This window comes from Cupressus sempervirens, chromosome 11, assembly GCF_028749045.1.
Source record: "Cupressus sempervirens isolate cs-2001-9-10 chromosome 11, ASM2874904v1, whole genome shotgun sequence".
In the NCBI taxonomy this organism is placed as follows: Eukaryota; Viridiplantae; Streptophyta; class Pinopsida; order Cupressales; family Cupressaceae; genus Cupressus; species Cupressus sempervirens.
The window spans coordinates 577,588,821-577,660,499 of record NC_143128.1 but is presented as its reverse complement, the minus strand read 5'-3'; the positions used below and the strand labels follow the sequence as shown (position 1 = coordinate 577,660,499).

At 34.3% G+C, this 71,679-nt stretch overlaps 1 protein-coding gene and 1 pseudogene across 2 annotated transcripts; both read left to right on the top strand.

The window, feature by feature from the left end:
* Nucleotides 1–3,204: 3,204 nt before the first annotated feature.
* Nucleotides 3,205–5,545, top strand: LOC149530965 (fe(II)/2-oxoglutarate-dependent dioxygenase 4-like). The gene is made up of 3 exons (XM_089808701.1): nucleotides 3,205–3,708; nucleotides 4,292–4,619; nucleotides 5,155–5,545. The coding sequence occupies exons 1-3, from the start codon at nucleotides 3,233–3,235 to the stop codon at nucleotides 5,407–5,409; spliced, it is 1,059 nt and encodes a 352-aa protein (XP_089664827.1). The 5' UTR covers nucleotides 3,205–3,232; the 3' UTR covers nucleotides 5,410–5,545.
* Nucleotides 5,546–12,847: 7,302 nt separating this feature from the next.
* LOC149530964 (fe(II)/2-oxoglutarate-dependent dioxygenase 4-like) lies at nucleotides 12,848–52,333 on the top strand (annotated as a pseudogene). The gene is made up of 5 exons (XR_016358371.1): nucleotides 12,848–13,201; nucleotides 13,357–13,485; nucleotides 49,859–50,313; nucleotides 51,431–51,759; nucleotides 51,860–52,333. The product of XR_016358371.1 is annotated as a fe(II)/2-oxoglutarate-dependent dioxygenase 4-like (transcript).
* The last annotated feature ends 19,346 nt before the right edge of the window (nucleotides 52,334–71,679 follow it).

The window sequence follows — 71,679 nt, the reverse complement described above, 5'->3', positions numbered from 1 at the left end:
TTAACAACTTAATGTGTGTTTAGGGTGACCCCACAATAGTGTATTATAATTTTTTCAAACATTGTAATATTTGCTAAAATTACATATTTTAGGGAAATATGATGATTTAACCCTTGAGAGGTCCCATTTTAGGGAATTAATAAAAGATAGTCGAATAAAATCCTCTCAGATCAAACACTCTCTTCATTATTACATCTCTACTCCTTATTCATACTTTCAATTTAGCCTCCTTTGCACCCACTAAAATTTTGAAAAAAAATCACCTTGACTCTAGATTTTGGGGGGATTGAAAATGAATTCATTTGATAACCTTATATGAAATAATGTACTTCTAAAAGAAAGCTTCCAATGATCATGTGAATTTAATATATTTTGAGTTTGTTATGACTTTCTATTTTTATGTTTTATGAAACATAAGTTTTTCACCATGAATTAATCTTTATGTTCATTCCTTCCAAAGAATTAGTAGAATAAGTTTAAAATTTGCGAAAAATATCTAGACATTTGGTATTTATGTTCTCTTTCTAATTTTTTTTTAAAATGACTTTATGTATACACACACATAGATCTCTCTCTCTCTCTCTCTCTCTGTGTGTGTGTGTGTGTGTGTGTCTGTGTGTGTGTGTGTGTGTGTGTGTGTGTGTAGGAGCAAGCAAATGAGAGCATGTCTAAATTATAGTTAATGTCACTTCAAAGTTCAATCAACTATAAAAAAAAATCCAAATTGAATGAAACCAATTTGGCACACTACATATCAAAGTTAAAGACCTAAATTAAGTAGAATTTCATTTTAATCATTTTTAAAAATAATTTATGTACTCAAGAAAATGAATGCCACTCTTTAAAAAAGTTTTTGATTAAGGAAATAGGTTTTGAGGGGACATTGAAACCCTGTACAAACAAATTTTGACAGAATATGAAACCCAAAGATGAAATGTTACCAAAGAAAAGGGTCATTGACCCAAAGCCAATAGAAACAAATAGCAGCTAAAGATTAGATCATACAAAGGAGTATTTGAAACCCTAACCCCACAAAGAGAGGTTAACACATTGATATAATAAGAGCTTCTTAAACTTGAAACTCAAAGGGAATTTGATGGGTCCCCAAACCACACTTTCTGGTCATTCTTATGGGAAACTTAATTGTTAAGCTCCACTAAAATTCAAGTTCTTCCCAAGACTTAATTGTTAGGCCCCACTAAAATTCAAGTTCCTCCCATCGATGAAAACTAATGCATAAAATAAAAACCAATAACTAGGAAATAGTATAAAGCTATGTTGAAGAAAAGTTAACTCCAAAAGAGAAAGAAAGAGATAAATAGAAGAAAACCTTACAATCAAATCTAGAGAGGGTGAGCTCACATCCATCCCTAAGAAGTTATGAATTCAAAAGTTATTAAATTTATGATAGATAATTGTATGGGGGTGTCAAATCTTCCTATAACATCAAAGGTAGTAAAAAATACTATTGTTTAAAATAATAGATCACATATATTTAAGGAGATCATATACATTGGTCCATATCATATTGCAAATGAATATAAGATTCTAAATTTTGCAACATATTTGTTTGCATATATCCTTATCTAAAGGTATGTGTAAGTTAGAACTACTCTAGACTCATCATATTTATGCGATACTCGACATTGAGGTCATATGGGGTTCATCCAAGGGTAGCTTGACCATTCAATATCATGGTTGTGTTTGTAGAATAGTCTTCTATAATCATCTTAGTATAACCTTTATTTTTAAAAAATAAAACAACATGTAAGAAATTTCTACCTCAACATGTGATTAGAAGAACAAACCCTTAAATAAAAAACATAGGCTAATATAGTCTTACATTTCTCATCCCTTAAGATGGCCCAATTTAGTTTCCATTTAACTAAGGCATCAAAAATAAATTTGACCTAATTAAAGTTACAAGTCTCAAAGAATTATTTTTCTGTAAGTGGGAATTTTAAACTACAAACTAGATGGGATCTAGAAGATATCCCAAAATTTAGAAACATTAATAGAAGAGAACCCTTAGACTTATGAGAGGAAAATGCTTTGATGCTATTTTGATCTTTTGAATATGCAATCAACCAAAGCCTCCTACAACTTCTTATCTTTGAAAACCTTGTTACATTCTTCCAAGATTCTCCATCAATATGAATGAAAGGCATCCACCAAAGCTCAACAAAGAGAAGATGGTAAAACAAGGGCATCCAATAGTTAGTAGCCTATTTTGAATCATTATCCCAAACAAGTCTTGAATTTGATGCTCACCCTTACCTATCATATGATTTTTTTGTGACGATTTGATCCTTTTATTATCTTTCATTATATGTTTTGCGAAAAAGATTGATTGTCAATTTTTATTTTTTTTCATTTACAAATAAATTAAATACATTTAAAAGTAATCTAAATATTTATCAATATATAATAAATATTTGAAGACATTATAAATTTAAAATAATAGAGTTTTTTTTGTAATATTTGTAAGAGTCACAAATTTAGAGAGAAATTCTAAATTATTATAAATAACATTAAAATCATTTATATTATACATATATGTATGTATATTTTGATTATTAAATAATATACTATATTGCTTATAATAAAATTTGACAGTATATTAGTAAATTTGAGTGTCATATTTACGATTTTTCAAGAATGCAAACAAATATGGCCATCAAATTCCAGGCCTCATCCCAAACCCAAGATAGATGAAAGAAAAGATTGACTTTTTTGTTTGATATTCCAGGAATAAGCAGAGTGAAAAAGAAGGCGACTAATGCTTTCTCCATCTTCCCCGCACAAAAAGCATTTGTTCACAAGCTGCATACCTCTTCTCTAGTGGAGACTAAATCTTCAGCAACTCCTCGTGACAAAACGTCCACTAGAAAGACAAGATTTACAAGAAATTTTGGACTTCCTGATGGTCCATCAATTGAATTGAACTTATTTTATTATTAAAATGTAAAAATTAAAAACATTCAAAAGATCACAGTTATGAAACTTTCATAAGTTTGAGGTGACCGTTAAATGCTAGGCTTAGAAACTACTAGAAGGAATCCTTTATATCACTCTAAACAAATGACTCGATGTCACCTCTTACGTCATAACCCACGATGATATCACAAACCCTTTCTTGTCCAGATACAATGTATCTAAAACCTGCTGAACTCCTTATAATCCTTTAATCCTCCTGCGAGAGACACACAAAACTTAGCAACGAACAACAACAATGGGAGTATCAGTGGGTGCGGCGCAAACCAGCGAAGCTCTCAAGTTTGAGGAAAGTTTTATCCAGAGCGAAGAGCATCGCCCCAAGCATTTCTCTGCTCCTCCTCCAGATAATGTCAAACTCCCCGTGATAGATTTGGAAAATAGCTCTTCTGAGGATGTGGAGAAGGCGTGTAGAGAGTGGGGTTTCTTTCACCTCATCAACCATGGCTTTCCTGATCATCTTCGCCGCCGCATAGAATCTGCTTCAGCAAATTTCTTCTCGTTGCCACTGGAAGAAAAGAAAAAAGTATCTAGGGATGCTGAAAACCCCTTGGGCTACTTTAATACGGAGCTTACAAAAAATGTGAGGGATTGGAAAGAAGTTTTCGATTATGTTCCCCGGGAGGAAATCCAACTTCCTACATCTGATGATCCGCATGACCATGCTGCGTATACAATAAAAAACCAGTGGCCCAACAGCCATCCGGAATTCAGGTAGCCCTTTATGCCTTCTAACTTTTTCAATCAATACATCTGATTAGTTTCAAGTTTTACTGTGCTTAATTTAATTTTTATGTAAATTGATAGCTTGATTTCCATGGATAGACAATTACTTGAACACAATCCAATCACATCATTTTACTTTGTTGTCATCAAAGAGAAATTGCAGGCCATAATGGAGAAATGGGTATCAGAGATCATGTTTATCTTCTAGAGCCAATCTTTTCTCAGGGTCATCAAGCGATTTTTATTTGTTGTACAGGGCCAGGCTTAACCAACACACTCGAACCATTGATTAATAATAGTTAGGAGTGGGCCCAGCCACTTTTAGTCAATAGCTTGGGGCCACTGTTATGCATTGGTCTCATGGTATTGGTTAAAAGTGGTTGGACGCACTCCTAACCACTATTAGTCAATAGTTTGAATGTGTCGTTAAGCCACTCGGTTCTACACCACTATAATTGTTGTTTTCGGTATCAAAGATCATGTCTATCTTCTATAGAATGATCCATGTTTTCATGGAGATTATTACTATGGCCTTATACAATGATTTCTGTTTTATTGGAAATTGTTGCAGAGAAGCTTGTCTTGCCTTCGCAGAGGCTGCGAGGGAGGTCTCATTCAGGGTGCTTGAACTAATAGCACGGAGCCTTGGTTTACCTGACAAACACCTGAACGAGTATTTCAAAGATGATATAAGCTTCATTAGGTTGAATTGTTACCCGCCCTGCCCGGCCCCAAAGCTTGCACTGGGTGTGGGCAGGCACAAAGATGCTGGTGCCATCACCCTTCTTCACCAAGATGAGGTGGGTGGACTACAGGTCAAGCGCAAGGACAACGGTCAGTGGCTGCCCGCTCAACCCCTACCCAACTCTTTTGTTGTCAATGTTGGAGATTGCATTCAGGTAGTTTCTCTTATGTTCCCTTATTTGGTTGGGGAGTTCAACTAACTAAGCTTAATTTGAGAAAATATATTGAGTTGTTTGAGTTGGGATATTTAAATTCAAATTGGGAGTCTTATAATTGGTTTCTAATATGGAGATGGTCTAATACATGGATCTTGAAGATGTTACTTTAGAATTTTTTATAGATAATTTCTAATATCTTATTTGAAAGAAGTTTGAATCATTTATGAGTGTGATTAAAATAATAATTCTATTGATACAGTGATTGATCCTATGTTCTTATGAACAAAATATAAACTTATATTAATTTCATATTGATATAAACAAGATATTTGTAAACTACTAACAAAGTAGCATTTTTATGAATAATAGAGTTATAAACTATTAGCATTTGTATGAATAATATATTTATAAATTATTAGCATTTGTATGATGACTATGTGTAAATCAATAACACTTTAATCTTATAGTTTTGTGTCATAACTATTATCTGTAATATTGAGTGCTAAAGTTATTTATTGGATGTTAATGACAGGTCTGGAGCAATGACAAATATGAAAGTGTAGAGCATAGAGTGGTGACAAATGATAGCCGAAGACGCCTCTCCATTCCATTTTTCTTTAATCCTTCCCACTATGTGAACATAAAACCTTTGGAGGAGTTAGTGAGTGAAGAGAATCCTCCAAAGTACAAGGAATACAATTGGGGAAAGTTTTACAAGCGTAGGAAAGATGGTAATTTTAAAAATTTGGGGGTTGAGAATCTGCAAATCTACCACTTTAGAATTTAACTTGTTGAGAATCTACAAATCTACCACTTTAGAATTTAACTTTTATTTTCTTAGTGATGTGGGATTGTGTGTCATCAAGAACAAAAATATCTTCAACATAAATGTTTTTAATGAATAAAGTCTCTTTGATGCATAATTTGTAAATATGGTAAGATAAAAAGTTTACATGTACCAGTCAAGTCATGGTCTATAGGAAGATTGTCATTGCATCTTCACATTGTCTTGTATGGAATTCTATTATATTTTCTCCTACAAGATTATTATTGCATCTTCACATTATCTTTTATGGGATTCTACTATATTTGCTCCTACTAGGTGATTATTTGTTGTGTTGATAATTTAAATATGCTCATAAAGGTTGAAATGCTAAAATGGATTTTATAGTCATGTGAATGCCTTGTAAAATGTCTTGAGCACTTAGTTCTTAGTTCTTATGTCCAATCAATCATTTGCACACAATGTAGGATGTGATTTTCTAAATTAACATAGGACACAAATTATCACCATCTAGGGCCTTGACCCCTCCTTTGCATGAGATCTTAATTATTTTTAGCACATTACATTAGTTTTTTATTGTGTATAGGTACACTTTCTAAGAGAAAATTAATTTGTGTGACCTATTTGTACATGTTTCTCAATAATCATATTATTTTTAAAGAATATATATATATATATATATATATATGATTAAAAATAGTAATATCATATCTTGATAAATTTAATCTTGTTTACATGGCTATAAAGGTAGCATAAACTAGGTATACATTTCAAAAAGGAAACTAATGTTTCATTCATCATTCTAAAAGATAGTTATTGTCTCATTGATGAAGAGGTCGCATCCTTGTCATAAAAATCAGAGATCATTTGCAATTTAAACATATTTAGGTATAAATTACACTTCACTTTTTATTTTAGAAGGTATCCAAATTAGATTCAATGTTGTTCTTAATGAATCTCAAGCAAAGGATAACAACAAACTAAGGGTCAAAGATTTTAAATCATCAAAGATCTCAAATTGAAAGAAAAATAATTTTCTCCAATACTTGGTGTTCTTCTCAAAAAATTTATTAGATAAAGAGTTCATGCATATCAATTTACATGACATCATAAATAAAGATTGAAATGTAGAATGGTATTAGTTATTTTATAATTTTTTCTACTTTTACAATTTATTATTATTTTTACATTATTGTTATGAACCCTTATAATAATAGCTTAGTAAATAAGAGAGAGGAATAAAAAAATGATAAGAAAGAGAAGGAACATATCATGAGGTTGAAAAAATAAAAACTAGATAGAAAAATATTTTGATCAAAGCTAAGAATTGATGAGAAACAAGGGTCCCAATTTAAAAATAAGACCCAGCCTTTCATAAACTAAGAAAGAGGAAAAGAAGAGTATGATCAACTACAAAAGGGGAACAATAGTTTAGTGAGGTGAGATCATGGGCAACTTGCATCCACCATAGAATAACATATTGGGGAAAGTGAAAAATAAATAGGAAGAGAACACCTAAAAGGAGGAACAACTAAAATGTCCATGGGTAATTTAAAAACCACTCCATAAGCAATCCCATCAAAGATTTAAGAAGAGTTCTCATCTAGTGAGATTGAATCTTGAAGAATTGAATGATTCAATGACATATTTCCACCAAGAAGTAGGCTTGATTCCACACCCTTTAGATATATTTGAGGCCAAATACGTAATGAAAAAATAATTATAGCAAAAAAAAAGGGATGCCCTTGTAATCCACTGTAGGAGTCCAAATCCTATCCATAACCATCAAAAGTATATCTCCAAGTAGAGGTAAGGAGAGATCAATGTCCATCAACAAATGATAAAAAGTAAAATGCCCCATGAAGGAAAAACATAAACAAACTTTCAAGAATAACTAATAGAGCTTTCAATAGCTTCATAGCAAGTACTATTCTCCCAAAATAGGAGGGGGGATTCAAAATAATCACCCATAATAGGGGTGGTCAAACAATAGTGGGTTATACATTTTTTTCCCAATTCTAACACTAAGTGAACATTTTGAAAAGATTTTCTTTGGAACACCTATTACAACAAAACCATTAAAATTTTGAAGATTGGTGATATTTATTGTTTTGTGTTAGATGCTAAATGCATATATTTTATAAATTCTTGAATCTATTTGTATCAAAGTTTCTATATCCTTTAAAAAATAGTTTCTATATAAAAATTGTCAAAATGTCAAATTATAGAAAATGCTAAGCTCTTTTAAAGACTTAATTACTTAATGGAGTTTCTCCCCTTTTAATCATTTTGTTTCTAAGCGCCTCTTGCATTTGATCTTGCCTACAGTGGCTTGGAGAATCTAGAAAGAGAGAAAAAAATAGAACCTTTAGATAAGAAGGAAAAGAGGTCTTCTCCTTGTTCTATGTTATTAAAAGAATTATTCGAGAAATCTTGAACATGGCGACTTTTTCCAAGGGTAACTCATTCGCAAGATTGATTAACTTATGGGTAAAACATAACTAGAATATAGACTAGAGCCTAATTAATATACACTAAAAGAGCATATGGAATAGGAAAAATTATTGATAGATACCCCCAAAAGAGAATTGGTTTAAGTGCAATATGAATGGATACTCAAAGGGAAATCTAGGTATTGCATGTGTAGGGGGTTTGATCAAAGATAGAAAATGAATTCTTATTTTAGGATTGCCAACAAATAACTTGGAGCCTAGATGACTGTGTTATGGCATTAAATTTTTGCAAGATTATGGGGTACACAATATAGTTGTGGAAGGAGATGCCAAGATCATTATTGATATTCTACAAAAATAAACTAAATGCCAGTGGAAATTAGTTCACCTAATGGTATATTGTGGCAGATCTCTCCCTCCCAATAAATTCAAAATTCAACACTCTGTGTGAAGGGAGTTCTATGCTGCTAACTATCTAGCTTACTAGGGTTGGGATTTTGAGGATTGGAAACACATTACAACTATTGAGTGTACTCAGGACCTAAAGGAAATAATTACTAATTAAAGGAAAATATGCCAAGGGTTATGGTAATAGAAGATCGTTGTGATCTTCTAAAGTTCACAAATGTAGTTTTGAAGCCTATAATGTTATTTCCAAAGGGATTTTTTTAATAATGCTTCAAATTTTAACTCTACCACTAATATAGGGCTTGATTTGAGTAGGAATCTCCTAGATTTCAAAGATTATCCCTCCTCATTTTTGGATAGTAGAAAGGTTTCTAAATTTGGTAAGGGAACCTCTTTTTTTCCATCTTATTATTTTTAGTGGTTCAGACTATGATACCCAACTTTATGACATTTAATTAGGTAATTATGAAAAAGACATGGAAAATTTGAGGAAAAGGTGGAAGTATTGGTTAATTGTTTTGAAGTTCGAGGAAACATTATTTTTTATTTATTACAAAAGTTCCATCAAAGGTTGGAAAGTTTCCATTAACAATGCAAAGTATGCCTTGAGAATTGAAGATGTTTGCTTAAGTGGGGTTGTCATTCTAATGAATGTTTCCATAATTTTTTCTCATCACTTCAAATCTATTAAAGTTGATACTTGGATCTCTCATAACTTTCAAATTAATTATAGAGTTTCTATTGGTGATAGAGTTGGGATTCTATCATGTAAAATATGGTTGAAGAGAGAAGTAGTGTGAGGATTAATATGAAATTGAGGAGAAAAAATAGATCTTTGACAAGGCTTACATAATGGGTGGCCCTTTGAAGTGTGTTGAGCCACAAGACTATAGGAAACTACTCTAGAATAAGGAATTTTGGTATTATTTCAAAAGAGTGGGGATGGATAACTAATCTGAGGTTATAACTGTTTACTTTCTTCAAAATTTGCCAATTCTTGGCACAAACACCAAGAGGCTATTGGAAATGTCAAATTTGTGGTGAAACCAGAGTTCATAAGGGAATCTACTAGTGTATTTTGTGAACATTTTGAGGTGCAAAAGAAGGGTTCTAGTGACTACAACCAATTCAAACACATAGTTTTTGAAGATGCAAAAGAACTAGCATAAGTTGAGTCTAATATCGAGTATGAGCACCTCTCTCTCCCTCGTCCCTTTGTTGTTGTATGCATGTAGGTGATGAAGTACTTTACACTGGAAGGGAGATATACTAAGTATCATGTTTATCACTTTCCTCTATTAAATATGTTGAGACAAAGTGAAAAAAATAATGTTACTTTCTTTCTTTACTCCTCCCTCGTCAATAAGCTAATGGGGAAAACTCATCACTCCACAATGGTCTTATATTTTTTTATGTACCACCACATTTATTCCTAAGACCTTACTTTAGGTCAATATCTTATTGGTAATGATAACCCCTTACCTAATCCAAGGTCCTTTTCTCAAATTGAAGAAATTGGATTAGGGCCTTTAGCTAAAAATACCCCTTCCTCCTCTAGAGGAAAAAGGAAAAACTAGAAAAAACTTGCAAATATTCACTTCAAAACCTAACCCCTTGAAGAATCAATGATAAATGAAACCCCTACTAAATTTTAAAATGTCTTTGTTGAGACTAGTCTTAAAGATACCCAAAGAAAAGTAGGGTTATTAGGGAGATAATTGAAGTTGACAAGTAGGATTTGAAGGGTAATTCTAAGGGTGAAGAGGGTAAAGCCAAAACTACATATTCGTACTACAAAATCATTTCTACATTCGGGAAGAGAAGGTCTTCTAGACTAAGGAACAAAAAGGGAAAGAATAACAAATAAGAGAGTAAGGATGATACCCAAGAAACTCATTATGAGGAAATGACCTGTAAAATTGAAGTTGATAAAACCCCTGAGAAGGTCCAAAGGAAATTGCTATTGAGGATGAATACTATGAAGCTGAATGAGTGGAGGAATCTGAAGAAGAGGAACAAGACACTCAGGAAGCTCAAATTGAGGTTGACTTGGGGTTGAATGATGATATCTTGGGAACTGAACAATATGCCAAACAATAGGTTGGGGAAGAAAATAAAACCTTAGAGGGTCCTTTGATCAAAGTGAAAAGCAGTCCATGAATTGAATGGAGAGGAATTCTCTAACCAAATTGAGGACCTCAATGATAAAGTTGATATCCTCAACAAAAATATTTGTGGAGGCCATTACGGTTATTGAGCTCGGGGTTTCAGTTTCCACTATCTACAAGGTTTAAAAGGAGATAATGAAAAGGGTTGTCTTTGGTAATATCATAAGAAGGAGAAAATTGAAGAAGGTTGGTCAGATTGTGGAAGGAAAGCATGATGAATATAAGAGCCTTGAGGATGTCATAAATTGGCTGGAGGACCTTAGAATCCTAGTTAAGGATTAGTAAAACATCAAAAAAGCCTAATGGTGGTGGCTATAGATTTATTTTGTTTATGTGTTAGTTTTAGATATTGTGCTTATTATAATAAGTTTTTTTTTTCAATTTTCTTTGATGGTGTTTTCTCCCATGTACTTATTTAGAGAAACAACTTTGGTATCTTTTACCTAAACTTGGGGCCCCAACACTAGTTGGGTTGGAACACTTTTATATACTTTAGCAGTCTTAGTTTTCTGATCTATGACATGAATTACTTCAGCTTGGTTGTAATGGCCCAAACAATGAAGACTGATGTTACTTTGTTGTTACTTAGGTTTAGGACCCCTTTCCTACCTCTTATAATGCAAAGCTATAAAATAAATTATTTAATGGAAAAAAAAAAAAAAAAACTACCTCAAATTTATTTATTTTTCATTATTTTGTTATATCTATAATAGATCTATCTTTTCACTTCCAAGTGCATTACATAAAAATGTATTATTTTACAACTTTTCTCCTATGATTAGAATTTTTTAAAAATTAGCAAAAGGCATAGAGCCTATTTATTAGATATAAAATATGGAGTCAAATACAATAATCAAAAGTGGTAAAGTCAGAAAATAACTGCATCAATGGGAAAAAGATCCTAAACCAATGGCTTAGACTTGAAAATACATCATTAATCTGAATAAAGCCTTACGAAGGTAGACCATGATCAAACATACAAAGGTGAAAATGAAGGTGAAAGCCACCACCATGCTAGCAAGCTTTACACACTATTGAACAAATCCTTGTAGTTGTGACAAAAACAATGGAAAAAGGCAAGTATGATATACTAACAGCAACATCAGCAAACAACACCCAATCAACATTTAAATGCATTAAATTTATCTTGCCCAAGCGTGTTTGGAATAACCTGAAACTCCACTAAATTTGGTGAGCTCTCGAAAATCCAAAGATCACATGCCAAGCTGGCGAACATGTCAGCCCAGGCATTGCCCTCACGATACTTGGGACAGATGATTAGATCTTCAAGTCTAGGTAACATGGACCACACTTGTTGAAGAATTTGCCGCATCTTCCCATTTGAAAAGACTATCTAATAGTACCATATAGATAATAATCAAAGAGTCACCTTCAATAATCAAATGAGAAAAACCTTGTTGAATGGAAACTCTAAGACCCAAGAGCAGTGAGATGTAGACATTTTAGTTTACTGTTTAGAGGTTGTCATTTTGACTACATGGGTGGGCCATGAAATAAAAGACCCACTATTAGTGTTACCACTTATCCCACGGCCAGGAATTTTCCAGCGCAAATGCCAAACAATCAGATGCCAGCTATTACATCATAACCCGAGATATCGTCTATGTTCAATGCATGTGCAGATCTCGTCCATGTTCAATGCATATGCAGACCTTGTCTACTTTCAATGTATGCAAAACCATTCGCCCACTTTGCAGTAGCTTTGATCAAGAGGGAATGAGATATCTCAAAGTTCGTAGCGAGTTTTCTTCAGTGCACTGGACTGGACTGGAGTTTTAGATTCTTCTTTTAAGAAATTGAAAGCTCGGTAGAAATCTTTATTGATTTTAACCTTCTGATTGTGATATGTATTTATCATCACAAACTAGTCCTAGTCTTCAGAGAGAGATTATGCTATTCAGAAGATGTGAAGATTTATACATTTGTTCGAGAAGCATGTAGAAGCTGTGAAAAGTTATTTGCGGTTGAAAAGGAGAAGCATATAATTCTTCACGGCTTCCACATGCGTTTCGAACATGTTCATTGCGTAATCTCCCACCTTCAAAATAGGGATACTAGGTATGATAAATGGATATTTACCTGATGCATTACCTCTCTTTTTTTTTGGGTGTATTTTTCCTCTTCCATTTCAATTCTGGAAGCACAGTGGGTATTTAGTTGGGAAGGTATTAATATGTTTTTGGAGACTCATATGCAGATAATGTAAATCGCCATCCACCTATGAAGTATTAATATTGAGAATTGGAGCGAAAGCAGAATTGATGCAAACGCAGATTGTGATATGAATATCAGGATTTAACCTGATGCAAACGCAGATGTTTTTGTGGTCACGTGGAGGAGATTTTTCACCTCCACGCGGTTTGTTTCTCTCTCCTCTGTTTTTATCGTATTATGTGCTTTATTTATTTTTCCTTGGCTGTTGTTTGTTCTGTTCATCTTCAGCCTTCCGCTTGCATTTTTTTCTGTCCGGCTGTTTGTGTGGTCTGCCCTCGGCTCCCAATAGAGCCTGATTCGGTCGCCATGCCTTTAAATAACCCTGGCCCTGATAGTGTTGTCCATTCTCTGACAAAAAAGACCTTTGCCGAGATGGTTGCCCCTGTAATGGCGTCTCCCCTGCTGCAAGATTTGTTCCGAATGCTGGAGGCGTGCGACCACTTTGAGAAGGTTAAGAGCCCTATCACTGCCTCGGGTGACTCTTTTATTTCCCCAAATGATGAAATGATAAAGGAAATTGCTGTGGGAAAAGTTAGGTTAAGCAACACAGCCATTTTCTTTGCTTGTGTTGATGTGGAGAAAATTTCTTGATGATCGGTTTCATAGCCTATGGAATTGATGATTGGTTTCATAGCCTATGGAATTTAAAACTTGGTTTGAAGATTTCTTTCTCTACGCAAATTCAGGGAGGGCTTTACATTATTTTCTTTACCAATAATGAATCTCAAGCTGAAGCTCTTAAGCCTCACTACTGGACGGTCGGAAAAACCTCCTTCCATGCCCTAGCCTGGTCTCAAAAGGCGGTTATCGAAGAGGTCCTTGTGCTTTCTTGCCCTAGGTGGATTATACTAAAGGATGTCCCTCCCTTTCTTTGGAAATTTCTTCCTCAAATTTTGGAAGAGTATGGTAAAATAATTCGGATCAATGAAACCTCTCACCTAGTTCCTAACCTTGATGTTAGCGTTCTGATCTCAATTATGCCTGGGATTGATATCCCTCCGAGCCTTAAACTTAATATTAGTGGAGACATCTTCATTTGCCCTCTCGAGATTCTTGGTGGGCTAAATGCTTGCTTTCTCTATAAAAGAGAAGGGAACCTAGTTCGACTTACTTATCAGAGAACCCTAATAATGATGAAACTTCATTTCCTAAGACAGAAAACCCATAGTCAACTAACTCCATTGATACCTCTAAATCCTCATCAAAGTTAACTACTACTAATGATAACAATAAAAAGCTACTCCTTCAACCTCGGCCTTTGGCTCAAAGTCGGGGAAGGAGACGCACTATGGGGACAATAATGCTCTTAACATCCCTGGTAATACACCTATTCTAAGGGACTTCACCTTTCCTAAGCCACCAATTCCTGATGACTTCTAAATCATTTCGAATAGGAAGCATAGACAGAAAAATGTTCAACAACTTGCATTGGAGAAAATACGTTCTAGTAACTCTAGATCTAACCAGTTTGAGATTCTCAATAGTAGCCCTGTGTTAATGATCAATGATGCCCCTCATAATTCTCCTAAAACTAACCCAGATAGAGTTGATATTAGCAATGATGTTGATACCACCATGAAAGATAACCATGATAATAATATGGATATACCTGAGTCGAATATGCATTCAGGCTCCATGCCTCCTAACGAGGTTACTCATGAGGATATCATTTCCAACCCTCTATCTTCTTCACTTAAAGAAATTGAGGATAATTTGGACATTGAAGTTATCTATGCTAAGCATAACCCAAAAACTATCTCCTTGAATTCTGCTCCCTCGAATGCCCTACCTCATGATTACTCCAATAGAGATAAGCTAGTTGTTGTTAGTGATGACAATGATGAGATTATGAAAAATTCTTCTACTTCCAAGAAGAAAGGTAGAGCTCTTGGTTCTAAAAATAAAAAGAAGAATGGAGATCTTTTAGGTCTCTCTAGTGGCTCTCTTAATCATGTTTCCCCATGAAGTTCATATCTTGGAACGTTAGAGGCCTCGAGTCTCTAGATCCCAAGTTTATTATTAAAAGATTTATAGGTTGTCATAATAATATTGATTTTTTGATGCTGCAAGAGTTTAAAGCCATAGGTTTCTCCCTTGACATTACCCTTAACTGTAGCTGGAAGTATGCTTTTAAGATCATTACTAATCACCCTAAAGGGAAAGGTGGAGTTGCCCTTTTTCTTAGCACTAAATAGACAAGCTACATTATTAACTCAAGCATCTTACCCTGTAATAGGGTGGCTTGGGTCACTCTAACTATTAACAATTCCTCTTTTGGTGTTTGCTTTCTATATGTCGCTAACGACTATAAGGAAAGAGCTCTCCTGTGGGATTGGGTGACTAGCTTGCCTAACATTCCATGGCTTGTTGGTGGTGACTTTTAATATGATTAAGAGCTCTGATGATAAGATTGGACGAACACATTTTGAATGGAATGGCCCTAAAAAATTGCACTAGGATAGGCTTAAGCAACACCTCCAATTGTTTGACCCTCTTGAAGGCATCAAATTTGATACTTCAGCCCTTTGGTATACTTGGTGTAATTTTCAACAAGGGCTTAATTGCATTTATACTAGACTTGACAGGTTTTATGCTAATAGTAATTTCTTTTCCTTTTCCCCTAACCAATTTGGTATCTCAATTGCTAGAAGATATTCCAAACCTTTGGTCAAAAAAAGGCCAAAGATTATAGACGTCTGGCGAATTTTCTTACTAGCCAACTTTAGTTGTTAGAAAGTAAAATCCAATCTCCACCCACATCCCCTGCTTTAGCTGAGCAAGTTTCTCTAGTTAGGAATTCCCTTAGGAAACAATAGCAAGTTAAAATCAAAGGTGCCTTTATTCAGGCCTGTAACCATTTACTTCAATAGGGTGATAAAGGATCCAAACTTTTCTTTAACCTTCTTAGCCAGAAGTAGAGAAAAGAAAAAATTGTGTGAATTATTGTGGAGGATAAGGAGCTCCTGACTCTCCATGACATTACTAATACTTTTGAGTTGTTCTACAAAACCCTTTTTACCTCAGAAGATATTGAAGCATCAAAAGACATCAGGAATAGTTGGATAGGGTTCATCCTCAATATGATTTTTGAGAGTGACTCCCTCCTTCTCTAGGCTAAGGTCTCTCTTCAAGAAATCTTTACCACCACTTGCAACCTTAAGGACAATAAAGCCCTCAGATTAGATGGGGTCCCTACTAAATTTTATAAAACTAATATTGACTAGATCACTCACAACCTTCATGACCTGTATTCAAAAGCCTTTGTTGATGGTACCTTGGGGAACTCTATTAATATGGGCATCATCAAGCTTATCCCTAAAGATGGAGACAGAGATCTTATTAAGAACTAGCATCCTATTACTCTACTTAACATTTCCTACAAGATCCTTGCTAAAGTCTTTGCCTCTCGCCTTGAAAAATTTCTTCCTAAGTTCATTTGTTCTACCCAAATGGGATTTATCAAAGACAAGTATATTCTTGAAAACCTTGTTAGTAGTTGGGAGGCTATGGAATGGGCCAAGACCTCTAAGCAGGATGATGCTATGCTTCTTGCCAACTTCAAGAAAGCTTATGACAAGGTGGAGTGGGACATTATCCTCATGATGCTTAAAGCTTTTGGCTTTCCTAGTATATTCTATAAGTATGTCCAAATCCTTCTTAAGGATGCCTCTACTTTGATCGAAGTCAATGGTATTTTTCCCCAACCCATCTGGCTCTCTCATTCTATTCGTCAGGGCTTTCGTCTTGCTCCAACCCTATTTGTTATTTCTTTGATTGTCTTGTTCTACCTCCTTAGAGATGATACCATTTCCCCTAGAGTCCGTGGAATTACTCTACCTAATGATTCTAAATTACTTAACATCCATTTTTCTGATGACACTTCCCTTTTTTTGGAGCTCTCACAACATAACATTCAATACCTCAATCAAAAAATTGAATTCTTTGGTAAATCTTCAGGAGCTTATATCTCCAGTACCAAATCTATTATGCTTGGTTTGAAAGAGGAAGCCCTGGATTGGCTTGAACACTTTGGATTTTCTTGAGGAGGACCTAATAAAATTGTTCAATATCTAGGTATTCCTTTCTCTGTGTCCCCCTCACTTAAAGATATGAGTCTTTGGGTTAAGGATAAGATTGACCAAAAGCATAACAAGTGGAACAATAGGGTTCTTTCCCTTGTGGGAAGAGTTCAGGTTTGTAGAAAATGTTGAGATAATGGGTGTTGCACACATTGCATAATATTGTTATTTTATTATTTTATTTTATTATGTAATGTTGTACCTAGATGGACGTGCAACATGTAAAGATTCTCATAGAATATTCTTGATGAGTTGTATTGTAACATTGTGATAATATTTTATGTAATTATTTAATATTGGGGAAAAGAATTAAAAGCCCAATATTAAATGTGGGGTCAGTGGGTTAGATAGCACATGGTTTTAGCACATGGTTTATGTAAATACCACTTAGTGGTTTTGTGGGACTTGCTACTATATAAGCAGCCACAAAGGTAGTTGTTGTATAGAGAGATAGAGAGAGAGAGAGAGAGAGAGTGACAAGGAGAAGACAAAAGGCAAGAGTCGAGCGGGACAAGGCTTGACAGGTTAGCCAAGGGAGCATTTGTGAAGGTTGAAAGCATGGCATGGGATGTGTGGATTCATGCTTGTTCACATAGTTTGCTCGGTTGTGGCTATGGCCATGAAGGCTTCCATGGTTGTATGACAATGGTATTTTTTGCTGAATAATACATGGTGATGGATGCTTTTGGAAGCTGGGTTTTTCTCTCAATGAGGGTTTCCCAGGGTATATCTTGTGTCACAATTTTGTGGGTATGTTATCTTTTCTCTTGCATGTGGATTTTAATTTCGTGTTTATTTCAGATCTATTATGGGTTATGTTGAAACAGTTATATTCTTTATTGCCAAGTTTCCTTACAATTGGTATCAGAGCTATGGTTTTATTATTGTAACCCTAGATTGAATCCATGTGAATGCATGAGAGGATAAAAGAAAGGGCAAGATATATGAATGATTTATTGCAGATCTGAGGGTTTTGGATTTGCTGTTATGATGGGATGATAAAAGATTTGGGCATGTGAAATTGTTGGACAAAAAGATTTTTTTTCGGATGTTTCATTTAAATGAGGGTTTTTTGGGGGTAGCATGCAAAAATGACCTCCTGGGTAAAAATAGACCTCACCATTGGATCCGGGTCGACATTTTCATAAATTTTGATATATAATATGCCCTAGTTTGGCCATGTTCAGAGAAAATGAAAGAGTTTTTTGGTTTCAGCCCATGATGGCCGTCAAATTTAATCTCGTCAGAATTTTCATCACTGAAAAAATAAAAAATGAAAAATCGTACTGAAAATGGTAAAAAGACTGTCTTAGTAAAATGGCCATAACTTTCTCTCAAAATATCAGATTTTAGAGTTTTTATAGGCGTTGGAAAGCTAATTCAGAGCACTACAACATAGTAAAGATTTGGTTCTATGATTTTAAAATTTTGTCAGGTTTTGAGAGCTCTAAAGTCAGATGTTATTTATTTTGAGCACGGATTAGGGCATAACTTGGGCATACGGAGTCAGATTTTGGACTTCGAGTAGTCAACGGAAAGCTCTTGGAGAGCTCTACACATTGGTTTAGATTTGGTGCAGGTTTGGCATGATTTATTTGTTGATATATTGATCTGAACAGTTTATAGTATATATTTTGACTATGGTAACATTGTGAGTTTATGGCATTGGAGATTTAAGATTTGATGTTATTGTATACTCAGTTCATATTTTAGTTTGGTCTCATGATGATATGGTTATCAATGTTTGATTTGGATATGTGTGATGACTTGTTGGATCTACAAGTTGTGCAACGTTGTAAGCGGTTTATACTTGCAGGTTGCATTTATAGCTTGGTTATGAATTTTTTGCTGAATAATACATGGTGATGGATGCTTTTGAAAGCTGGGTTTTTCTCTCAATGAGGGTTTCCCAGGGTATATCTTGTGTCACAATTTTGTGGGTATGTTGTCTTTTCTCTTGCATGTGGATTTTAATTTCGTGTTTATTTCAGATCTATTATGGGTTATGTGGAAACGGTTATATTCTTTATTGCCAAGTTTTCTTACAATTGGTATCAGAGCTATGGTTTTATTATTGTAACCCTAGATTGAATCCATATGAATGCATGAGAGGATAAAAGAAAGGGCAAGATATATGAATGATTTATTGCAGATCTGAGGGTTTTGGATTTGCTGTTATGATGGGATGATAAAAGATTTAGGCATGTGAAATTGTTAGACAAAAAGATTTTTTTTCGGATGTTTCATTTAAATGAGGGTTTTTTGGGGGTAGCATGCAAAAATGACCTCCTGGGTAAAAATAGACCTCACCATTGGATCCGGGTCGACATTTTCATAAATTTTGATATATAATATGCCCTAGTTTGGCCATGTTCAAAGAAAATGAAAGAGTTTTTTGGTTTCAGCCCATGATGGCCGTCAAATTTAATCCCGTCGAAATTTTCGTCACTAAAAAAATAAAAAATGAAAAATCGTACTGAAAATGGTAAAAAGACTGTCTTAGTAAAATGGCCATAACTTTCTCTCAGAATATCAGATTTCAGAGTTCTTATAGGCGTTGGAAAGCTAATTCAGAGCACTACAACATGGTAAAGGTTTGGTTCTATGATTTTAAAATTTTGTCAGGTTTTGAGAGCCCTAAAGTCAGATGTTATTTATTTTGAGCACGGATTAGGGCATAACTTGGGCATACGGAGTCGGATTTTGGACTTCGAGTAGTCAACGGAAAGCTCTTGGAGAGCTCTACACATTGGTTTAGATTTGGTGCAAGTTTGGCATGATTTATTTGTTGATATATTGATCTGAATAGTTTATGGTATATATTTTGACTATGGTAACATTGTGAGTTTATGGCATTGAAGATTTAAGATTTGATGTCATTGTATACTCAGTTCATATTTTAGTTTGGTCTCATGATGATATGGTTATCAGTGTTTGATTTGGATATGTGTGATGACTTGTTGGATCTACAAGTTGTGCAACGTTGTAAGCGGTTTATACTTACAGGTTGCATTTATAGCTTGGTTATGAGTTGTCTTTGCCCATTGATCTTTCATTATTGATGCATATTCAGATTGGTGGCTTGGATTTGGGTTGTCTATGCCCTAAGTCACATGATTTTATCTTCACGTAGAAGGGATGAGATGTTGTTACCAGGTACAGTCATGGCAGAGGATTGTGGTTGACTATTTTATGCTGACAGGTTGGACACTTTGAGAGCCAGATGCTCGGTTCATGGATGTGATCATGGTGTCATGGATTTTGGCATGACATGATTGGTTATACAGGTACATCCTTGATGTTCATTAGCTTGGATTTTCTAATTTGGTTATGGTGGTATATATTCTTGGTTGAGGATCATGGTTATTTGGTTTCTTTTAAGGAGCTCATGATGTGCACTTTGAGTTCTTTGATGGTTTGATGCCTTGGTTGATTCTCATGGTTAGAGGATGGGTTTTCATCATGATGTCATGGATAGCTTGGATACATGGTTTAGTGGGAGCTTGTGACAATGATGGGGTGACAGTGCAGGATTAGTTCCTAGTTTGGTTTATATCTTCTTGGTTTGGAGAGGATGGATTTTATGATGCCATAGGTGACTTGGTACCACGGTTGAGTGGGAGTTTTTTTTGGCATTGATATATTTATTGAGTGTTTGCACATGTTGGAGGTTTGTCTTAGATCCTGTTGCTGCAGAAGCGTCTTTGACATTTGCATGGTGCACTTGTTATCTTCATGGTGTTTGAAGATGGTTAGATCTTGAGGACTCATGGAGTTCTTGGTTATCTTCATGGTGTGTGGAGATGGTTCTTCCTGGTATGTGGAGATGGTTTTTCTTCATGGTGTGTGGAGATGGTTGCATCTTGAGGACTCACAGGGTTCTTGGCAAAGGTGTGGTTTGTATTTTTATTTGACATGTTATCCTTGGTGTGAGGATGGTTTCATTATTATGTCATGGTATACTCTTGATACGCGTTTAGAGTTGTGACATGTTATAGTGTGTTCATATGGAGCATGTTATCTCTTTAGTTGAGATGGTAAGATCATGTTATCATGTTTATGTTCCTAAGGCCATGGTTGGAACTTTGACATTGATCTTGGTTTAGTTTCTTGGTATTGAGTACACTGATCATAAGCTGGATACTTCATGATATTGCTATGTTGCATTTGGAGTTGGCATGGATTGATTGGTTACAAGTGCTCATGGATACTTAGAGACGGTGGTGACACTGATTTCTCTTGGATTAGAGAAGTATTTGTTGGGACGGTTAATGGTTTTAGCAGGAAGTCCAAGGGGCAGTCACCTGATATGGACTTAAGAGGATATTGTTCTTAGATGAGTCTTGGTTGGAGACTTGGGTATCTTGATGAGCATTCTCATTCCCCACTCTTGGTCTACTCGGCGGTTTGCTACTTGAGAGGTATAGCCCATTATTTTCTCTCAGTTGCATTATATTTATGCTTGTCTTTCATGGATATGGATCTTGAGCTATGGTACATAAGTTAGTTCTGGAGGGTTCATTTGAGAGATGGTTTAGCATTGGTTATCTCCATGTGCATATGTTGTTATGCTGGTTGAGTTTGGGAGATGGTTTTATATTGGGCATTTTCCTTGGTTTAGGAATGGTTTTATTGAGTTTGATCTTCTTGTGAGAGGCTTACATCCATGATTAGTTATATGGTATGGTTTGGGTGTTGTTGAAGCTTCTTGTTGGGGTTTTATGGAGGAGATAATACTTGCACAGTTTACATCTAGAGGTGTGTGTAGAAGGACATGATACAGGTTATGATTTGCATGGTTTCTCTAGTCTTGGTTATCTTCCTGGATGTTCAGTTTTGCTTACATTGGATTTGAGATTGGTTAGAGATTGTGATCACTGGTTTGTGCTCATGTTTTTCATGTGAGAGATGACATGGTTATTTCTTTCTCTTTCCTCTGTTGGTTGTGGTGAACTTGGGAGAGCATTGGACACTTGTTATGAGAGTTATTCTTGCAAGATATCAATTTATGTATTGTGGATGTCCTTGATGCTACATGGATTCACTTCTTTGAGATGTGTTGAGTGGATTGGTTATAGATTTGACATTATCTTTTGCAGTGGGAGCTTCTTGGTATATATGTGGCAAATATTGCTCTTGAGGCTTGTGATTGCAGGTTATCGATTGGATATGTTAGTGATATGAGATTCACTTATTATACCTTTGAGGTATGGATAGTTGGATGGGTTTGGCACTTGCTGTGGGTGCTATTTCAGCTATGGATATTTTGACAACTACGGATACATGTGATTACCTTTGGATCAAGTTTTTTGTGCTTGGAATTTCAGTTGGTACAAGATTTTATGATCTTCTAATGCGACAGGTTGGGTGGCTTTCTCTTTGGATGGCTTCTATGTATGTCCAGTGGGAGTGGCATAATAGGAGGTGAGATCATTCATGTTCGAGATGCTGGATACTTTGATTTTGTTGCGGGTACCAGGATGGAGCACTTGGTGTATTTTGATCCATGATGGTGGATGTGCTGAGAGGGATTGTTCCCTTGTTCATTTATGTGGCTACGGATTGACCCTATCCAATGTATACAACAAGTGGGAGATTGTTGAGATAATGGGTGTTGCACACATTGCATAATATTGTTATTTTATTATTTTATTTTATTATGTAATGTTGTACCTAGATGGACGTGCAACATGTAAAGATTCTCATGGAATATTCTTGATGAGTTGTATTGTAACATTGTGATAATATTTTATGTAATTATTTAATATTGGGGAAAAGAATTAAAAGCCCAATATTAAATGTGGGGTCAGTGGGTTAGGTAGCACATGGTTTTAGCCCAAGGGAGCATTTGTGAAGGTTGAAAGCATGGCATGGGATGTGTGGATTCATGCTTGTTCACATAGTTTGCTCGGTTGTGGCTATGGCCATGAAGGCTTCCATGGTTGTATGACAATGGTATTTTTTGTTGAATAATACATGGTGATGGATGCTTTTGGAAGCTGGGTTTTTCTCTCAATGAGGGTTTCCCAAGGTATATCTTGTGTCACAATTTTGTGGGTATGTTGTCTTTTCTCTTGCATGTGGATTTTAATTTCGTGTTTATTTCAGATCTATTATGGGTTATGTGGAAATGGTTATATTCTTTATTGCCAAGTTTCCTTACAGAAAATTCTTTCTTCCTACAACATTTATTACTCCTTTGCGTGGATGTTTAGCAATTATCAAATCTTTGAAGTCCAAAAGGCTATCCGACATTACTTGTGGTCTAATGGTAGGGGTAAGAGGAAAACTCATGCAATTAAGTGGAATTCTGGTGCCATATAGATAAGAATTTTAGTGGGCTTGGCTTGAAGGATCTTAGGCTCCAACTAATTTCCCTTGCTTCCAAATGGATCTTCCAAGCTCTTGAAGGAGATGAGCCCTGGAAAGTTCTTATTAGAAATAATATCCAAAATGGTGCTCCTAAGTCTACCAAGTCTTGGAAAACCCTCCCTTTTTGTGACCTAGTTATTGGTTGATTCCCTATGACTATTCAAGGCACTTGGGTCTTTAGATCCATTTGGATGGCATGGGAGTATGTGTGTGGTTTTCTAGATAACTCTAATTTTGATTATAATCATATCTTGCATGGGGAATGGTCTATTTGGTGGAATCTTCATCATTTGAATAAACTCCTTGCCCTTACTAAAGGATGCTCCACCAAGTTTTGGTCTAGTAAAGGCCTTAACTATATCATGGACATCATGAAGTATAAAAACCTTGTTGGTTGGGAGAATCTCTCCTAGGGTTATGGTCTCCCAAATTCCCATAAAAGAACTTACAACCTGATCAAAATTGCCTATGTGCCCCTTAGTCTTCCTAGGAACACTAATGTTGATTCTCACCGCTACCTCTCTTTTGGATGGAAAGATGGCTCCCTCCTTACCAAAATTAAAGCTAAAGATGTTTATAAGTTCCTTAATCATGATACCTTTGTGATTGATCAGACTGACTAGAAAAAAGTCTTTGATAAGTTGTAGAAGTCTCCCATCCTACCTAAGATTAAATGCTTCTAGTGGCAACTCTTTCTTGATAGGTTTCCCATTAGGAATCACCAGGCCATCATTGATATCCGTCCTATTTGTAGAATGCCTAAGACCATGAGACACATTTTCTTTGATTGCAGCTTTGCTAGAGAAATTTGGATATGCTTGGATTTTCTATTACTAAACATGTTTATACTCTTGATATCATTACTGGTTACATTCATGGGCTTCACAAAGATGCTAACCTATTTTGGCATATTCTATCATCTTTCATCCTTTGGTTTATTTGGACATTAAGAAATGAGTCTAAATTCCAAGGCATTGATGGGACTCCTACTGGATTTTTTAGAAAACTCAGTTGTTTCAAAATTGCTTCTCAAGTTTTCTGCATAATGAATTTGAAACGGGAAAAGCTATTAAGGTTTGTCAGAGATGGACATATCTCTATGTTCATTTATGAGATGAAGGATGGCTTTGAATGGGCCAACATTTTGGACAACTAGACTACTCTCGATGTGGTGCTTGAGAAGTTGATTCAGGACATTAGAGACAATAAAGGCCCCAGTTTTGATAAACTCAAAGTGCTTACCCAAATTTTGGAGTGGAAGAAGGTGGTTTGGATGGAGGGCACTCTAGGCTGGACCTCTTGGATTGACAATCATGATGATGTTCTTCACTAGAAATGTCCCTTGCTATTTTTTTTGGAGCTCTGTCATGGTGATATTTACTTTTTTTTTTTCTCTATGCTCATTATGTGTACCTATTTAAATTTTGGTTGACTTAGTGGTTGTACAGTTGGTTCTCTTGGATTGGTGGGTTGAGGCTTAGCCTCCCTTGTTTTGCTATATTATTTTTTGAACTCTCGATCTTTAATATAAAAAACAATCTAAGGATCCTAAATGTCTATAGTCAGATAGTATCGTGGCATTATTTTAGCCCAAAAAATTTGGTTAGCCTAATCCATTCAATGGTTTATAACTTCAAATCATATGTATGTAATCGTGTGGCAACATAGCTCAAATTTAGTTAGCCTCAAACTTACCCATTACTAAATAGTGTCCACGAGTGTTTTAGAGTGTCAACTAACATACAAATGTATTTGAAGTTTGCTCTTTAATTATATAACGATCATGGGTCATGGTATTGTCTTTTTTTTCTTAACTACAATTATGTATAACTATAGTTTACATAGTGAACCAAGATAATTCCCTCCAAATTTTATGAAAATATTATCTAAAAACCCTTAATGAGGTTGCATTTTGAGGACTAACACATAATTTTTAAGATAATCTTGTGCTACATACTATGACCCTTTTTAAAGATTAGCATTAGAGGCTCTTCTAGGGTCAGTATAAAACTCTTTTTCAATTTCTTTTATGGGAAAGTATATTAATGTGTTGAAAATAAGATGTATATATTTTTTTACATATGATTATGTTTTTTTGTGATTTTTGAATTTTTAGATCAACATTTAGGATCACATTCTATGATTCATCATTAAGACGAGAATTTTCTTTTCTAGCTCTCATTCTAATGATAGATTATAGAGTGTGATCCCAAATGTTAATGAAAAAAAATACTACAAAGTCAAAGTTCAAAAACCACCAATAAATACTTTGAAAAAAAATCAATTTAAAAATCTAATCTCTCGATTATGAAAAATTTCCCTGCTTTATTACTTCTCTTTGCGTACTCTAGACCATGTCAACGTACTTCTAATTATTTGATAGATATAATGAACAAATAAATGTGTTATGTAGCTAAATTCTTAGGTTTTCCATCTTCAAAAACTGAACAGTTCAACTCATCTTACAGTAGCATCGCGATACATAAATTTTGCAATATCATACACTCAGATATTTAACTCACATACAGATCCAAAGATGAGTGTCCAAGTTGGGAATTTCAAATATACCATTATATCTCCGAAATACAATTCTCATCATATTAAGAACTCGGTAGAAGTAATTCTCACTCTGAATGGAATTGATTATGCTACTACAGATGTTAGTGCAGAAGTAAGAATAAACAAAAACAACCTTGCCATCTAGATTTAGATGTATTTTTGAAAATGTTTAGGTTTTGAATTGTAGATGTGAACAAGAAATAGAGATGTTTTATTCAAAATTTAATAGCAGAAATGAAAGTGAAACTCGGAGAACTAAGTAGGCTTGGGCTAAGGAATTTCTGGTATACAGTAACATGATGTTTGGCTGTCAACCAGGTTATGTAAAACCATTGGCTGATCTTCACTTAAGGTTTAATTCTGAAAAAATAAATTATAGATTTACTTTCTTTTCTTAAATTTTTGAAGTTTTAATATGTTTATTTATAATCTTTGGAACAGAAAATGCTTAAGGTCGTTAGCTCATATTCCAAGTTTTGCTTTCCCCAGTTCACAAGCTATGAATATCTCAAATTCACTAATATTAACATCTTTTCTACTATCAGATACATCAAAAATTCTCTTGGTGGTCCTTGCTGGGATTGGATTGCTAGTAGCTTTATGCCTTCCTTGGGCAACTATGCTTCCATGTCTGAACTTCCATTAAAAAAAGTTTACTTTTAAGTTGGTAAAAATGTTAATTTTTGTTTTTAGTTTTTATTTAACTAATATTATCATTTGGTTGAATAGAATTTTTCAAACAATGAAAAATTGAGGGATAGTACATGTTAAATGGTATTTAAACTTCATATCTTCATTTATACATGATTTTTTCTTACTTTTTAGATGCTTCATTAGTCTATTAATTGATTCGTTGTATTTTGATGTTCTATTTGTATAACAAAACTGAATCCATCATTCTTTGATAATGGCAGAAATTTGTGTGCTCTACAACTCTTAATTATCTTAGTCTCCCCTCAAAATGAGATGAACTTCAAAATAATTCTCACATAGAACATGATTAATAGATCGTGTAGCAATCATTTTTGGTAAGGCATTACTCCAACACACACTTAACCCACTTCAATTGCCTATATCTTCATAATATTAAACTTATCCATGGTTTTAGCAAAAGCTTCATTATAGAAAATCACACACTTAGCCCACTTCAATTGCCTATATCTTCATCATATTAAACTTATCCATGGTTTTAGCAAAAGCTTCATTTCATGAATTGTGGAAACCATGTTAGCTTAACAAGAGATAAAAAATTAAAAAGAAAATTCCTGGTGCACCCATGTGAGCATCACCTAGATCCAATGAGTGCTAAGTGTTCCATTTATTCTCATGAGAGATGGATTCATGTTGAATCACTACTCATGAAATATGGGTCAATGAGTTTGACTCAAAAATCACACAGTTAAATTCTGATAGCAATATCATAATTTGACTTGCTGTGGAAATTATCTCCTACTTATCAATTGATGAGCTTAAGGGGCTTTCTAATGAATGGTTCATAAGGCACAACACTTGGTGAAGGTTTTTCAAATGGGGTTGCAAGCTTTGGGTTTAACTATGGAGGAAACTCTGTATTTAAGTGCACTCAGGCTGGAGTAGTATTGGGATGGGTGACCTCTCGGGAAGTCCCGATGCTTCACCCCTGTGAACATCACCTAGATCCAATGAGTGCTAAGTGTTCCATATCATAATTTGACTTGCTATGGAAATTATCTCCTACTTATCAATTGATGAGCTTAAGGGGCTTTCTAATGAATGGTTCATAAGGTACAACACTTGGTGAAGGTTTTTCAAATGGGGTTGCAAGCTTTGGGTTTAACTATGGAGGAAACTCTGTAGTTAAGTGCACTCAGGCTAGAGTAGTACTGGGATGGGTGACCTCTCGGGAAGTCCCGATGCTTCACCCCTGTGAGTATCACCTAGATCCAATGAGTGCTAAGTGTTCCATTTATTCTCATGAGAGATTGATTCATGTTGAATCACTACTCATGAAATATGGGTCAATGAGTTTGACTCAAAAATCACACAGTTAAATCTTGATATCAATATCATAATTTGACTTGCTATGGAAATTATCTCCTACTTATCAATTAAAAAGAGAATTTAAAGAATTAATAGAAACTAGCTTTTTATCCTCTCTTAAGTTGAAAATAAAAATAAAAAATCTAAAATCATTAATATGATTTGAATTTTTCTTGTAATTCAAAACATATAATCCTTATTTGTACAAATCTTGATAAAATTGCCAAAAAGAATACCTAATATAAGAATTTTTTTTATCCTTGATACAAAAATAAGTGTGAACAAGCTATTAGAAAGTTGACTAATGGAATATCAAAGTCTTCTAATTAGAGAAAATTTGGAAAATTGGTTTTATAGGAACTAGAATCCCAAGTTTTAACAAAAGACATGTTAAGAAATAGACTAGAAACCAACCAAAGAGGAACCAGATGCTTACTGAAAGCCCAAAAAAATAGGATAAATAGGAACCCAACAAAGACAAAAGGCCCAAAGACAAGTTTGTAACACCTAATACATAAAAAAACAAAATAACTTAAAATACTTGGTCATATTTTGATTCTTCCTAGTTACATTAGAATTAGAAGTGGTGAAAGAAAAACAACCTCCTAGCAACTCCTTAGGCATGATAGCCAATATGCAAACTAGAACAACATCAGCTCAAAATAGCCAAATGCGAAGCCTGCAATTTTTTTTAATGAAAAATAACCATGTTCTTGATAGTATCAACTAAACCATAAACCACCACATTACTAACAAAACTACTATAGAAATCTATACAAAATTATAAAAAATATCCATGTTCTTAATAGTGTCAACCAAACCATAAACCACCACAATACTAACAAAACATATTGCTATCATGAAAGTCTAAACCCCTAGCTTAACAAAATATTTTGAACATAAAAAAAAAGGATATAACCAAGTATGAAACAACAAAAAAAAAAAGACTTTCTTAGCACCAAGCCATCAAAATTAGGTCTTCTTGATGACTTCCTAGTCCTTTGAAATCTCATCAAGATCATCAGTCTAGTTTGTAAGATCTCCTTAACCATGTTCCTTGCCCTAGATATCGTTGTTCACCTTGCAAGGTTTTTTTAACTTGCTAATGTCAGTAGAAACTCAAAAAAAAAGTATTCTCCATCATTTCCCACTAGACTCTAAAAATGATAGAAACAATGAGAATAAATTCTATGTTGGTGATTGAATCAAAGAATTGAATTTTCTCTATAGGTTTTTAATATGGTTCATAAAATTATTTTTCAATTATTTCATCTTTGAATACATCCAAGTAAGATTGGGTTCCTCTATCTCATGAGATTCCTTCTTGTTAGTGTTCCTCCCTTGTTCCTACTCTTTGAGCCCCAGATCAACCTCAATACAAGCCTCCTGGTCTTCTTGTATTTTCTCATCAATATTTTTTACCTCTTCCTCAACATAGTCACCATCTTCAAAATTAGACACCTACTTACTGCTTTAGAAAGCCTCATCTTCTATCTCATATACCATTTCTTTTTCATTAGTATCCTGGGTTTTATTTTTAGTATCCTCTATGTAATTGGATTTTATCCTTTCTCTCAGCATTGCCAATTTCCTTTCACGAAATCTAGATTCATATCTTCTAGTAGACTCAATAGGGTTCATTCTAGCATTCTCATGGTTAAAATGTGAGCCATGTTTTTCAAAATCTATAATTTCCCTTTCCATTTTACTATATTTGGGTGTAGAAATAGGGTTGTTCTTGGGAGCCAATTTTTTCCTTTTGGAAGGGGTTTCCACTAGAAGGGTTTCTTTCATACATGGGAATTTTGTTTTCTTAACCTAGGGATTCTTAAGATCTTTGTGACTAGGACCAAAGGAAGAAGGGCTTTCAGAAAAGGGTTCTTAACCTAATTCTTCAATTTTAATAGAGGACCCCCCCAGTATTGGCATCTTTAGTAAACTATAAACATCTCCCAAACCTTGGGCAATGAGAGAAGACATGATAATATAGAAGAAGAAGAAAAAAACACCTTGGTGAAGTGGGAGATTATCACCAATCTCTATGTTATTGTCCATAGAAGTAAATAAATATTATGGCACATTTATTTTATCGCCATGTCTAAGAAAGTTTTAAAAGAGGAAAATGATACCCATCATAAGAAAAACAATTTCATTCTAAGGTAAAATGTTTCATAACCCATAAGAAACTGATAGCATAAGGAGGAGCAAGTAATAAGCTTTCATACCCAACTTTGGATTTAACATACATTGGTTTTTCCTTATCAACAAAGAACCACATCCTAAACTTGTTGTAATTTCACATAATGTATTCTACACATTCTCATTCACACAAAAGGACCATGCTTCCTCTATTAGTTCAACAATAAAAAAATAATTAATACTGCCTATTGTCACACTACCCTTATGCTAGGAGTTAGTGAGCTTGCTGGACAAAAGGTTTTTCAATCCTCTCATAGCCAAAATGCAACTGTCAAGCCCAATGTTTATAAAATGATTTCATATTTTAATATTATGAACTAGTTCATAGCATTCTTTAAGCTCAAATTCCTTCAAGGGACCTCCTATCACTCTCACCTTTCCTAGATCCTCACTTTCTTCTGGGATTTTGATTTTTTCCTTAGCAATTTTTACCTCTCCACAATTTTTTGCATGATTTATTTCTTTCCTCTTTGTAGAGTAAATCCTCTTAGTATCTAGAAACCTCAAGAATAACATAAACATATAAGAACTTGGAGTGAGAGATAATAGCAACCAAATTAATGATTATTATGACACCCCACCTCAAATATATGTCCATCTAACTAGTGTTATTACCTTACTTTATGCTAGCATCACTCCAAAACATATTGTGAGGTAGGGAATTTAATTTACGTGAAACAATATCATACTTCCAAACTTTTCTAGGATCAAAAAATCGTCATTATTTAGAAATTTTAAGGAGGTATAAATTTCTATAACACAAACCTTGAAATGATTTGTGCTAAATGACCCCTTTAAAAAAACCACAATTTCTCCATTTAGGATGGTCTTATAAATATTATGACTCTTGATGAAAGTTATCTTATAAGATAAATATGAAAAGCCAAAGGTTTTAGATTTCCTACCAACCTTCAATTTGAAAAAATAATAGTCCCAAGTAACAACGAGGATTCTATTAGGAAATTTTTTGATGACACAAAAATACATTAAAATGATAGTTAGGATAATAAAAAAAGGCTCTCTAGTGTTCCCTTCACACTCTCTCTATAACTATGGTTTGATGTCATTTATTAGAATCATCTTAAGATCCTCTCAAATGTCTCTTCCATTCACCTCATTTTATCCATTGAAGTCCAACACCCAATTAACCAAAAAATATGCATCTTTATTGCCTTCTATGAAATTATGTTGAATCTTCACATTTCTAAACATATAAAATCTTTTGATACAATATTCCATCAATTTTAGAATTTTCCAAGGGCTTCTGGCTTTTCTTAGGTGGATATTAGTAATGAGATTAGAATCTCCCTCCATTATGATATTCTAAGCATCACGTTCTTAGAAATATTTGATTCCTTTATACATTTCAATACCTTCCACAAAGTCATTGGAGTCAACCCCTACATTTAAGGTAAAACCAACAACCATAAGACCTTCATTATTTCTCACTTATCCCCATGATCCCAAGATACCAAGATTCCCTTTAGAATAGTCATTTGCATTGAATTTCAACCAATTAGAATTAGGAGGATGTCATTTAGTTTCTTTTCTTTTCCAAATATTGACCAAGTTCATATTAATGAGGCCTTGATTCATACTCCAATTATGTATAATGCTAATATTCAGAAAAACAAGAAAGGAGGTATAATTAGGGTAGATAAAAACATTGACTCTTTCTTGTATAAATATTTTCACCATGTAGAAAAGGGAGAGAACCTAATGACTTTTTTCTCTAAATCTTCTATTATTCCTTTCTTTCCACAATGTCCAAGCCATGGTAGGATGAATCTGCATCCAAAGATTAACTAGAATAGGATGAGACATTGGGGAGCTATTCTAAAGACTAATATGAAAGTTTTTAATAGAGAAATAACTTGTGATGAAATCCTTATCTCTGTGAAACCTTGAAGTTTCCTTACTAGTTTCAATCTTAAAACATTGCTTACTCTACAAAAAAAATTAAATTTGTTCTAGAGCTACAAATAAGTATAGAAATCATAAAATTACACATCTTCCTCAAATATTCCACATTATCTAACTCACGTCGTATCCATGTAAAATTTATGGCATATATTTCAAATAAGATGAAATATAGAAGATTTCTTTAGGTCAAAATGCCTTAACCAAATAAAAAATTTGGTCACTCATTATTTCTTCCCAATCAAATAACCTAAAATCTACACAAATTTCTAGATGAAAAGGAGCTTCCACCTATCAAAGTCATTTGATTCTTTATTCCCTCTTAACCTACTCATAAATATATAATGTATATGATCTCACCTTAAATATTGGTGATGCTAATGGTTTCTAGAAGCTGTAATTACCTTACTCTCCATGGATGTGTAGTGCCTACTCCTAGTTTACTTTTCATTTTATATTGTCAAATTCTTTTAGGCCATCTTTATGGTTATGTTTTATGATTTAGTGGTACTCGGTTACCTAATTTGATTGGATGGTATTTCATACTTAGTTTACATATTTGATGAGCTACTTGATACTTGGGTATTTCATGCGTTCATGTTTATTCTTTCAATGATGATGCTTCATATGTTCATATAGTGATTTTAGGTTTTTGTGATGATAGTTAGATGGATGATTTATAGTTTTCTATAGTTACTTACCCCATACTTGCATGTGTATGGTGTACTTGTATGTTTTACTTTATGTTTGATGTTTCTAATGTGGTTGAGGGAGGGAGTCGTAGTCATATGCTAGTTAGGATCTATACGATGCACCACTCCCTAGCATTGCCTATTTAGTTTACACACACACACACACACACACACACACACACACATGCACGCATGCACAAATGTTCAGCTTTTGTATAGATTGCAAGTATCGGGCATTGACTTCCCTGAATTGCCAGGATGAGCATGCCCTATCGCAATATCTCAATGGTAAAGATTGGAGATAGTTCTTGAGTCCAAATCCTAAACCTAAGCTAATTGTCATAGAAAATAGGATAGTTATTGGAGTTATTCACCCTTCCAAATTTGTCAAAGTGATGTGAATTCAAGATTTTGACCCTTGTGTTTGAATCTATACTTTCTCTTTCCGATAGGTTTTCTTATTCAGATTTTTATGTCTATTGTGATTTTCATTTATAATTAAATCAAATTAAGAGAATATTAAATGATTTAATTTAATGAAAATTTTATAAAGAAAAATCAATTTTTAATTATATATAATTAATTGAGAAATTAATTAAATAGAAGAATTAAATTTAAAAGATTTAATTAAGGTTCCAAATTTGACATAATTATTATTTTTTAATTTAGTAATAATTAATTTAGTAGTTTCATTTTTATAATAAAATCTAAATATTATTATTATTAAAAATTAATAAATATAATTTAAAGTACACCTTGTTATTTAATAAAAGCATGGGAGAATAAATTAATTAAAGTTTATTTTATTTAAAATGCAAAAAGTTTGTAGATGAAATTAAAATAAAAAGAAAAAGGCTTCTCATGTTTGTAAAACCAAAACCCTAAAGGAGAAAGCTCTTTATTAAGAAATTAGAGCTCATTTCTCCACACATGGGTTTGGAGGAGCAAATTTGTGTAAAGGGTTTTGAGAATATGGGAATGCTCTCAATCTTTGAGCAATCATCTAGTTAGCATCAAGTTGAGGTAGGAATGTTGCCTAAGATTATCACAATAGTTTGTTTCAAATCTTTCCCGTGTCTTCTTTGTGCATGTTTGAGAATCTTGATTTAAAAATGGCTTTGTTTGAAAACTATTGTTTGAGTAATTATTGTTCTTCATTATTGAAATGTTTGTAAATGAAAACCAAATTGGAAACCCTATGTCATGAAATTATGTTTGGATTATCAACATAGGTAGAGGTTTTTTTTTACGAGAATCAGATTTGTATATTAATTGATTTGAGAAAACAATTGTTATCTTCTTTTCTAGGTGGGGGGGGGGGGGGGGGGGGGTGTGTTGCGGGCGGGGTGGGGGGCTACTAAAAACAATCGTATACCAAGCCCCTATCTGTAATTTTTTATTAAAATATATATTTTAAATTAAGGAGGCATTTGTATTTTTTTTATTAAAAATAATATTGAAAAAAATTGGAGGGGCCATGACCCCCACCCCCAACCCTTGGCGGCCCCCCACGGCTGCAATAGCAACAAATGCTTCCAAGACAATGCACACTGCTAAGTAGCCACCCAAATATGGGGTTGTGATTTTATCATTGCATGTTTTTTTGTTATTAATTTATTATATTATATTAGACAATTAATATTGTTATTATTACTATTAAAAATTAATTATTATATAATTTAATTTAATAGTTATTATTGCTATTAAATTAATGTATATTATTTATTAATAATTATAATCATAATTATTATTAATTTTTAACGATATTATTTAATTACAAGATTTTTTTTTTATAATATATATATAATATAATATAAATAAATAAATAAATAGATGACTTTCAATCACATTTAAGAAAAAAAATTCATTCAGGATGTTATTTTAGAAATTGTTCAGTTTTATATGAAAATGTTTTTTATACTAAGGAAATTTTACTAAGCTTGTGAACTTGAAAACTTATCAAATATGACACTTTGAAAACAAAAACTTGTACCCATTTGTAAATTGAACTTTTATGATTTCAAAACCAAATGAACTATGAAACTACACTTGTTAATACTTGATGTAATGCATGCTTTACTTTGTGTTCAAATTGGGTTTTGACTTAGTACATTGACTAGTTTTGAATGTTTATCAGAGGCTTGAGAATTATTATTTTACGATGTTGTATGTGATGTCATGGTTATGTGATTTGATCTTTGAGATATGGATTAGTGGTTATATTGTGATTTCCAGTTTGTGATGATCCCTTTTTGTTGTCCTTGGGAATGCTCTTAGTTTCCAATTTAAGGCTTCAAATATTCACTTTATACTTGGAATTATAGGAAATTTGTAGTTATCTTCAAGAAATTTTAATCCTTTAAAATAATTAATATGATTATTGATAACTTAGAGATCAATTGTATTTCTAATTATAACTCTCTCCTTGTTGTATGACAACTTAATTTCAATCTTTAAATAATTTAATTTAACCTCAATTATTCTCCCTTCACAATAAGGTTGAGATAATAGTGATGTTTTGGTTATTGTGTTGAGCGAACAAAGCTTCACGTGGTTTGGTGCTAAGAGGGTTGTTTATAATGGTGACGTGTTGGACCACCGATTTGCTTTGGTTTATTTCTTTTTAATTTTAATGTGGTTCCTTCCGAGTATGTTTTTTTGTAACCCTTTGCAAAAGAATGTCGTCACCTCAATCCGCCCTGCCTTCTTTGTTGAAGTCGACCTTGATGTTTAATGCTGATGTCGTTGTTATCCCTTGGTCCACGTGTTAATGAATTCTGTGGAAGCTTGCTGGAAGTTTCAGAATTAATGCTTGATGCGATTCGATGCCGTCTATCTTCATAAAGTCCTTATCATGATCCCCGTATATACTCGATCTGGATGCTTTTGTATCTATGTCTCCACGTCCTTCGAAAAGCTCAACCCGGTTAGAACCCATGTGATTTGAGGGGACACGTCCCAATGCATATTATATCGTGTTGAATTGCTTAGTTTGGATTTGTGTTATTTATTGCTTTTGATAATTTATAAGAGTCATATTGTATTAGATGATAATGAATACTATAAATAATTATGAATGATAACTTATGTTAGTATAAAATAGTTGAGTAATATAATTAGGCTATAAATATTTATCCTTTCAAAGAATATATATATTTAAATATGTTATTTATATATTAATGTTTAAAATATGTGATTATAACATATTATGTTATGTAAATATAATACTATATTGTTTTATTAATTCTTAATCAATTTATTGTAATTATCATTATTCAAATATGTATATATCCTTAAATTTTGGGGTCATGACACAGTTGCTTGTATAGGAATGATGTGGTCATTGTGACCTTATGAGATTTTCTGCTATGAGCTTAGGTAGGTTATCTTTATGCATGTTGGGAAGTGGCTTGCAATGAAGGCCAAAGCCCTAAAGAGGCTGCATGGGTAACCCATTGTAGGTTGTATTAATAAGTGATAACATTTCATTAAATGGGTTTAAAATGAATTAATAAGATTCAGTGGATTACCTCGCAAATGTCGCGATTGCTAGTATAGGCTAGGATGGGAGTAGAGAGGATGCTTGGTTACGACCTTGCCTTGTTAGTATGCCTTATGTGTATGAAAGGATACTGATGCAAACACATCTTTCCAAAATATAATTTAACTTACTATAATTATTTTGTCATAATTGGTGAACATAAAACTCCTAATAGCCTAGCTTTGATTCTATTTTCCTACTTTAGCATTTTGCGTGATGGTCATGGAAAAATATTTTACAAATCTTTAATAAGGTAAAATTAATTGCCTATACAAAACCATCAATTCTTGTATGTTCATCATTAATTCCCACTTACTTTTGACATGTCAAACACATTACCTTCCTATTTTAATTTTTCATCTTTGAACTGCCTTTGAAAATGCCAACAATGAATGGGAGTGTTATGTCATTTCATTTTTATTTTCCCTTGTTCCAACTTCAGTTTTGAAATTTGATGGTACTTTTGGAAGTTCTTTCTCCTTTCTCATTCTCCTTTAATCATTTGAGAAAATTGCCCTCTTCTTTATAAAACTATTCCAACTTAAGCTTTGGCATCTAACAACACTTCCTTAACACTTCTTCTTTTGAGCTTTTAAAACCTATGGCTTCCCTTTGGCATCATTCTACAATTATTTTTTATGTTATTCATTCAAACTCCAACCATCATATTGGGATTCATGTACAAGTAAACTTCCATTTGTGTAAATTGAAGTTCCATTTTATCTTTCAAGTCCTAACAATTGTTTAAGAACTACTTATTAACTTTAGGATTTCCTGGCCTTTTCCTTTGACTTTTAAGTTCCATTTTCCTTTTGGAACCTAGTGATTGTTATGGAATCATATCTTCCCTTTTTTTCTTCCTCCCTATAATGAGTTCTCTATTGCTTCACTTAGATCCACTTGAAAACATAGATTCTAATAGTGACATCATTCCCTTCTAGATTGAAAATTGTTTATGGACTATTTTGCTTTCTTTTATTTTTCCCTTGGTTCAATCATTTTTCTTGGGATCAAAACGTGATTTGGAAGTGCATATTACTAGCGATGTTTGAATTTTCAGAGAACAAAACATTTATACTTGGAAGACTAAGGAGAGTAACTTTGAAAGTCAATGGAATAGACAAAAGAAAACTCCATTTAAAGATGTGGACTTTGAAAAGCGTTCTCTAATGACACTTAAATCCTAAAATCCTTACTCTAATAAAAATGAATAAGGTAGATAAATTTATAAAAATGAAAGAATTTAATTTGGACAATTTTTTCACTAAAGTGCCAAAAATGGTATAACACTCTTATATTCATTTTTTACTTTAAAATACCAAAAAATAATAATTAAACCTAAAAGAAAATATAACCAAAATATCCCAAAAAAGAAATCACTAATAAACCATTTTCTTATATGCTCATTGTTCTGCAATTAATGACTTTCTTCGCCAATGAAATGTATAGGGGCACTAATTGAATGAGATTTAGAGCATTGGCCAGAAAGATGGCTATAATTTGTGCTAGGAAAAAGAATTGACAAACATGTGGTGCTAAGATTTCTACCCAAATTACTATGTGGATAACTGTCTGAATTCTCAGTGAGTCCTCCTTAATGTTTGTAGGCAAGACCTCTTCCATCCCCAGAGCTTGTATCTTCAGTCTATAATTTCTTGGCAACACATCATGGTGATACTTGCCACATTGTCTACACTTCAAAATCTACCCAGTCCATAGCCCCATTGTTGCAAATTGGACTAAAAAAAAATGATTGATGTGTAAGTGTGAATGAGGAAATAAATAGAACCGTATGTCTACTCTCATCATTAATGCTATAAATTACCCTATGTATCAAATCTTTACAAATCTCAAGGATGAAGTAAATTGATTTCCATTTGTACATTGGGAATGAAGAGTTCCCACAAAATATTTTGGGAATGTATTTCCTCACAGCACCTTCACCAAGTAATCATTTAAGTTGCCAAATTGACAATATGAATTTCCTTGCAGCACCCGCATCGAGTAATCATTTAGGTTGCCAAATTCACAATCTACTCTAATAAGGAGGCTTTCATATCCACACAAACCAGATCCTATAGTTTAATGTCCTTATTAATGAGTTCAACAGGTGCAAGTGACATCATGTCTTGGCCATCACATGATATATTAGCAAGATAGTTTGCCATTGCATTCCCCTCACGAAGGGTATGAGATATGTATATTTCATCAAAGTAATCCAAAAGGAACAAATTTTTTTGGAAGATATATCCTAATTGCCAACTATGTGTTTCCTATTTTATATAGCTATTGATAATGATCAAAGAGTCCCCTTCTATTTGCAGTCATTTAAATCCTCTTGCTTTACCCAATGTGAGGCCCATGAATAGTCCATGTGCTTGCACCATGTTATTTGTACCAAAGAGTGCAAGATTTTAATGCTTTAGCTACTCCACAATGATCTTAGATACATACACCTACTCCTGAATCACCTAGGTTACCTCTAGAGGATCCATCAAAATTTAGTTTCACAATCCCTTCAGTTGGAGGGAGCCAACAAATCAGTTTGCAATCTTGTGAATCTGATTTATGATTTCACTAACACCAACCAAATGGTACATGTATGTGTTTTCATTCCCTTGCAATCACACTATCCTAGCTTGTCATACATAGGTTACACTTAAGCTTTGAATGACTAGAGTTCATGATTTCAGAGATTGACTTTTACAAGTTAGATAGTATTACTTCAATTGTAGAGGAGATTTTGTGGAAGATTCTTTTATTGCACTCCCACCAGATTGCCCACACAACCAATGCTAGTATACATGTCCATAATGCAGAAAATAAGGAATCTGGGTATAATTCTAGCCAAGATTGAAACAATTCCTAGAGATTGCTTAGCAAAGGCATTGAATAATGAAGTTTTCTCAGCACAAAAGTCTAGCAATGTTGTGCAAATGTGCAAGATAAGAATAAATGGTCTACACTTTCTGATACTTGGCCACACCATAAGCATTTAAAAGGTTGTGCAATCTTTAGTTTGTGAAGTCTATCACTGGTTAAAACCCTATTTTTCAATGCTAACCATGAGAAGTAGCCTACTTTGGATAATGTTAATTGGCTTCAAGAAAATATGAATGCTTGACAAGAAGGAGATATGATTTCCTATTGTTGGATGATGTTATATCCTTCCTTAATGTTGTAACTGCCTTCTTTTCTAGGGGCCAAAAGCACCTTATCATATGTATTTGATAAGTACACTATCTTTTTCGAGAAAATCTTTTCTAGTAGTTGGAAATCCTAAGGAGGAAGATTCAAATCTAATGGATCTTTCCATATCACCTTTCTTAAATGTACAAAGATTGCAAATAAATAGTTTAAAAGAAGTGACCCCTACGAATTTTCTGATGCAATTATCATGTGATCCACTCCTTCCATTGTGCTTAGTGGTGGGGCCCCGTTCCATGAGTCAGGGAAAAATTTAACTTGATACCCATTGTTAACTTCCCTTTCAATATAGTTAGTTACAACCTCCCTTGAGGCTACCATGAAGTCCCATATTGCTGAACCTTTCAGAGGATCAAGGATGGTCAAGATTCTAGCAGGATTATTATTGTCTAAATATTTTTGCTGCATGATTTTTGGGCTTAGAATACATTTTCCAAACTAACATTCTTGCAAATGCTTTGCTCCTTTTATGAAGGTCATGAATCCCTGCTCTGCCAAGTTTTTTTCTGTGTGTCATACGATAAAGTGATACCAATGGAATTTTCTTTTCTCCAGTCATAATTTTTTGTCCACAGGAAATCTCTCAAAATCTTTTGTATGGCTTTAATGACTAAAGAGGGAGCTTTGAGTATTGAGAGATAATAATTTGGAATTTTTGAAGGCACTGTCTTTATAAGAAGGATTATGCTCGAGAAAGACAACCACCTTGCTTTCCATGTAACCACTCTTTATTTGATTATATCAATAATTGGCATCCAATAGCTTTTTTGGTTGGCTTCTACAAAGAAATGAATTCCCAAATAAGTTGATGGTAGAAAGTTGCCTGTGAAGCTTAGAATATTGACAATTTTGTTGGCAATTATCTGATTTGTATTGAACAAGTAAATCTTATATTTCTGTGAATTCAATTTTTAATTTGAGATTGATGTGCATAAATCCAAAGATTGTTTAATTTGTTTTATTTTTGAAATTGAAGAAGTTCTAAACAAAAGAGTGTCATTTGCAAATAAGGTGTGGGTAATGAAAATGCTTTTTTTACTAATACATGCACCTTTTCATAGTCCTATAGTCTACTTGTGTTGAATGTGTCTATGAAAAGATGTAGCCATTAGTATAAAAAGAACTGGGGATAGAGGATCTCCTTGCCTAACCCCTTGTGTAGATGAGAAGAATCCCACTGGAACTCCATTAATCACTACTAAAAACCAAGCCCCTAATACATAGGCTTGTACCCATTTACACCATGCTTTTGAGAATCCAAATTTGCGTAAGACCTTAAAAAGAAAATTCCAGCAGACCCAGTTATATGTTTTCATCATATCCAACTTAATAAAAAAATTTGGAGTTTTGCCTATACTAATGGAATGGAGTGTTTCATGTGCTACTAGTGTCCCTCCATTGTTTCTCGACCAGTGGCCAAACCACCTTGAGGCTAAGATACTAAACCTGGAATTAATTGCTACATTCTAAGATATATGGCTTTTGTAATGATTTTTTAGACCATATTACACAAGGAGATGGGTCTAAACTTTGCAAAGGTCTTAGGTACTTTCACTTTGGGAATAATAGCCATATTAGTAGTATTGAAGTATTTTAGCATGGTCCTACTAGATCTTGTTTCTTTAATAACTCCCAATAAGTCCCACCCTACGATGTCCCAACATGATTGGAAGAAGAGAGCCGTGAATCCATCTTGACTTGGGCTTTATCTAGAGGAAGGAAGAATACTACTTTTCTTAGTTATTGAATTGTGAATGGTGTCATAAGCTTGATGTTATTACTTTAGGTAAGATATATACACAAGATGGGGAAAATGGTGATTAAAAAGATTTCATTAACTTATAAAGAATGTAAGAGATGCAAACCTACAAGTTGATGATTGGATGCTCACCAAAACAATGTTCCCTATATTGCAATAGATTCTTCACATATTCATGGAAATGCACCTGCCTCAACCATGATTCTAACCAATCACACTCACTATCAAGAAATGGTGTTGGAAATGCCATATCTAGTAATCCTATTGTGACATGTACTCATTTATTGGGAATGCACCAATACTTGGCGAATCTATCAATGATGTTGGGTTTGCATTAAGATTATTAGCCCATGTAGAAATAGTTCCATTTCCTTTTGTACAGTAGGTGGTCTTGAGTCCATTGATATTGTTTATTTTATTATATTGCCTTCATTTTTCTCCACAATTGGATCCATGAAAACAACTTCATTTGCATCTATATCAAATTCCATATTGATTGTCTTCAATCTACCAAAAATATTTTCAACTTTGTTTCTAGGGAGAGCATTGAGAACATTTTCATTAATTTGAACATTGGAGTAAAAATTTATCATGCGCTACTTTGTATTTGAGCTCTTTGTAGACACAATCCTTATTCACAGTAAAGTTATGGTATGGCCCATGTCAATCTCTTTGTCAAACAATAAATTGGAAAATTATCTATTGTATGTTGCAATATCTTGGAAACATGTTCTATATTTTGTGGGAAACTTATTATGTTTCCTTTGTATTTGTATTGACCATTCATTGCATGTGTTACTAGAAGTACGAGGCTAACACAAGTGATTAAAATTTCCCCAACTTGAGACAAGTTTGCAAGTTCCTCAAGTTCTGAACCTAGATCCATGTTATTTAAAGTGAAAAACCTATTATTTCCTCTTTCTTGTCTGCATCTAGTACATACTAGACCTTCTGAGACCTCTGCATAACATGTCCATTCTTAAATAGTGAAAGGGTCCCCCTAAATAGAAGAAGAGGGAAGGAAGATCAAAATAAAAAGGCAACGGTAGTGATGTTGCCATTCATCAATCCCTCCACAAGAATTAGCCTAGTAAATCTCCCCCTCAATTGGAGTCTCCTCTGCTTCCAAAATCTTGTACCTAATTTCCACTTTGATAGGAGATAGCTTCACCTCCATAAAATCCATGCAAGGAGATGAAAATGCATACATCCAACCTAGGCACCTATATAACAATTTTTTTCTCATTACAAGAGGATGTTGGAGAGCCCTACCAACTAGGAACTAGCTACCCAATAAAGGGTGAAACCAAGCTTGAGTAGTAGGCATAGAGGCACATGAGTATTAAAGAAACAAAAAAATATGCAAACACAAAAAAATATTTGGCAACTTAACATAAGTAGAGAAAGGCTCCAAAGAGATACCAAGAAAGCAAGAAAAATGATCTCCAAAGCTCAAAGGACAAACAGAATGGGAAAAAAAAAATTTACCCACCAACATGGAATCACAGACCTTCCAAAACCAATAGGGCCAATAACCAAATGCTCTTTAGAGACTCAAATTAGGCCTCAACATGGGATAAACCAAACCAAGGGAAGAAATGAACTCACTGAGGCAAATTCCCCATTGAGCAAAGAGAGGGTTAGCTCCAAAAAAGGCAGATCGCCCACCAGAAAGTTACAACCCCACAATCATTCTCAGCCCACATAAACTTTGCTCGTAAAAACTCATTTTCCAACATTGGGGCAACTATCATTTGAGATCCAAGGCTCAAAAATCCCTTTCAAAACCATTTTCCGGGCCATGCTAGAGTACATTCCCTCAACATACAAAAAGCCACAAAAAGTGTCGAGACCCAATGAAGTGGGCCCTAACTCATCTCCCCAATCATCAGTCACAATAGTTTCCCCTATCAAAAATTTAATGCATTTGTTCAGTTTCCCTGGACCCAAATGTCCACCTACCCACATAACAACATTCAACTTGGTAGGTGAGCTTGAAATACAAAATGAGAGGGAAAAATTTTGCTGAAAGACAAAAAGGAATGAATTTTTTTCATTCAATCAATTGGAGAGACTAGAGAGAGCAAAAGAAAAGTGCAGATCAGAGCACAGCATAGAGAAGGAAGATGATCAAAAAATCAAGTCAGAGGTCAGAGAATAGAAGGAAGGTTCAAGAAGAAGACAATGTTTGCAACAACACAGATCTTGACCACCCATGAGTTTGTATCATTTCATCCTATGAAGCAATGATTTATCTAGGCTCATTGTATGTAACCTTTAGTGTTGTAAGTTTAGTTTTATCAATTTGAAGTTTCAAGTGTTTTCTGGTTGAAGCTGAATGCTCCTAGATTTTGCAATACTTTAACCTAGTTGAATAGAAAGCAAGCAAGCAAGTAGGCATACAAATATTTCTTGTCTCCTCTTTATTCTTTATTGCATGTTATTTTGTATTTGAGAAGTTCATACTTGCAAGTTTCTTGGTTATTCTCTATGTGTGTTAATGGTGGAAATGTTCAAATTGTATGTCTAGTTTTAACTTACTTGATTTACATGTTAACTGAGCTTATTCTCTACTCACTTGGCATCCTTAGTGTTTCCCTTAGGAACTGAGCTCCTCCTTGCTTTGCCAAGCTCACTTGGAATCCACTATGTCAAGCTTCACCTTCCTTCAGTAACTGAGATAACTCAGTACCCTCTTGTGCCAAGTTGCCCTTTATTGTCAAGCTCACGTGGCTCCTTCATGTGCCAAGTTCACTCAACACTTATTGCCTATCACTCAACACCCATTTATGCTAAGAAAAATTGGCTCTCGGCATTGTCTGCTACCAAGAGAAATTTTATGAGTTCGTGATTAATTTTTCATATGGTATCAAAGCTTCGAGGCCCCACATCCATAGTGAGTTAGGGCATTTATTTGCTAGGTATATTTGACATGGCAGGAAATGCAGAAAAGATATGGCAGTAACCACCCTCCTTTAATGGAAAAAATTGTGATACATGGGCAAAGAAGGTGAAAACCATAACAGTAGCCAATGATTTGTGGGAGTTTGTGATCAATGGATTCAATGATGTTACAGTCCCAACATTGTATTATGCTCTCACAAGCCCATAGAGAATCAGTTGAAAGAGTCAAGGAGATAGGATGCAAAGTCATTAAGTTTGATTGAGGTAGTAATGACAGAGACAATCTTCCCCAAGATTGCAGCAGTAAATTATGCAAAGGAAGCATGTGATATCCTTCAGATGAACTTCAAGGGAGACTAATAAGGTCATAGTAGTAAAGCTACAAATGATTAGAAGGGAACTTGAGAACCTTTAGATGAAGGAAAATGAACCTATTGTAGAGTTCAACTCATGAATTTCCACTTTGATAAACCAGCTCAAATCAAATGGAGAAGATTATGAAGAACAAAGAATTGTGAAAAAGATATTGAAGAGTTTACCTCAAAAATATGACAACCTCATGATGACCATTGAGGAAGCAAAGGACCTCACCACAATAACCATGGATCAGTTGATGGGAACTCTTCAAACCCATGGGCACCAGATAAATACATCAACAACAACTTCCTAATAGTAGTCTTTCAAGGCTCAAGAGAATTCAAGAGGCAGGGGGAGAGGAAGAAATGGCTCAAGAAGTAAAGGTCATTGAAACAATGGTCAAAGGAATGCTGGTGTAGAAATCTCTGGATGAGCAAGCAACCAAGAGGGAGCGAACACCTCTCCAAAAAGCTCTAGAGGAGGTAAGAAGAATTAAAACTCTAATAAGAGATATGTTGAATGCTACTACTGTCATAAGTATGGACATTATGCTAGTGAATGCTAGAAGAAGTAAGGTGATCAATCAAAGCAAAATGCAAATGTGGCTGATGTAAACATAGGAAATGCAAACAACCCCACAACATTCATCATGTGCAATATTGGTGAAGAAGGCAGCCCTGAGGTATGGTACCTAGACAATGGTTGTAGCAACCACATGAGAGGTAATGAAAGTCTACTTTATTTCATTGATAAGACTTTCAAGTCTAAAATTAAGATAAGAAATAATAAAACCATTCCCATAGTGGGAAAATGATCTATTATGGTCTGCACCAAGCAAGGTGAAAAGAAGGAGATATAGAATGTGTATTTTGCCTCTGGTTTGAAGCACAATTTGATAAGTGTTGGACAAATCATTCAAAATAGACACAAGGCGCTAATGGAAAATGACAAATGTTTCATTCATAAGAAGGATGAGAGTAATAGATTACTTCAAGTAGTCCAAATGACAAAGAACCAAATGTTCCCTTTGAGGATAGAGACATGCTTCTCTTCTCAAGTCAGTGTTGCACCTCTCAAGCATGTATATACAATAGTACATTAGCAATCAGCTCTTAGGAGCATGATTGAAGACCCCTCCAAGCTTTGGCATATTAGGTATGGACATTTTGGCTATGTTGGTTTAAATTTATTGTTCAAGAAAAGAATGGTAGATGACTTGCCAAGCATAGTAGATTCATATGACAAGTGTGAGGCTTTCATTTTGGGTAACCAAAAAAGGCTTCCCTTTAATTATGGAAATTCTAGAAAGGCTAGAGCACCATTAGAATTGGTGCATTCTGATTTAGTAGGCCCTGTGCAAACTACTTCTATTGGGGGGAGTACTTATTTCATGACATTCATAGATGATTTTAGTTGTAGGACATGGGTGTATTTTTTGAAGAGCAAATCTAAAGCATTTGATAAATTTGTTGAATTTAAAGCCCTGACTAGAAAGGAATGTGGACACTATATAAAAGTTCTTATATCAGATAGAGGAGGAGAGTATACCTCCAATATGTTTGTAAATTTTTGTAGGTAGAATGGCATCATGAAAGAGCTTATAGCCAATTATACTCCACAGTAAAATGGAGTGGGTGAGAAAAAGAACAGGACCATTGTTGAAATAGCTAGAAGTATGATGAAAGCAAAAGGACTCCCAACTAAATATTGGGGAGAGGCTATAGAAAAAAAGGTGTATTTGATCGATAGGTGTCCTAAAAAGTTAGTTTGTGACAAGATTCCTCTTGAGGCTTGGTCAAAAAATAGATGGACAGTTGAACACTTGAGAGTGTTCAAATGTGTAGCATATGCACATGTGCATAAAGAGCAAAGGTAGAAACTAGATGATAAAGGTGTGAAGTGTATCTTTACAAATTATAGCTTGGAATCAAAGGCTTATAGATTGTATATATGATCCAATCGTCAAGAAGATCATCATTTCAAGAGATGTGGAGTTTCTTAAAAATCAGTCATGGAATGGTTTTGTTGATGTATCCTCAAGCACTTCAAGTAAAGTGCCTACTATTGATGAGGAAGAAGATGACATTGGTAATCAACAAGAAGATGGAGCAACAAACATGGATTGTAGAAAAAGGCAAAAAAGAAAGTAGCCCTTAACATGATGAGAAACAACTCCAAGTAGTTTAAGACAAACCTGAGCTATTATGTAAAATAGTAGCAGCAAAAATATTAAGAATTTAGATCTTACTCTCACCTCCCTATTGCCAAGAAAGACTAAGAGTCTAAGGGAGATATACGAAGAAGAAAGGTATGAGGAAGATTACAATGAGAGTGTAAATTTTGCATTATTTTCTCATAGTGATCCAATTTATTTTGAGGAAGTTGTGAATGAAGAGAAATGGTGTAATGTCATGGATGAGAAAATAGATGCTATTGAAAGAAATGAGACATGGGAGTTAACCATATTGCCTCCCAAGAAGAAAGTAATTTGAGTGAAATGGGTTTACAAGACCAAGTGCAATGCTAAAGGAAAAATAGATAGGCATAAGGAACGTTTAGTGGTCAAGGGGTATAAGCAACAATATGAAAAAGACTATGATGATACATTTGCCTTGATTGCAAGAATGGAAACCATTCATGCTTTCATAGCAATTGCAGCCCAACACAAATGGAAGGTATATCAAATGGATGTGAAGTCCGCCTTCTTGAATGGTGTATTGAAAGAAGAGGTTTATGTGGAGCAACCACTTGGTTATGAAGTCTCAGGTGAAGAACACAAGGTGTATAGATTGAAGAGGGCTCTATATGGGCTCAAGCAAGCTCCACAGGCATGATACAACAGGATTGACTCATACTTGATGAGCACATTCTCTACATCAAGGTAGCAAATGGTAAAGTGTTGATTGTTGTCTTGTATGTTGATGACTTAATCTTCGCTGGAAATGACAATTTTCTAATTGGTGAGTTCAAAAAGGAAATGAAGAATGAATTTGAAATGACAGACCCAGGTATCTTGAAGTATTTTCTAGGTATACAAGTAAAATAAATGCATGATGGCATCTTCATCTCTCAAGAAAAATATGCAAGACAAATCTTGGAGAGATTCAAAATATAGAACAATAAGGCAGCCCCAACACCAATAGTAGTAGGTTTGAAGTTGAGTAAGGAAGATTGTAGCAAAAGTATGAATCCAACACTCTACAACAGTATGGTTAAAAGGTTAATGTATTAGACAACAACTCGACTTGACATGATGCACACAGTAAGTCTGATTTTTAGATTTATGGAAACACCAAAGGATTCTCATTGGCAAGTGGGAAAGAGGATCCTAAGGTATGTGAATGGTACCAAGGAATTTGGAATTCTGTATACTGCAGATAATGATTTTAAGTTGATTGGTTATACAGATAGTGATTGGGCTAGAAGTCTAGACGATAGGAAGAGAACTTCTAGATACATATTTCATATGGGATCCAATGCAATTTCATGGGCATCCAAGAAGCAACCTATTGTTGCTCAATCTATAGAAAAGGTTGAATACATAGCAGTAAATGCAACAACATGTCAAGCTATTTGGTTAAGGAGGATCTTGATAGATTTGAATGAAAGGCAAGAAGATGAAACAACAATCTTTTGTGATATCTCATCAATAGCATTGTCCAAGAATCCAGTCTTCCATGGGAGAAGCAAGCACTTTGAGATCAGATATCACTTCATCAGAGAGTTAGTGAAAAATAGAGATATCAAGATAGAATTTTGTAAGTCTCAGCAGCAGCTAGCAGACATCTTTACAAAGCCTTTGGGCATTGGAACTTTTGTGCACCTAAAAATGAGTCTTGGTGTAGTTGATTTGGATCAAGAGTGATCCTCGTTTTTGTTTGGATCAAGACAAAGAGGGAGTGTCAAAAATTTAATGCATTTGGTCGGTTGCTCTTGGAGCCAAACACACACATACTCTCCTGACAACATTCAACTCGGTAGGTGAGTTTGAAATCCGAAATGAGAGGGAAAACTTTTGTTGAAAGACAAAAAGGAATGAATCTATTTCATTCAATTAGCTGGAGAGACCAGAGAGAGAGTAGAAGAAAAGTGCAGAGTAGATAAGGAAGACGATTAGTAAATCAAGTCAGAGGTTAGAGAATAGAAGGAAGGTTTAGGCAGAAGATAGTGTTTGCAATAGCATGGATCTTATCTGCCTTGTTCTCTGTGAGTTTGTATTGTTTTGTCCTATGAAACACTAATTGCTCCATGTTCATTGGATGCAGCCTTTAGTGTTGTAAGTTTAAGTTTGAGTTTAGTTTTATCAGTTTGAAGTTTTTAGTATTTTTTGGTTGAAACCGAATCCTCCCATATTTTGTAATAGTTTAACCTAGTTGAATAGAAAGCAAGCAAGCAAGCAAGCAGGCATACAAATCTTTGTTATCTCCTCTCTATTCTTTATTGCATGTATTTTTGTATTTGAGAAGTTCATACTTGCAAGTTTCCTGGTTATTCTCTCTATGTGTTAATGGCGAAAATGTTCAAACTGTAAGTCTAGTTTTAACTTACTCAGTTCATGTGTTAACCGAGCTTATTCTGTGCTCACTCAAACATCCTCAACATTTCCCTTAGGATCTGAGCTCCTCCTTGCTTTGTCGAGCTCATTTGGCATCCATTGTGTTGAGCTTCACCTTCCTTCGGTGATTGAGCTAACTTGGCACCCTCTTCTGCCTTCGTGTGTTGAGTTTATTTGGCACTTACCTATCACTCAGCACCCTTTTGTGCCAAGCAAAACTATCACTTGGCATTTTTTGTTGCATAGAGAAATTTTATGAGTTTGTGATTTATTTTTCACATCCCCGAAGACAACACCTACATAAGAAATCTAAGCTCCAAGAAGCCATAAATAGACAATATGAGATAGCGAGAACACCCTACAATATGCTGCTTCATAACAATGTGTTGCTTCATAACAATATCTTGCTTCATAACAATATGTTCCATCTTTACCCGGAATTAATCATATAGAGTATATGACCTCTTGACCTCACCTTCCTCTCACATAACTTCACATCTCTACTTCATCTTCCAACCCATATTTAGCCGTAACTATCCGCATACAATGTCTGTTCCCTTCATTCTTCCCCCCGCCCCCAACCTCGCCATCTCTCTTTACCCCTTCAATTACATCTTCAATGACGTATCGGGCAAGATAATGCTGACTGGAAATATCATAGTGGGGAGATTGATATTGCTCGAAAATATCAATAAGTGTCCAAAAGATAAACACATGATAAATGAATAAATAAAATATTAACATTTCAGCAATACCTAATTTGAATGATTATTTTGATTGTCATGCTATCAATTCGGCCACGCCATGAAATGAAAGGTACTTACATGAACCCGACCTCTTGTCCAAGGTATCAGATCCCAAACAATCGACACTTGGTTGGATGTCAGCTATTACATCATAAACTCCTTACCTTGTCTATGTTCAATGTATCAAAGACCTACACAACTGTTCTCTCCTTTTATCTCAACAGAGGTGAACCAAATCAAAGCACCGCACAGAGAGAAACAACAAATTAGTAACCATGGGGGGCTCTCAAGTTCGAGGAGAGTTTTATCCAGAGCGAAGAGCATCGTCCAAAGCATTTCTTCACATCCCTTGAAGATGATGATGTCAACAACAATAATATCCCCATTATAGATTTGGAAAATAGCTCTCCAGAGGATGTGGAGAAGACGTGCAGAGAGTGGGGTTTCTTCCACCTCGTCAATCATGGCTTTCCCAATCATGTTCTTCAACGCCTCAAATCTGCCGCAGCAGATTTCTTCTCGCTGCCTCTCGAAGAAAAGAGAAGAGTTTCCAGGGATGCTCAAAACCCTTTTGGTTACTTTGATTCCGAGCTCACAAAAAATGTGAGGGATTAGAAAGAGGTCTTCGATTTTGTGCCACGAGAAGAAATCCGGCTGCCCACTTCAGTTGATCCGACTGATACTGTTACGGAGATCTTCACAAACCGCTGGCCGGATGGGCACCCAGAATTCAGGTGTTTGCTATTTTTTATTTATTTCAATACAAATGTTTTTGTGAGAGAAAAATTTATTATTAGGGTTATAGTTTATCTTATAGTTGAAATTGGTATTGGAAAAAAGCATATCAGAGTTGATTGATTGAACTAGCAACAGTGCAGCAATGAATAAACTACTGCTCACAAACAATAATCCATAGAAGTTGGAGGGTACCAAAGTTTATTTTACTATCTTAGATCAATAGTTAGTTACATTTTATTGAATTATTTGCCTCCCTTTTAGATACGAGATTTATACTTAGGTCAGAGCACGTGTTTAGAATTCAAATATAGTGGAGATTCTATGGAGCATGATGTCTATAAATTGGACCTTATATTTCCTCTAAATTGGGTTATCTACATTGATAGGGTTTCAGATGTTATAATATTTTTTTAAAATTTTTTTTTGAGTTTAATTATATTTCATGAATAATGGTTCTTAAGAATTCATATTACAAAGCAGTGGGAGAGTGTAATATTCAAGTAAAAACATTGACATATTTAATGAGAGTTCACAGATGAGTAGTTAGTTGATAAGTTTGGCTTTGACTCATGTTTCATGAATAGTGGTTGAGAACCTATTTTAGATGAGTAGTAGTTCAATGAATTTAAGTGGAAAAAATTATAAGTTGATTTGAAACACTATGACAATTTGAATTGGTGTGAAAAATATCTTCTAATTATTAATACATAAGTTAAATGAATTCTATACCATAATACTTTACTCTTTTAAGATTTCAGTCAATCTCTTAAAGTATAAATTCTTATAAACTATTACTAATTTTAAAAAAATCAATAAATTAATATGCATTTCAATTTCTCCAAAGAAAGTCATGCCAATTCACTGCTGCAGTGAATTATGCCTCAAATGTTAACAAGAATCTCCTAGCAAAAAGAACAATAACTAACTAGAATTTTCAAAAATGATGTTTCTCTTAATTCTTTTCATTTATTACTCTTCTCCCTAATGATTGACCTAATTGTTACACATGGCCATTCTTTCTTTCTTTAAATGTTTTTTTTGGGTACTGTTACGAGTGTAGGTTTCAACTTCACAATTCTGTATTTGAGTTCTGTTTACTAAAAACTGTTACAGAGAAGCTTGCTTAGCCTATGTAGCGGCTGCAAGGGAGTTGTCCTTCACGTTGCTAGAGTTGATAGCACGGAGCCTTGGCTTACCAGAAACCAGGCTGAATGAATATTTCCAAGATGATTTGAGCAACGTGCGGCTGAATAGTTACCCAGAGTGCCCTGCCCCAGAGCTTGCATTGGGCTTGGGCAGGCACAAGGATGGTGGCGCCGTCACACTTCTCTACCAAGATGAGGTGGGCGGACTTCAAGTTAAACGCAAGGACAACGGTCAGTGGCTGCCCGGTCAGCCCCTGCCCAACTCCTTCGTTGTCAATGTTGGAGATTGCATTCAGGGGATTGCTTCTTATATTTTCTTTGCTATTTTGGAAGTTGGGCTATGAATAAAACATAGGTCATTTGTTCAACACATTGATCTATTGAATGGCATGGCAGGTGTGGAGCAATGACAGGTATGAGAGTGTTGAGCATAGAGTGGTGGTTAATGATAGCCGAAGACGTCTCTCCATTCCATTTTTCCTGAGACCTTCCCACCATGTGATGATGAAACCTCTGGAAGAGTTGGTGAGTGAGGAGAATCCTTCTAAGTACAGGGAATTCAACTGGGGGAAGTTCTTTAAGAGGAGGAAGGATGGTAATTTTAAAAATTTGGGAGTTGAGAATCAACAAATATACCATTTTAAAATCTGACTGCTGTGAGATTAGTAACTGGATTGCCTATACTAAAGAGCAATAGTTTCTTAGTCATAAGCTACTACTAAAGAAGAGTTTGTAGATCACCTACATAGATTGTAAATATTGTAAAAATAATGACTACACATGTTTGAGAAAGATTGCATCCCTGCAATATATTGTCTGTAAAGGAATAATTGTTTAATCATTGAATATGAGAAATGTTTATAGAAAATAAGCAGGTGTTTATTAGATGTTGAAAAGGTCTTTGGATATGAGTTTGCTTTATCTTGGGGGGTTGGGGTTTGAATACTAGTTAATAAATTGGTAATGTGTTTAAGATTAAATTGAATATGAATAATATTTCAAGTTATAAAAAGATCATAAATGTATTAGATGTATATAAATACAAGAATATGGCAATATGTATTTATGTATACTTGTATTTTAGTTGTTCTAAAAATGAAAGATGACTATTTGAAATCAATATATTTTGAATATAAATATTTAGATACAAATTTAGAATAAGTTTATAATTGTGAGAGAAAATCTATCAATCTAATCTTCAAATAGAATTTTTTTATCACAATGGACATGGCAATCAATAGAAAAATATAAAGAATGAATAAGTTTAGATATGTAAATTAAGTTTAAATAACTATTATTAGAGCAATTTTAGCTTTATATTGAGAAGAAGATTGGTATGAGAGGCTTAAGCTCAGGGTGCATTGGGAAGAAGATCTGTACCAGAGGTGTATGCTTAGGACACTTAGTATTAAGACTTGAAGACCTAAATAGGGGTTTTACTCTCACTCTCATGTGATGAATTGCCTCTTTCCAAAATATTGTCATAATAATTTGCAATGATATTTGATAAAAAAGAAAAAATCAATGTAAACAATTTTGATGATGTCTCAACATTACTTAATGAATATACTATATTGGTCATTGTATATTTATCTCTTAAACATCAATATACTCTTGTGATCTAGACCAATTGTTATTAGGAATTAATCACAACTACCAACATTTAATCTTTATGAACTTCTTTCTCCCATTGTCTTCCCATTCTCACTAGATATCTTTTCTCCAACTACTCGCATCAAGTATTTTGTTATTTTTAATGAAAATAGAATTTGTTTGAATGAAAATGCTCTATTGGTCAAGCTAGACTTTGATAAAGCATATGATAGAATTCGTTGGGATTTCATTTCAAAATGCTTCATTGGTTGGTCTTTGGGCCTAAATTACAAAAAAATGTCAAAATGTTGTTCCAAGATGCCAATGCTCAAATTGTAATTAATAACTCTTTGACAACACCATTTGAATTACAACGATCTATTAGGTGGGGCTTCCCATTATTAACTTCTTATACATTCTTATAGCTAATGCCTTGGGTTATCTTCTTTAAGGGGCTAATCATATGAAACTCATCAAAGTGATTTCCATCCCTCAAAATCAGGTGGTGTTAACTCTCATTTTGTAGATGATAGCATGTATTTCTTGCAAACTTTTGAAGAAGAGCTAAATATTAATTTGAATAGTTTGGAATTATATTGTGCAATATCTAGTTCTTATGAAGACCCTATGAAGAATAGAGTAGTAGAGAAAAAGTGAGAAGATTGGTGAACTCTAATTGCTTGAAGAGTTGCCAAGCATATCAAAGATGGAGAATATGATGAAGTCGAGCCAATGAACTAGAAATTTAGTTGACTAGAGATCTAAATTTGCAAAGTGACTTGTATCTTAATAGATCAAACCTATTTGTTACTTTCTAACCATTATGGTACTAAAATCCATTAATAAATGTTGACCTAATAGTCATTTGTAAATCTTTTAATCAAGGTTGCATTCTAATGGAATGATCTAAAGTCCTCTAACAAGGCCACTCTTAACCATGTGATTAAATCTTTTAACGCGGTCACACCTAACAATGTGTTTTGTAACCTTTAATAGGGTTGGCTCTTAACCGATCTCACTTTAGAAGAGTGAAAAATTGGTAGCATGTTACTTGGTGGCTTTTCCCAAATTGGATTTCCATGTTAAATCCTAGTGTCATACATGTGGGAATGTTATTTTGTGATGCATGTTATTTACTCTTGTTTATTTCTATTAGTCAACATATACTGAATGTAGAACAAAGTGTGAATGAATAAGTTAAATTACTGATGGATTGCTATATTGACCAACTGGTTTTATGAGTTTAAATAAGTTTTTAAATTTTGAATTGGCACATTTATAACTGAGGATAACTAATTCACCCCCCTGCCCCCCCTCCCCCTCTTAATTATACTAAACATTCTAACCATTGGTATTAGAGTTTTGTTGCTTGTAAGGAAAGTTTGAAGGGACTTAAGAAAAAGATCAAGATGTACAAGAGAGAGGAACCTAAGTTGAATAAAGAGAATTTCCTAGCATGGCAACTTTTGATGATATTGCATCTATTTGGAGTTGTAGATTTTGCATTGTACTACTTGGACAATGAATATATTGAAATGCCTAGACCCATGATAGTTAAAAAAATAAAGGACAAGTGGGAGCATAATCAAATAATGATAGAGCTAGCATCTTCCTTGAGTTGTGTTGTGTTTGATGATGTAAAGGATTGCACTATTGCAAAGAAAATGAGGGATAAGTTGGCACAAATCCATGGGGGAGACAAAAGTATGTTAAGAGATAAAGCATAAAGTTTGAGAGGGAAGTTTGATGACATGAGAATGAAAGAAGGAGAGATTGTTGCACTATATATTGGCTGAATAAAGGAGGCTATGAATTTAATTAGACAAGATGGAGGAGACATATTCGATGAATCTATGATAAGTAAGGTATTAAGAATTTTACTTCCTATCTATGCAATTCTAGAGTATCAGCTTGATCCAACAACTCAAATGTACACATGGTGATGATCTAGCCATGGATGATCTAATTGGTAGACTCGCTATATTTGAATTGTCAAATTTTGATAATTATACACCTTCTAGTGTTGAATGTTCTTTCAAGTCTCGACTAACCCCTAATGGAGCTAAAATTAAGAAAAAGTAGTAAGCATGTGGATAGGGAAAGTGAATTAAAAGATGACCTTGATGACCTTGAAGCATTAATGGCAAGAAGGATACCAAGAGGAAAAATAAAAAATACAAAGGTTTTAACTTCCTATAATTTGTTTTACATGTAAAAGAGTTGGTCATATTGCTGCAAGATGTCCTAAGAAAGATGAGAATGAATAAAGGAAGGACAAAAAAATATCGAGGAAGGAGAGATAATAGAGACAATTGAGGTAAAATAGACTACAAAGGAAAAGGTAATAAATTTTGATATATTGGGGAAGAAGATGGTATTGTTAGTGATTCTAATGAAAATGACAAAGAAGTTGTGTATGTTGGAATGAAAGGTGAATCTAATGAAGATGAGAAAAATGCTTTAATCTCACATGTAAATAAGAATGATAGATGGATAATTGGTAGTCATTTCTCACATCATAGGACTGGTGATACAAGTAAGTTTGAAAAGATAGAACATTATAATGGGAGTAGTGTTAATTTTGGAAATGATGCACCATGTTATGTGAAAGGTAAAGGATCAACTATATTGAATGATAATATTAGATATGACATACCTATTATGTTGATGGATTGAAATATAATCTATTGAGTATGGCACAATTGAATAGTTTAGGCTAGCAAGTTAAATTCCAAAACAAAAATTAAAAGCTCTATGATGTTATTGGTGAACTAATTGGAAGTGAAGAGAAAACAAGAGGTAACTTGTTCAGTCTAGACCTATCTAATGACACATGTATATTTGCATAATTTGAAGATTTTTGGTTATGGCATAAGAGGATACATCATTTGAACTTTGATAATTTGGTAAGCATTAGTAAGATGAAAAGAGTAAGAGAATTACCAAAACTAAGAAAACTTGATAAAATAATGTGCAAAAAATGTCAAATGGAAAAAAAAGCACACTACTAAAATTGTAGTAATTTTCAATGCTCATTGGTCAATTTTTCTATACGCATTGGTCAAAATTCTATGAATGACCTTGTCACACAATTTTCGTCAATTGATCAAAGACCAACTTGTGCATCTAAATTTTGATGCATCTTGACATGAAAAAAAGGGTCAAATGGATGTAAGGTGTGGCGTCAAATATATGATTTTTGATGGTGGCTCACACCATAGTTTGACAAGGGTTTTATGACATAAATGAGGTCCTCATTGAAAGTTTCATTAATTTTGGAGATGGCCAAACTTATTTTTGACAAGAGAAATGTTGACTTTGTCCACTAGGTGTCAAAATTTTAACCATTTTGGAATTAAAAAAGAGGTAAATAACTTTAAAATGTAGCATCAAAAGATTTTATTTTGAACACTGAATCACATCATAGTTTGATAATAATGCCATGTCCACAAAAAGGTGCTTATCAAAAGTTCCATTGATGTTTGATTCAGGAAAACTCATTTTCGACAAAAATAATGGCAAAAGTGTCTAAAGAGAGTCAAAATTTTGATGACAGTAGTTTATTTTTAAAAAAATTGGTATGCAATTATAATTGTTTGTGTATGAACTAGCTTTCTATCAAGTAAGATTGAATATGTAATCAGTTTGAAACTTTGATGCCATATTGATTAATAGTAAACTTTATCGCTATTCAAGTCAAAAGTTTATCATTTGAAATATGTCATTATTATAAAATTTATGATCTTCTTGTTCATGTTTAAAGTTTTTCTTCTATGTTATCCATCTAAACATTCATCATATATTGTTATTACAAACATATAGTGAATCTGAAACAAAAAAAACAATACATTACATTTGCAAACTTTATCATTGTTTGTTTTAAAAACCATTGTCATGACTCAATTTTAGATTTCCTATAAATATTAAATTATAATTTAAAGAAAATTTTGACATACAAGTCATTATCACTGCATATTCTACATTGAGATTATTAAAAACTTTCAACCTTGGGTTACTACTGGCAAAGAAATGAGACAGAATTAAATGACAAAAGATTTTAATAACCTATGTAAGCATAGAGTAGACACAATGTAAAGCAAGAGTTGATAACCCTGGTAAAATCCTCAAACAGTCTATCAATTAGTTGAGCAACGAAAACTACCATCCACATAATAATATTTTCCCAACCCCTTCTTGGAAGTACTACAGATTTTGACCTAAGAATCTATAGATAGCTCACTTCAACCTTTGAGATGAGGCATAGTCAGAGCACTTTTCTAGAAAATTATTCATGTTAGAACACAATGTGGTCATCTAATTATGGATATAATTGTTATAATGACTTAGAATAACTAAGATGGGGGGTGAATTAGTTATCCTCAGGTCCATATGTACCAATTACAATTGTAACCACTTTCAATAAATTAAAATTATTCATTAAATAATGTAGCCTCTATAGGAACTTATCAAGAACATAAACTTGCAGTCCACTATCCCATTATTAACCTACATGCTGAATGTAAAACATTAAATAGTGAAACATCTCAAACGTCCATTCACACAAGTATGATACCAAGATTTAACATAGAAATCCAATTTGGGAAATAGTAACATGCTACTGAATATTCCTTCTTCTAAAGTGAGCTTTTTTAGGAGCCAACCCTATTAAAGGTTACAATACACACTATTAGCTATGACTTTGCTAAAGGATTTAATCACCCTATTATGAGTGACATTATTAGAGGACTTAAGGAAATTGCATTGGAATGTCACCTTGACTAAAGGATTTACAAATGACTATTAGAACAACCTTGATTAAAGGATTTTAACTAAACAATGGTTAGAAAGTAACAATAGGTTGATCTAATAAATACAACTCGCTTTTACAAATACATAATTCAATGTAGCTCATCTACTAATCTACTAAGTGTCCTCCATCAATATATCCATCACTAATTCACTTGGAGACCCTTCAAGCAATCAAACTCCACCTCTCGTTGGCTCTTCAATCCTTATACTTAAGTTCGTCAATCAATAGAAGCAACTACTACTCATACCTCTCTAGCTTATCCAAATGCCTCCTTAAATAGGTAGCTTTGATCTTTTTCACTTAAAAATCATCGTTGATCTTAGAGCTAGGTCAAATTCATCAAATCCTTCCATCATTTTGTTTCCTCCTCTCCTTCTAAATACTTCTCAGGACTTATCTTAGAATCCATGCCTAGGAGCTCTTAAACATGGTTTATTATGAATTAAATACACCAAAACATCAATACTTAACCTTCATGTGCTTTGATCAATCCAAAAATTCAACTATTTTGGCTAGGAATCTTGATTCCTTCATAAACTATCAAATGCTAACACTCAGCCAATACTGTATTCCTCAACCTTAGTCATCACTAGGTAACTTGATCAATACTAACTATCTTCCTTAGTATACTCTATCTTCACCTGATTTGATTTTTCAAATACTCAATTTTACTGATGCTTGGTTGATATTATATTCACTCGACTTCTACTATTCCCTTGGTCAATACAAGCATAACTCAGCTTCAACTATAGGTTCCTTAATCTTATGATCTTTTTCTTGGTTCAGCCTAAGTATTTTGTCTTTCATTGATCATCTCTACTAGGATTCAACTAAACTATCTTCTCCACTTAGTGTAATGGTTAGACAACACATTATCTTGTCAAAGTCCAATCGATCAAGTACCTATTGTAGTTCCACGTCATAACACAACCTTTACACTAGGTCTTCTTGTTATCTCTTCTGTTCAAATCATCTTCATCAATCAAATGATATGGCACTCTACTCAAGTATCAACTATCTCACCAAAAAGATTTTGTTGACATTAAGGTCAAGTTTTTTTATTAGTGACTAGCACTTAGTCAATTGGTTAAGCTACTACCAAGCTTATTTGCTAATTTGCAGTGTTAACCAAGTAATCTAGTTACTGAGTTCTACAGTTGCTACCAAGTTTTAGAATCTACATTTAGTTCACGTCGAGCAGTATCTACAAAGTTGATTAGTGGGAGTGCTAACTAAGCTTCATAGTATTAATCGAGTTGCACATTGTCAACTGTGTTCTCCAGTGATCCTAAGCTTGCATTATTAATGTTGATTGAGCCATGCAGTGTTAACCAAGTGATTTAGTTTATATGGCAAGTTTCATAGTGTTCACCGAGTCACATAAGTGTTGACCGAGTTCAAGCTACTTGGAAGTGATTAGTATGAACTAAGATTCTACATCTATCGAGTGCATGATGATGCAGTGTTGACAATGGTTGTCGAGTGTCAAAACATCATTGAATTTGTCTTCAAAACTCGAGTGCCAGCAGTGGGAAAACTTTGTGATCTTGATGGAAATCTATGTTGTAGACAAATTTGATGAATTATGATTTGGATTGGTATATATCTAATATATTGTATCACATCCAAATAGGAAGTAAGTATAATGCAAATATAAAGAGTAGAAGTGTGAATTGAGAAGGCTACAAGTAGTATAAGGGACAACAAAGATTTATCTATCATAGCAAGGTGATCTTCACATTTCAAAGGAATCTCAACTAGAAAATTAGAGTTGCAGATCAAAGATTAGCCACTGGTTCATCTTGACAGGCGCATTAGTCAAATCCTTTAAAAAAAGTATACTTAATAGTCTTTGACAATCTCTTTACTAAGTGCATACTTCATTGTATGTTTTGTAAATCCTTTAATAAGGTGGACCTAGTAGTCCTCATTGCCCCCAACAAGGTAGATCATCAGAAGTGACCAATCGTACGCCTTAATTGGCCAACTTTATACACTAGTACTAAAGCTTGTGGATATCCTCCCCACCCTAGTTTTACTTTCTATTTGGAAAATTTCTGGGTCACCATATCTTGTTTCAAAGTGTTATGAATGTTTTATTGCTTTCATGCATACAATTAGATCATACTATTATATGAAGGATTAATTGATGAAATAAGTTGAAGTTTTATTGGTTCTTGATTCACCTCCCCCCACCTTAGTAACCTTGCCTACCTCATATTTCCAATAGGTTTGACATCAATGAAAACATAAAAAATGTTCCAGTTCTAGCTTTCAACAATCTCCCTCTTTGGAATTGGTGGAAACACCTCAAGTTACCATGCAATCAAAAACACTTGACTTGATTCAATTAACTCCTTTTGTGTTCAATAACAAATCTTCATTAATATGCTTAGTTTCATTCTAATTCTAATCTCGGTATCCAACAATATCCCTAATTTTATATTTGAGTTTCATTCTAATTCTCATCTATGCAGCTTTGATAGGCAACACCTCTAGATAACTAAAAACTCCTTCTATTATGTCAAAACATGATCTCCCTCTTTCACAGATATCTTCTCATGTGATAACTTCATCACTTATCTCCCTCATGTTATATCATACTCTCCCTCATTCTCATTATTGATGGTAATTACTTGACTTATCTCCCTATTTGACAATAATGCCAAACACACTTCAATCTTTCTTATACAACTTCAATATGTAGATATAGATATTGGTTAGTTCTTTGAACTACATTTTCCTTCTTTAAACTTTGCTTAGGACTGAAATTCTATCAAATTTACAGCTCAAACTCCTCACAATTTTCTCAAAAACTTTAGGAAGGTCCTAAAGTGTGACCTTCTACATCAATTTGTAATATATTCTGAACAAAAAGTTTGATGCAGAGCTCCATCTTAGCTTAAGTAGATTCATCTATTAGAATAAATCCCAATTTACCTCTTAGATATTCATGAGCATCCTTAGGTAAATATTTTATGAATATATTAGCTATATTTCCCTTCATATTCACATCCTCCAATCTCACTTCTTTGTCTTGTACCAGCTCTCTCAAGTAATGATACTTGATAGCAATGTCCTTGGTCTTGGTGTGCATCATAGGATTCTTAGATATGTTTATAGAACTTGTGTTATCATAGAATATAATGACTAGTTCAGTGATCTCTTCCTTAATTCCTTTTAACAATTACTTGATCCATACTATGAAAAATTAGTTGTTGCTGCTACATATTTAGCTTTTTTTGTGGATTGAGAAATGCAGTTCCACATCTTACTTGTGCATGAAACTAGTCTATTTCCTAGAAAGAAATCTTCATCACTTGTACTCTTTTATTTCCAACCCAATCTACATTAGTGTACACTCTTAGTTCAAACTTCTCAATCCTCTTGTAATTCAATCCATAATCCTTTGTTTCTTTCAAATATCTCAGTATCCTTTTTATAGCCATCATGTGATTCTCCTTAGGATTTGTAAAAAGATATAGCAACAATCCCAACTACAAGTACAATATCTGGTCATTTGTGAATAATATATTGCAACTTCCCAATCATTGATAAATACAAGGTTTGATTCACAGTAGTAGAATCATCATTCTTTGAAATTTTATTTCCAATAGCCATGGACATTCCAACTAGTCTTGAGTCAGTGTTATCTAGTTTCCATAATCCATTAGTAATATCAAAACTTTTTTCTGGAATTTGATGGTGTTTAAATTTTTTGCATCAACATTTTGGATCTCTTGCTCTTCATCTTGATGATGGATCAGTATGTGTGATCTGAAATGTTGATGCAAAAAATTTAGACACAATCAAATTCCAAAAAAAAGTTCTGATATTAGTCTTGACTCTTCCATTCCAAAGTTCTTCAATATCTCCTTGATGTACTTGGATTGTGTAATGCATATGCCCTTCTTGATTCGATGCACTTGCAAAAAAACAAAAAAATTGATCTCTACAAACATAGACATCTCAAACTCTTTCTTCATTTCATTACCAAATGATTGACATAATGAATCTTGTCATCCAAATATGATTCATCCACAAATATCTTAGCTAACACTATCCCTTTTTTAGATTCAATCTTGAAGTATATATTACCATTATCATTAGTTCTTAAAAAACCAATATTTTCCAAATATGTGTGCAACCTTTCATACCATGCTCTAGAAGCTTGTTTTAGTCCATACAATGATTTATGTATCTTACATACCATATTTCTCTTGCTTGGATCAAAAAATCCTTTAGGTTGTTCAATGTAGACTTCTTCTTCCATAGTTCCATTCAGAAATGCTACTTTTACATCCATTTGATACACTTTGAATCCTTTGTAAGAAACATATGCAAGAAAAGTCCTCACTCCTAATATTGCAACTTAGGAAAATGTCTCCCCATAACCAATTCTTTATTCTTGTACATATCCCTTACAAGCTAATCTTTTTTTTTTTCCCTTGTGACTTCACCTTTCTCATTTAGTTTTTTTTTTTAATACCCACTTTGTAACAATGCCATTCTTATCTTTTGGTCTAGGTACCAATGTCCAAGTCTTGTGCTTCTTCTCTATCTATTCTGTAATGTTCCTATCATAAAATAATTAATTAATCAAACCTTTTTAATGAGCTAATTGATTTAATATATCTCAAACCCATTTTTATTTAATTGTTTCCATGGGTAGGTGTGGCCAACAGCTATCTTTGTAAACCCCTAGAAGCTTTCCCTGATGGGTATTTAAGCATGGAATGTAGTTAGTGTTAGGATAAACCACAGACAGAAATAAAAACTACATGCAAATATAACCAATAATAGAAAATAATAGAACACACAGAAATGAACACAAGGCACCAAGATTTAATGTGGTTCACCCAATCCCTGGGCTACGTCCACCAAACAGCAAGTCCGATCTTATTACAATCTAGTGATTACAATCTGTAATCCCTTACAGCTCAATACCGCCGCAAGAACCAATTTTGTATCACAACATTATGAAAAATACCCAACCCTAAGCCCTTTTATACAAGTATTAAACCGCTTTAGGGTTATAACATGTCGGCCATATGTTGGCCATAATATGAAGTATTTATGAAGTATGTATGAAGTATTTATGAAGTATGTACAATACTTTCCTGATCAGTCACCACAATCTAACAATCTCCCACTTGGGGACTGATCAAGCTCCACACTAAACAACAATCTCCCACTTGGAGACTGATCCTGTAGCAATACCACTACCACATGGGGCTCCCATTGGATCAAACCATCCTAGACTCTACTGTCCTTTTATTCATGTTCAGTCTAAAAGACCAACCAAAGCTGAAGAGGAGTGCAGCTTCTCCCTTGTTACAACCTTTGTCAACATATCTACTAGATTGTCATTGGTATGTATCTTCTCCAGCTTTAACTGTCCATCCTCCAAAACTGACCAAATGAAATGGTACTGCAACTGTATGTGTTTGGTCTTAGAATGCAGAGCTGAATTCTTAGCAAGATGAATGGCACTCTGACTATCTGTGAACAAATAATTATCCTTCTTAGGATGTCCCAATTCTTCCAAGAAGAAATGAAGCCATATCATCTCTTTGGCTACCCCTGTAGCAGCAACATACTCTGCCTCTGTAGTGGAGAGAGCATTAATATTCTGTAACCTAGAAACCCAGCTCACGGCTGCCCCACCAACAGTAAAGACATAACTTGTAGTACTCCGCCTAGTATCAATATCCCCAGCCAAATCTGAGTCAACATAGCCCTGTAAATCAGTAGTAGAGCCCCCAAAGTGTAAACACTTATTGGATGTTCCTCTCAAATATCTGAGAATCCACTTGACAGCATTCCAATGCTCAAATCCTGGATGACTCATATACCTGCTAACGACTCCCACTGCATGTGCAATATCTGGCCTAGTGCATACCATAGCATACATCAAACTTCCTATAGCTGAAGCATAGGGTACCTTGGAAATCTTATCCTCCTCTTCCTGTGTCTTGGGACACATCTCCTTAGTCAATTTCAAATGACTAGGTAAAGGTGTGCTGACAACTTTAGCATTCTCCATAGAGAAACGTTGCAACACCTTCTCAACATAATCAGCTTGAGATAGCGTCAATGTTCTGTTCTTCCTATCTCTGCAAATCTTCATACCAAGGATTTGTTTTTCTGCCCCCAAATCCTTCATAGCAAATGCATGTGCTAATTGGCGTTTCAGCCCCTTAATATGATCCATGTTAGACCCAGCTACAAGCATATCATCAACATATAAACATAAAATAATGTAGCTATCATCATCCAACCTCTTAAAATAAACACAGTAATATAAATGACACCTATTATATCCATGCTCATGCATAAAACTGTCAAATTTTAGATACCATTGCCGAGGTGCTTGCTTCAAGCCATATAAACTTTTCGTCAATTTGCACACTAAGTTCTCCTTACCTTTGACCTCAAAACCCTGTGGCTGATCCATATATATTTCTTCATCCAAATCACCATGAAGAAAGGTTGTTTTAACATCCATCTGCTCTAAATGCAAATCTTCAGTAGCCACAAGACTTTAAATAGTACGAATAGAGGTCATTTTAACAACAGGAGAAAATATCTCATCAAAATCAATTCCCTTTTTCTGTGCAAATCCTTTTACAACTAACCTGGCCTTAAGTCTTTTCTTACCTCCTTCCTCTTCTTTCAACCTATAAACCCATTTATTCTGTAAAGCCTTTTTACCTACAAGCAACTTGCACAAATCCCATGTCTTATTTTTCAGCAAAGAGTCCATTTCATCTTTCATTGCAGACTCCCACTGAATCTTAGTATCCACCTGCACAGCTTCATCATAACTTTCAGGTTCACCAGCATCAGTAAGTAAAATAGAATACAAAGAGGGAGAAAACCTTTGTGGAGGTCTAATTTGCCTTGTTGACCGTCTAACATTCACTGGTGTGTGTGGTATTTGTTGTTGCAGTTGTTGCACATCATGAGGAATGGCTGGAACATCAGCTTTTGGAGTATCATCCAACACTACATAATCATCTTCTTTCTTCTCATGTTGCTGCAATAGATCTTTGTACAACACTTTCTCATTGAATATGACATCCTGACTTCTAATAATTTTAAGATTTTCAAAATCCCAAAGCCTATAACAAAATTCATTAATGCCATATCCAACAAAGACACATTTCTTTGATTTAGCTTCTAGCTTGGTTCTATTTTCAGAGTGTATATGAGCAAAAGCTTCACAACCGAAGGTCTTGAGAAAAGAATAACTCACCTTCTTACTAGTCCATGCTTCCTCTAGAATACCACAGCCCAAAGGAGTAGAGGGACCTCTATTAATCAAATATACTGTAGTATTGACAGCCTCCACCCACATGTGTAAGGGCAACCCAGCATGCAACCTCATGCTCCTTGCGCGCTCCATTATAGTCTTGTTCATGCGTTCAGCCACTCCATTTTCCTGTGGAGTCATTGGAATAGTTTTTTGTCTACGAATACCATTAGTGGAGCAATAATCTTCAAATTCATGACTGCAATACTCACCACCATTATCAGATCTGAGACATTTTAATTTCTTACCAATCTCATTTTAAACCAAGCATTTCCATTTCTTAAAAGTTTGAAATACATTAGATTTCTATCTAAGAAAATAAACCCATACTTTTCTAGTTGTGTCATCAATAAATGTAACATAATAATGAGAGCCACCAAGGGAAGATACCTGGGCTGGTCCCCATACATTTGTATGCACAAGCTCTAATTTCTCCTTTTTGTTTTCCTTCCCTATCTTTACAAAACTCACTCTCTTTTATTTTCCATACACACAACTTTCACAGAAATCCATATTCACACATTTTAGACCTGGTAAAACTTTCCTTGAATGAAGTACTTTCATACCTTTCTCACTCATGTGCCCAAGTCTATTATGCCACAGCGCTGTATCAGAATCTACAACAGCTATTTGTTCTCCCTGCTCAACTGCAGTAATTGTTCCTGAATATTCATTTTTCTCTAAAACAATCAAAGTAGAAGGAACAATATGACCTGTACAAAGATATAAGGTGCCTACTTTCACACCTTTTGCTACTACAAGGGAACCTGTTGAAACCTTCCAATTTTTATCATTAAAAGTAACTACACAACCCTCATCATCGAGTTGCCCTACTAAAATTAAATTTCTACTTAGTTTTGGAACATGTCTTACCTCATGTAGTAGCCAATGATTCCCATTCTGCAACTTAATCTTAATTTTTCCCTTTCCAACAATCTGACAAGGTTCATTATCCCCCAAATAAACAAGCCCAAAATCCCCTTGGACATAATCAATGAAATAACCTCTATGAGGTGTAGCATGAAATGAAGCACCAGAATCTAAAACCCATGAATCATCAACGCTCTCTAAAGATAGAAGCAAAGCATCCTCTTTGGATTTGTCACTTACCACATTTGCCTCCTTGTCTCTATCTGATTTATCTCCTTCATTTTTCTTTCGATTCCAGCAATCTTTCTTTTTGTGCCCTGGTTTCCCACAGTACCAGCAATCATTTGGTCCTCTCGATTGAGACCTCCTCCCCTTTGACTTTCCTCTTGATTTCCCACGATTTCCAGAGTTACTTCCTCTTTCAGTCGTTCTGCCCCTACTTTGTGCATTTAAAGCACTTCTTGATGTAGATCCACCTGAGGATTTTCTACGAGTTTCCTCACTTAAAATAACACTGATCACATCATCATATTTTAGGGTACTAGATCCAAGAACAAAATTACCCACTACCATTACCTTGCCATTCTAGCTTTCAGGCAAAGAACACAAAATCAAGAGAGCCCTAATTTCTTCATCAAAATTGATACCCACAGAAGATAATTGACTAGTAATAGTATTAAACTCATTTAAATGATCTGCAACAAATCCACCTTCTGCCATTTTCATATTAAATAAACGCTTCATGAGAAATACCTTATTTGAAGCAGAGGGCTTTTCATAGTGTCACTAGGGTTTTCATCAAATCTTCTGTCGTCTTTGCTTTTGTAATATTAAATGCCACCGATGGTGCCAAGCATAACCGAATGCTTTCGAGTGCCTTTCTATCCAAAAGATCCCATTCAGCCTCTGACATAGTTCCCTGATTCTTGGCTTTGCCTTCCAATGGCTTCCATAAATCCTTCTGATATAAATAGTCTTCCATTTGCATCTTCCATAACTGGAAGTTCTGCCCATTAAACCTATCAACCCTCAACTTACCCTCATCTGCCATCGCTCCCACTCAACCGTGAGACTCCCACTTAACCGTGAGACTTTCCTGCAGAGGATAACTGAAAGACAACCTTGCTCTGATACCACTTGTTAAGATAAACCATGGACAGAAATAAAAACTACATGCAAATATAACCAATAACAGAAAATAATAGAACACACAGAAATGAACACAAGGCACCAAGATTTAACGTGTTTCACCCAATCCCTGGGCTACGTCCACCAAACAACAAGTTCGATCTTATTACAATCCAGTGATTACAAACTGATTACAATCTGTAATCTCTTACAGCTCAATACCGCCGCAAGAACCAATTTTGTATCACAACATTATGAAAAATACCCAACCCTAAGCCCTTTTATACTAACAATCTAACAATCTCCCACTTGGGGACTGATCAGGCTCCACACTAAACAACAGTTAGTAGTTGGTATGTGATTTGGTTTAGTATTCTTTGTAATATGAATTTTATATATATATATATATATATATATATATATATATATATATATATATATATATATATATATATAATTTTCTCAATATACTTTGGTGTCTTCTATACATTTTCCTTCAAGTGTCACTTCCATTCTAGAAGTCTTAGGATTAGCGAATCAAAGAAGCAACATCGTACTGCAACACCTTCATCACTATATGACCTCTTACACCAAACCCTACATCTCCAGTACTGCATGAAATCTTCCCTTCACCACCATACAATTTTGCAAACACTATTGTGCGACCTACATCATTAACTATAAGGCCCCTACAATACTCCACCCTATAGATTGCATTACCCATCATTCTGCTAACCATCCCATATGGCCAAGACATCTCACTACTATCGTACGACCTCTTGAGCCTATCATACAACCATCACTCCATACCACACCATATGACTTCTGTTGGAATTATGTTATATTTGTCATTAGTGCAAACACTTATTCAATTCTAAATTCTTATCTAGCTCATCACTTAGTCTACAATGTATACCGAGCATTAAGTGGTTACCTTATAAGTTCAATAGGTAAACAGTTCTCACCGAGCATTTTAGAGGATACCGAGTAAATGAAGAACTCAGTGTTCACCGAGCAAAGCAAGGTAAATGAAGAACTCAGTATTCACCAAGAAAAGAAAGGTAAATGAAGAACTCAGTGTTCACCGAGCAAAGAAAGGTAAATGAAGAACTCAGTGTTCACCGAGCAAAGCAAGGTAAATGAAGAACTCAATGTTCATCGAGCAAAGAAAGGTAAATGAAGAAGTTAGTTTCTACTGAGTGGCACTATATCTACTGAGTCACCAATGGTTATGGAGTTCCAAGCAATGTTGTGTGGCTAGTATGAACCAAGCCTCTACTTCTATCGAGTGCATGATGATGTCGAGTAATGTAGTGGATGCCAAGTATCAGAAGGTCACCGAGTCAACTTGAGGAACCCGAGTTTTTTGCTATCTAGCTGACTCAGTAATGTTTTGTTCACTTATGTTTTGGCTGACCTTGCAGTTGTAAATAATGAAATGGTATATATGTAATGTATGATATCTTGTAGTATGATGTATGTGAGGTGTGTGAAAAAGATATAAAAGGGAAGAGATTGATGTTCGCATGTAAAGAAGGAATTGCAAATCAGCAGTAAAATAAAAGGGACTCGGCAAGGTCAACATAGGAGGAGAAAAGTTATATCTATCACATCAGGTGATCAATGCAAAAAGGATCTTATTAGCAAATAGTTGTAAGCAGATCCACTATATCATCCTAACAGGTGAATCAATTTATAAATCCTTTAACAGGGTAGACTTAATAGTCTTTCTGTAAATCTCCTAACGGAGTGCATACTTTACTGTATGTTTGTAAATCCTCTAACAAGGTGGATCTAGCAGTCCTACTTGCTCCTAACAGGGCAGATCACCAGAAGCGATCATTGTAAGCCTTAACATGCCAACTTTATATTGTAGTATTGAAGCTTTGTGGGCATCATCCCCACCCAAGTTTTACTTTCTATTTGGAAGGTTTCTATGTCACCAAATCTCTGTGTACATATGCAATGAATGTTTTTTCTTTCAGTTATGTAGTAGATTAGATGAATAAATGGTGAATGGTTAAAATGCTAAATTATTTGAAAGTTTTATAAGTTATTGATTCACCCCTCCCCTCTCAGTAACCTGTCTTATCCTGAATATTTCCAACAATTGGTATCAGAGCTTTGTGGTTCTCAGGATAAAAGTTTGATAGCTTGAGCAAAGATCAAGGACAATGGAGATATTTAGACTTGACAAATCTATTGAAAATGAAAAGCTAGATCTGGAAATGGCCATGGCTCAACTCAAAGAAGCAAAGGAGCATCTTTCTCAACCTCTAAAAAGAAGGAAGGAACTTGCAAGACAAATGAATGATCATCAGTATGTTGGAGAAAAGATTGAAGACCTTTTACCATCAAGCAATTCAAATGAAGCTAATGAAGCAATCAAGGAACTCCTAGCAAAGAATGGTTCTCTATAGGAAGAAGTAAGGAAGCTTTAAAAAGAACAAGAAATCCAATCAATCAGGCTATGTGAAGCTTTGGAACAGAGAAACAAGGCAAATGAAGACTTAGAGGTAAGGAATAATCAATTCCTTCAGCATGAAAATCTTGTAGGTCAACTATCTAATGCAAATGAAGAAATTTTGAATCTAAGATATGAGAATGAAAGTTTGAGAAATAATTTAATCACTAAAAGACAAATCAATGCAAGCTTACAAAGTAATCTAAGATCTGAAAGACAAATCAATGAAAGTTTGGAAAATGACCTGATCACTGAAAAACAAGTCAATGAAAGAATGATGAAATCTCAAATAGACATGAACCAATTGAATCAATAAAATGAGTAGAATCTTCATAGACAAAAATGTAAAACTAGTCTTGGATACAAGGAAGAAGGTGAATCCTCCAAACAAGGTGCCCAAAGGAATCAAAGACCCACTTGCAATCACTGTGGCAAGATAGGTCATACATCAAACACATGTTGGAGTAATGGAAATTGAAAATTCAATGGAAAATGCTTCAACTGCAATCAACATGGTCACAAAGCTAATGAATGCAAAGTGAAACCAAAATTTGAAGGCAAATGTCACAAATGCAAGAAACAAGGTCACAAGGCATCTAAATGTAAATTTATCAAAAACATTCAATCTAGCAAAACAAATTATCAAAGCAATATTTGGTTGGGACTACAATACTTGGTGTAGGTGTCACTGTTGTGGAGAATATGGACACATTGGGATAAACTATGCAAGACATCACCTAAGAAAGAAGGATACAACTATAAGATGTTACACATGTACTGAACTTGGTCATATAGCCAAGAATTGCATGAATACTGGAAAAATTGAAGATGAAAAGAAAGTTAAAGCTAATAACATTTGAAAGCAGATGAGACAACAATGGATTCCTAAATCTACCAAGCAAGACAATTCAAATGATGGTCATATCACTCAAGAAATGGGTGACTCCACCATTTCCAATTAGATTTAAGAAGAATCAAGAACTGCTTCCTCTAGCCATATCTTAAGCAGTTTTAGTGTAAAAGAGTGCAAATGGTTAAAATCAATATTTCAGATACAAGGACCAAAGAAAAGTTATCATTCACCATGTTGCATTTACCCAGCAAGGTTGGTTAAAGACCTTACCGAGCTAGGTCAGGAGTATCAAAGATTTTGTTTGGACACTGAGTTGCAAAGTTTTACTAAGTACATCAATGACAGACTAGCAAGCACTATGTCATCTCATCTACCTTTGTACTGAGCATTAATGATAGTATTTCCATCAAAAGGGTAGAATTCATTTTCATTTTTCACCGCAACTTAAGAATACTCAGAGCTAAAAGATCTCTAGTGAATCCAGAGCAAATTCCAGGCGATTTCAAGCGATTTTCAAGTGGAGAATTTTTTCAAGATTTTCTTATACTTACCGAGCAGCTATGGCATCCACAAGCACCAGCAACACCAAGGCAAAAAGAGGTTCAGAAATGTTGATAAAGGGTATAGAATGGAAAGCACCCAAGTTCAAGATTGTTTCGGCTATTGCAGAATCACTCAACCCAACTGGAGCTCAATCACAAATACCTCTTAAGGTACTTCTTATCAATGATATTCGTACTCATTTCAAATGTTCCAAGAAATTGAAAACCTAGAGATGGACAGTGCCCTAGGTCAAGAATATTCTCATATAGAGTTTATTGCAATTTAATTAGATATAGTATATTGTAATTTAAAAATTCTACAAGTACATATTTTAATACTTAAAAGTAGTTAATTTTGAGAAAGAAAAATAAAATTAAATCATATCAAAAAAATTTAAAAATTATATGGTGTTTTAGAGGAGAGATTCCTCTTTTAGAATGTATAATTTTCCTCCTAGTTAGAATAGATTTGTTTTGGAAAATGTGATGGGAGATTAAAAGTATCAATTTCAAATGAGTTGAAATTTGAATCATTATAAAAGAAAAAATATAGGTCTAAAGATGATTTTTATTTTTGATTGTTCTAGCTATATATGTTATCTATAAAATAGTTTGATATCAAAAGGAAATAACTTTATTTCC

Excerpts from the sequence above, each read along its gene's own strand:
- LOC149530965 (XM_089808701.1), top strand. The coding sequence starts at position 3,233 with ATGGGAGTATCAGTGGGTGCGGCGCAAACCAGCGAAGCTCTCAAGTTT. Across the intron at positions 3,709-4,291 it reads AACAGCCATCCGGAATTCAG|AGAAGCTTGTCTTGCCTTCG; the intron begins GTAGCCCTTTAT and ends AAATTGTTGCAG. Across the intron at positions 4,620-5,154 it reads ATGTTGGAGATTGCATTCAG|GTCTGGAGCAATGACAAATA; the intron begins GTAGTTTCTCTT and ends TGTTAATGACAG.